At 35.6% G+C, this 72,089-nt stretch overlaps 4 protein-coding genes across 4 annotated transcripts; 2 read left to right on the forward strand and 2 right to left on the reverse strand.

Annotated features, from left to right (window-relative positions):
• The first annotated feature begins 20,602 nt into the window (after positions 1-20,602).
• Positions 20,603-21,827, forward strand: LOC123653998 (INO80 complex subunit B). The gene is made up of 3 exons (XM_045589959.1): positions 20,603-20,771; positions 20,853-21,202; positions 21,271-21,827. The coding sequence occupies exons 1-3, from the start codon at positions 20,720-20,722 to the stop codon at positions 21,811-21,813; spliced, it is 945 nt and encodes a 314-aa protein (XP_045445915.1). The 5' UTR covers positions 20,603-20,719; the 3' UTR covers positions 21,814-21,827.
• A 2,576-nt stretch (positions 21,828-24,403) lies between these two features.
• LOC123653999 (BTB/POZ domain-containing adapter for CUL3-mediated RhoA degradation protein 3) lies at positions 24,404-26,007 on the reverse strand. The gene is made up of 3 exons (XM_045589961.1): positions 25,842-26,007; positions 25,510-25,769; positions 24,404-25,164 (listed from the first exon to the last, which is right to left on the reverse strand). Exons 1-3 carry the CDS (start codon positions 26,005-26,007, stop codon positions 24,712-24,714), a joined length of 879 nt encoding a protein of 292 aa, XP_045445917.1. The 3' UTR covers positions 24,404-24,711.
• Positions 26,008-44,869: 18,862 nt separating this feature from the next.
• On the reverse strand, positions 44,870-54,713 carry LOC123653789 (organic cation transporter protein). Its single transcript, XM_045589772.1, has 10 exons — positions 54,684-54,713; positions 53,541-53,791; positions 53,440-53,449; positions 53,107-53,303; positions 52,337-52,663; positions 52,032-52,262; positions 51,730-51,947; positions 50,837-51,036; positions 50,057-50,204; positions 44,870-44,940 (listed from the first exon to the last, which is right to left on the reverse strand). Exons 1-10 carry the CDS (start codon positions 54,711-54,713, stop codon positions 44,870-44,872), a joined length of 1,683 nt encoding a protein of 560 aa, XP_045445728.1.
• Positions 54,714-56,287: 1,574 nt separating this feature from the next.
• Positions 56,288-56,788, forward strand: LOC123653790 (craniofacial development protein 2-like). Its single transcript, XM_045589773.1, has one exon. The coding sequence runs from the start codon at positions 56,288-56,290 to the stop codon at positions 56,786-56,788; it is 501 nt and encodes a 166-aa protein (XP_045445729.1).
• The last annotated feature ends 15,301 nt before the right edge of the window (positions 56,789-72,089 follow it).

Genomic DNA, 72,089 nt, shown 5'->3' on the forward strand with positions numbered 1-72,089 from the left:
CCTTTAAATAATTATGCATTTATCCCGATTTCCACTGCGATTCCCAATTTCGTTCAACAAATATTGAATCTCTTTTATTAAGCCTTTGTTCCTCTTATATGTGTTGAATGTATGTATATAAAATTTATTATTATAAGATTTCATAATGTTTTAAAATTGTAAATATTCGTTTGATAATTTTTAAGTTAAATTTTGGCCATTTTGTAAATTGTCAAATTTATTTTTCATATTTCATTGCTTTGTTGAAATAACATGTAATTTGCAATAATCCAATAACTTAAAGTTCCAATCTGTACATTGGGTTGTTAGGTTGGTTGTTGTTGCTGACCCCGCAAACGTTGCTACGCCATATATGATATTAACCCCCTTAATCCGCTCCCCCTTATATCTTACGAGTATGAAAAATAAACGATGGCCGATTTTAAGACCCATTTAATATGCACACTAAATTTCATAAAAATCAGTCCAGCCGTTTCGGAGAAGTACCTAAGGTAACTAACATTCATCATCATTACAGCCTATACAGTCCACTGCTGGACATAGGCCTCCACAAGTTCGCGCCAAAAATGCGTGTACTCATGTGTGTTTCCCATAGTCACCACGCTGGGCAGGCGGGTCGGTGACCGCAGTACTGGCTTTGTCGCACCGAAGACGCTGCTGCCCGTCTTCGGCCTATGTATTTCAAAGCCAGCAGTTGGATGGTTATCCCGCAACCGGTCGGCTTTTTAAGTTCCAAGGTGGTAGCGGAACCGTTTTATCCCTCAGTCGCCTCTTACGACACCCACGGGAAGAGAGGGGGTGGCCATATTCTTTAGTACCGTAGCCACACAGTACACTACACACAGTACAGTACTAACATTGTGACACGAGAATTTTATAAATAAGATTATTTAAATTTACGTTACTTAAAAAATTATAATAATACACTCCAAACATCGCGGGGATTCGGCCAGAGTGTTTAAGTACAGTTCATTTAGACAGTTAACAATAAGGTGGGTAGTTCTACAGGCTAAAGTAAGTATAAAATCTTTTAATTCTCACGCACGGAAGGCGATCGTGATGCAAAACCGGGTCTGTGCAAACAGTTACAGGTGTTCAGATAATACGACTTCAATTTATTTCTTATATTTTTTAAAGTGATTCTGTTCTTAAAGACCACATCCAATCCAGTCAACAAGTCAGTCAGTGAGTCAGTCAGCTCAGCCTACTGCAATCCACTGCTAGACATAGGCCTCCCCAAGTTCGCGCCAGACATCTCGGTTTTCCGCAATCCTCGTCCAGCCTACACCGGCAATCTTAGGTAAATCGTCGGTTCAACGGGCCGGGGGACGTCCCACACTGCGTTTGCCAAGACGCGGTCTCCACTCCAGGTCATTCAACAAGCGAGGAGTCAAATATTCCGTGGTCCTTTCACGATATACGTTATTTGTTGCAGTAGTTCTTATAAGTTTTTTGTTATTCGTCGTGTATTAATTTTATGGTAAATTTTGTGGTGTATGTCCTTATTAAAAAAGTTTTATTTTAATCCGTTATATTGAAATTTATATTCTATCGGTAACACGTTGCAATGTTTAAAAAGTTTATTGTCATAACTGGCTGTGCCTGTGACTTCGTCCGCGTGGAATTTAATTAGAAAAGTCTATAAAAAGAGTTAGTACGTCTTCTTCTATGTCCATTAAACTTCATCCGCAAACCTGGATAAAAGGGACACGGTACTTTTCGTTGGCTGGAAATCGTACGGATTTTTACTAATTATTTTATGGTCGCCGTAAAAGGTATTGAGCGCTGAAGTATTTTTCAATTATTTTATTAAGAGAGGGCAAGAGGGACATAGGACGATAATTACGAATATCGTCTTGTTTACCCTTTTTGTCAACAGGGTGAACAAAGCTTTGTTTAAGGTTATTTGGACAAGCTCCTGATTTAATAATGAAATTAATTAATTGGGCGATACTTACTGATATTTTTTAGCAACTAATTGAATATCTATTACTTTGATTCTATCGTTACCGGACGTTTTTTTATTTTTATGGTTTTTAATTATTTTTTCAATATTTTTTGGCTCTGCTCGTTTTTGATAAATAGTTACATCGGCTGATTTACTGTAATTTACTGTAAGCTTTCTTATTCAGGAGTTTGATCACGTCTACATACACCCGGTAAGTGATTATGATGTTCAGTAGGAATGAATGAGTGATTCTAAACCTTCCCTTACTTCTCTAGGAAAGATTATGCTTAAGTCGTCACTATAAGAATACTATTCTTAAATTATTATGAATATTATTTTTTCGAATTTGTACATTTTGATTCATCACAAGTTACTTTTTTATTCTTGATGCCCTAGAAATTATCAGATACCAAAAAATATATATATATAACAGTTAATGTTTAATGTCAAAGAAACCGAGCTTTGTTTGCGTAATAATAGATTTGAATTGTCTCGGACAGATCAATATCTAAAATACCCATGAAATAGACTAGATTTTTATCAGAGCATACGTTAGTAGCAGCGACAATACTTACATGTTGTTGTTTCATGTTTTTTTTCCATGAATATTAAATCTATCTATTATATTTATATATATAAAAGAGAAAGGTCACTCACTCATCGCAAAATCTCCGAAACTATAGCACCTACAAACTTGAAATTTGACAGGTAGGTTTCTTATAGGCGTAGACATCCGCTAAGAATGGATTTTACGAAACTCGACCCCTAAGGGGATAAAACGGGGGTTGGAAGTTTGTATGAAAATCCTATGTTTTTGAAGTAAGAGAGTTGAAATTTAAAATGTATGCTCTATAGATGGTTAGGAGGTGTCCAAATGATGCATCGTAATCTATATATATATATATATATATATATATATATATATATATATATATATATATATATATATAAGAGAAAGGTCAGCGACTCACTCATCACGAGAACTCAAAAACCGCTAGATAGTGCATCCATCCAGGATGGACAAAGATGAAATTTGGCAGGGAGGTAGATTATAGTTAGTAGACATATTCCACCGCTAAGGGGGTTTAATTGGGGTTGATAATTTGTATGAAACATATACAGCAGGGTCGTTTTAAAGGAAAATAACCGCGTTTGCAACCCTATGTGTTCAAGAAACATTTATATTGATCACTTATAAGTAGTACAAAGAAAATATTTTTTAGAATATCTAACCTTTACGTTACTAGAATACTTTTTTATTTACCCCTGTCGTCACGGAGTCACGGAGGAGCGTGCGTTACGCTATTCCGTGGCATATATTTACGTAGAACCAATTTATATAAAAAAAAAAAATAAATTGTATGCAGTATATTTTAAACATATTTACACTACAATACTATATTATTATTACATTATTTCATACCACAATTCTGATGAATTCAACGAACCGTTTTGTTCGACGCGATGCGTGCTTAACGCGGACGTAGTCACGGGCAACAGTCAGTGTATTATAAAACAAGGTCCCCAAAAGTGATCGATTCGCTCAAAATCTACTTAACGGATTTTAATGCGGTTTCACCAATGGAGAGAGGGCTTTAAGAGGAAGGTTTACGGAACGGCCGATTTTGATGAGAGTTTCACCAGTAGTTTGCCGGGAAAACTTTGTGTCACACTCATTTGAACGCGAGCGAAGCCCCGGCACAGCTAGTAAATGTTATAAAAATAAGTAGTAATAATGAAAAAATATCAAATAATGTTTTATTGTATTAAAAATTATTTTATGAACATTTGTCAAAATATGGATTATTGCATATTGATTATTAAGTAATTTTTTGTTTGTTAATTTTTTTTCTATTTATTACAACGATAGACAATTAAATACACGATGAGAACGTTTTATCTCTAAGTGAATATAATTTCCTAGATTTCAAATATATATTTACCATCCCCAAAATTAATAACACGGTTCTTTCATTATGAATCTGACATGTAATTACACGCACAGGCCTGTAGTTTGGTTTTATTATCTGTACGTCTTTTACTCGACGTTATAAAAAAAAAGGTTTTCAATTCGACTATTTTTTTTTAATATGCTACCTCATAATTTTTCACTGGGAGAACCGATTTCGATAAATCGAGAATCATAGAGAAAATTTTTTTAATCGAAAGGATAATCTAGTACTGGTGAGTACTTTTTGAGCTATCTCTAATAACCTATGCGTATTTACTTAACAATTTTTTCGTCTACCTACATTGTATTATATTTTTATGTAATTGAGGTCAGTTTTATTTTCGTTTGTGAGCAAACACAATTATTTTATAAAATATTCTTGTCCTTTCATCTATAATTATCTAAAGTAATGCGTTATTATTTAAAGAAGTTACGTTTTCAAAAGTTAATTTACTCTTATTTTGTATACTAAGATTTCGTTAAAAACTGTTCCGTGATTAAATTGAACGCCTTTATTTAAAAATGCGGTTTCTATAGTCATTTGAGAGGTAAGTTTTTATGTTTAATATTATTGAACTGTGTTAAATTATATAATAAATATAATATGTTATGATAACTCTAATAATCCACATCGAAACACCAATAACTTTTTAAAAAAACGCCACGAAACTAATTAAACAGAAAGTTAAATGGTTACAAATTTCCTACCGTGAATTCCATCGTGTTACTAAATCATTAGTTTTACAAATGAACGCTATATTAGCAAATCCCCGCTGAATTCATGCCTGCCTGTAATCACGAATCGCTGCTAATCTAATACCGCCTGTGAATTTCCTATTCGTACATCACGTAACAGATCGGTATGTGAATGAAAAGTCAAAGCATTTTTAAAAGCTAATTAAAAGCATAAACGTCGAATTACAAAAATATTTTTATTGTCCTATAACCTATATTCATCAAAGCAGATTCGTCGAAATGATTATTGATTAATGTAATGTTTCATCGTCTTATTAACGTATTAAAGTTTTTAAGATTTTAGTTATAAACAAAGGAATTTTTTTATCTGTACGTTTGCAGCTAAGAGACTTTAAGTACTTTAAAAATTATAATTTGATATTGTTATACAAATATTTATTAGTTATTCTAACAAAATGGACAGTTAATGTTGAGTACTTTCCTACAAGTAAAATAATAATTTTTGTCTTTAGTTTAACCTTTCATGTAATGTACCTAAGTGATTAAATCTTTAACATGATTATATTTTATATGATTTATGGAAACCATTTTTTAAAGGACTCGATTTACAACAGGTGTAACATATTAAGCTCTTGTTTTTCGAGAGTAAAGTGTTCTTACCATTTACCAGCTGAATAGTTTTATTCGATACACGAAACACAATCAATTGCTGGTAGGCATAGGCCTCTTTCTCAATGTAGGAAAGGGATTGGAGCTTATCCACCACGCTGCTCCACTGTGGGTTGGCGAGTTGGCAATCTTTAATCATAAATTCCAAAAAAAAATCTTTTGTTGTTCGTTAAAAGTATTCTCAATAATTAAATCTGCAGCACGATTATTGTCTTTACGTATGACGTCATACTGTGTTTCCTCTTCACCTCTTAGATTATGAATAAATCTTTAATAATGAGTTTTTGTCCTTATCAAATTAATTCAATGGGTACTTTTTATTTCTTATATATAATATAGTATTTTTAGTACATGTTTCGAGATTCTACCCATAACTGTTTGGAACGTTCTTCAACGTATATAATAAATAAAATCTATCCACTTAGTTAAGTGAATGTCTGTTTCTAGAAGATTTACGATTTCAGTTTGATATTTTAGTTTTGTTTGTAATTCACTAGTAATCAGATTTGATTTAAATAAATTGATTATTAATTTCATTAATTTCAAATATGTATTTAATAGTAGGATCATAATTACACACTACACAATTTGCATAACAATGTGAGGGTTAAATTATATATAATTATATATATTAACTAAGCAACAGAAAAAAAAATCAGTTGGTTAGTAATCATTTTTCATTAACTTGTTATCGATACATTTTAGAAAGAGGGAAGGGACACTGTTTGACAAAACCACATATTTTGTAGGAAAAATATTTCTTCGAAAAATTCAGGCAAATATCTTGAGATTTAAAAAAAAACGTTTAGTAATAAATTTTTGAGAATCATTAAATTAACATATTTATTTCCTTCTACCCCTTTTAGCTATCACAATATTCACAATCGAGAATTGTTGTCAGAGTAAAAGTTGGGCGTCTCGTCAAAGTAGATTTACCCTCGGAAAATGAGCTCTATAGTCGTAAGTGGGAAAAAAGGACTCTGGATCCAGAACTAGCTTGAAAGTCCTCGCAGTTTATGCCCGTATTAATTTTGGCACGTGTCAGATAAGTTTGTATTTTATTTACCTTCATACAAACGAATTTAATTTCTTACGATCTCATTACAGTTGTTGATTGATTTATAAGTCTACTTAAGGACGTTGTATCAAAATAAAATATATAGGTAGTATGTAGGTATCTACGTATATCGTAGGTTTTAAGTTAGACCTCCTGAATTATAACTGTGATATATAAGCTAGATGTTGTATGATGCTGGAACAAAAATCCGACGAGTTCTATGATACTCATAAAGTCTTCGAAAATTAGTTTTGCCTAAAATTACAGACCACAAAGTTCGCCGGTATATTTTCTCATATATATAGATTCTGAAAAACTCTTTTGAATTCATATATTTATGGTTCTAGTTCTTTTATGAATTAATTTACACGGTCCTAGGTTACATTGGTTTTTAATAGCCATTTTTAACCGACTTCAAAAAAAGGAGGAGGTTACTCAATTCGACCATATATATGTTTTTTTTTTTTTATTATGTATGTTCGGGGATAACTCCGTCGTTTATGGACCGATTTCGATAATTCTTTTTTTGTTGGAAAGTAGATATCCCTAGTTTGGTACCATGATAGGGGGAACCCAGAGAAATCGAGGTGTACCGATTTTGATGATTTTTTTAACCGACTTCCAAATAAGGAGGAGGTTCTCAATTCGACTGTATTTTTTTTATGTATGTTACATCAGAACTTTTGACTGGGTGGAGCGATTTCGACAAATTTTCTTTTAATCGAAAGGTGGTGTGTGCTAATTGGTCCCATTTAAATTTATTTGAGATCTAACGACTACTTTTTCGAGCTATATCTAATAATGCGTTTTTACTTGACGCTTTTTTCGTCGACCTTGACGCTTTTTTCGTTGTATTTATACCGCATAACTTTCTACTGGATGTACCGATTTTGATAATTCTTTTTTTGTTGGAAAGGAGATATCCCTAGTTTGGTATCATGATAAGGAAACCAGGATCTGATGATGGGATCCCAGAGAAATTCATGGAAATTCTTGAAAATCCGCAATAACTTTTTACTGGGTGTACCGATTTTGATAATTCTTTTTTTGTTGGAAAGAAGATATCCTTAGAAGAAGATATCCTTACCATGATAAGAAAACCAGGATCTGATAATGGGATCCCAGAGAAATCGACGGAACTTCTTGAAAATCCGCAATAACTTTTTACTGGGTGTACCGATTTTAATAATTTTTAATTTAATCGAAAGCTGATGTTTGTCATGTGGTCACATATAAATTTCATTGAGATCTGATAATTACTTTTTGAGTAATCTTTGATAACGCGCAGTTACTTGAGTATTTTTTTGTCTACCTACGTTGTAATACTTGTCGATATAATTGAAGTCGGTTTTTCTTCGTTTGCCTGCAAACACAATTATTTTCTGATTTAATTGTAATTATTTGTTTAAACTAATTCATTTCCACCCAGTAGTGTTATTTTTTAAATAATTTTGAAAAACACTGTGCAAATTTTAATAATTACATTAATGACTGTGCTATTATAATATCTATACTGTAAATAGAATATGACAATACTAGAATTATGCAGTTTCAGTATGCAAGTTTCCTCTATATTTTTAGATATTTATTTCTTTAAGTTGATTGGTCTATAGTTATGTGTAACTCTCAAAAAGTAACTCCTCAGGATTACTCGTATATACCTAACTCGTATAATCAACACATGACATCAACAATAAAACTTGTAAAGACCTCTTTTATGTGTATACATAAAAAAAACACGTTATGACCCATATAAGTGAAGCACCAACTAATAACATCGTACCTATAGTATTTAAATTTAATGAATGAAAAAACATTATTTGCAAATTGTAGAGACAAATATGAAGACAATTTTTGTGCACCATCGCCATTTGAGTTAATTGATAAGTTAATAATAGAAATTTTGAATGGACAGATGCCTTTTTGCATAGTCATCAGGCAGTTCATTGTATACGCATAGACGGGAGAGCTCTTATTGAAACAAAAGACCATCATCATCGACCATTTGAGTATTTCAACATACGACTATGAAATGTAGGTTAGGATTCTTCAAAACTGTTGAGTTGAGGAAACGTGTAAAATACAAGCTAAAATACAATATAAACATATTTCGTTATCTAGGCAAGTTGTTAAGTATCCTGACTCCATGGATTACGCAAGATAAGGGAAATGATTACATTATTCATAAATATTGCATCAGCCTGGCGACGAGTATGGGAACGCTGAATCGGCTCAACGTGACCTGCAGTTGCGACAAACAACGGAATCAAGTTCACGGCATTTTTACCTCACTTTCTGTTCTCACATCGAACACGATTGTCATGTAATATTAATTTTTATAAATTGTAATTGTAATAAATAAATTAGTTGTAATAATTTCGGTTTTTTTTGCAACTTGTCTGTCGGACTGACATAATTGGCGCAGTCGGTAGGATCCTCGAGTTATCCTAGTGGTTATCAAGCCCGTTCGAGGACCCGAATCTACACGTCGTGACCTTCAGCAAGCGTATCCAGCCATCGATACAGCGAGGAAGCCGAAATGAAATTCATGTGAGTACATTAAATTCTTTTTAGTGGATTGCTCACTCCTAATTTTAAGTCCTGTGTTATATAATATCCTTCCAAGATTTTCCATCCACGAGAATCACGGAGCGTTAGGTTAGAGAATAGGGTTAGTAATAGGAATAGCGTTCAAGATTTTAATAGGAAAATTAGTTTAAATAATTCAAAAGGGGAAATGGCTGACTTAGATCGCATTTTTAACGCTCTTAGATTAGTACCCGAGTTTGATGGGAATGTCAATGTGCTAACTAGGTTCATACATTTATGTGATCAACTAGTATCAGAATTCGTTACAAACCAAGACCCACCCAATAGACTTTCCGAGATTGCTCTTATTAATGGAATATTAAATAAAGTAACTGGCGCCGCGGCCCGATTGATCAATTCGAACGGAATCCCATCAAATTGGGCGGGCATACGAAAATCTCTCGTCAATAACTTCTCTGATCAACGCGATGAAACCGCGTTATATAATTATTTAGCTTTACTATCACAGGGGTCCGACGGCCCTCAGGAATTCTACGAAAAATGCCAAAATTTATATAGTACGATAATGACCTACGTTTTACTGCACGAAAATGTAGAAACTACCGTACAGGCAAAAAGGGAACTTTATAAAAAATTAACCTTACAAGCTTTTGTACGTGGTCTTAGAGACCCACTAGGTTCACGAATTAGATGTATGCGACCGGAGAGTATCGAGAAAGCCTTAGAGTTCGTCCACGAGGAACAAAACGTCGTATATTTACAGCAACGTAATAGTCAATTACCTGATAAGAAAACAGCACCGATACCTCAAATGACGCCTCAAAAACCCGTACAAAGTTATAGCATACCGCAGTTTAAGCCATTCAGTTTTAATATGCCCGGGCCATCTAAGAACTCGTTCGTACAACCAATAGTACCGCAAGGACCCCCACAATGGCGACCTAATTTTAATAATCAAAATCCGACGGGTCCAACACGTACTCAACAAATATTTCGCGCTCCTCCTCCTAATTATAATCCGAATAATGCGTTCAGATTTACACCGCGTAGCGCTGCACCCCAATTTGGTTATCAACATCCAAAGCCTATGAGTGGTGTTAGTCATTTTGTATCGAAACAATTACCACCTAGTAGTGCGCTAAGAGATGACTGGAATAAGTCGGGTAACCCTTCTCATAGCAATTATATCAAAAATAATCAAGTAAATTTTAATGATTGCACTAACTATTATGATTATAACGATTATTACTCTGATTATTACTCTTACTACGAACCTAGCGAATATTATATTGATAATTATAATGATATTGAATATGATCAAAGCTATCACCCGCAACTCGAAATGGATAGTATTCCCTCTAATAACGACGGACCAGGCACTATAAAAGAGGATTTTCGGGATGTTCAAAAGTTAGAAAAACCAAAATAGAAGTTAATCTTCAAACACAGCGCCAACTACCATACTTGCAAATTAAAAATCCTCCTTTAAAGTTGCTGATAGACACAGGCGCTAATCAATCTTTTATCAGTCCTAAAGCAGTCGAAACTTATTTTAGTAACGTAAAATTAAACTACGATCCTTTTGAAGTCTGTAACGTACACGCAGTATCACGTAGTGATTATTCAATAACCTTACCTTGTTTCTCGGAATTAAACGATAGCGACTACATTACACTCTTTGTCTATAATTTTCATGATTATTTTGATGGGTTGATAGGATCCGATTTGTTAGATAAGTGGGAAGCTACCATTGATTTTAAGACTAAATCATTAATAACGAAAAACGCGTCGAATAACATACGGATTTACGACTCGCGAAACGCTAACTTGTATGAAGATATCATACCCGCTAGTTCCTCTAAATTAGTCAGGTTACCAATTAATACCCAAGACGGCGAAGTCATTATTCCGGAACAGGTTATATCTAATTGCCACATAAGTGAATGTTTAACTACCGTAAAAAATCAGAGAGGTATATTGGAAATTCATAATCCTAGTCGCAGCGATGTTATTTTCTCCATGAACCGCCCCGTATGCGCGCAGCTTTATAATGTTGAGTGCATGCGTACCGAACATGCGTCTCAGCGCGTTAAAGAAGTGTTATCGCGATTACGCACTAATCATTTGAATGAAGAAGAGCGCGTTAACTTAGAATTGCTATGCGAGCGTTATGCAGATGTATTTTATTTAGAAGGGGAAAATTTAACCTTTACTAATAAAATTAAACATTCGATTAAAACCACTGACGAAACCCCTATATATACAAAAAGTTACCGGTATCCCTTTGTACATAGGCAAGAGGTTCGAGATCAAATTAGCAAAATGTTAGAACAGGGAATCATTAGACCCTCAGAATCGGCATGGAGCTCCCCTATTTGGGTTGTCCCTAAAAAGGTGGATGCCTCAGGCAAGACTAAATGGCGACTAGTAGTAGATTTTCGGAAGTTAAATGAGAAAACCTTGGACGATAAGTACCCCATACCAAACATTGCAGATATTTTAGATAAATTAGGTAATTGTCATTATTTTTCGACTCTAGATCTAGCGAGTGGTTTTTATCAGGTCGAGATGAACCCCTCAGATATACCAAAAACAGCTTTTACAGTAGAACATGGCCATTTCGAATTCTTAAGAATGCCCATGGGTTTGAAAAATAGTCCGTCCACATTCCAACGTGTCATGGACAACGTCCTCAGAGATTTACAGAACACGATATGTTTAGTGTATCTTGATGACGTCATCGTATTTTCTACGTCATTACAAGAACACATGGTAAATTTAGAAAAAGTATTTAAGCGATTACGCGAATCAAACTTCAAAATTCAAATGGATAAATCAGAATTTCTTAAACTCGAAACAGCTTATTTAGGACATGTTATTAGTAAAGACGGCATCAAGCCAAATCCAGACAAAATATTTGCTATTAAAAATTACCCACTTCCGAAAACCCCTACTGAAATTAAAAGATTTTTAGGCCTTCTTGGTTACTATAGGAAGTTCATCCCAGATTTCGCTAAGGTAACAAAACCCATGACACAATGTCTAAAGAAAGGATCCAAAATTACAATGGATCAAGATTATATTCAATGTTTCGAAAAATGTAAGATGCTCTTAACTAATGACCCTATATTAAAATATCCCGACTTCACCAAAGAATTTATATTAACCACGGACGCGTCTAACCTAGCTATAGGAGCCGTATTGTCACAGGGAACTATAGGTGCGGATAAGCCTATCGCTTATGCCTCGAGGACTTTGAATAGTAGCGAAATCAACTATAGCACCATCGAGAAGGAACTCCTTGCGATCGTATGGGCTACAAAATATTTTAGACCTTATCTATTCGGTAGAAAATTTAAAATTGTGACTGACCATAGACCCTTGCAATGGGTAATGAATATTAAAGAGCCCAATTCGCGTCTTACTCGATGGCGACTTAAGTTAAGTGAATTTGATTTTTCAGTAGTCTATAAGCAAGGGAAGTGTAACACTAACGCTGATGCACTATCCCGAATCGAACTACATAATGAAGAGATTAGTTCCGTAATAGCTAACCCCACTGAAAAATCACCTTCGCTAATGGTTAACTCAGATACTGATACAGTTCATACAGACTCTGAAAATCCTATATTAGAAATACCTATATCTGACTTTCCACTTAATAAATATCATAAGCAAATAGTTCTAACGGTAGTTGACGATATAAAAAGTCGTCCTTCATTTTCCAAGCCTTTTGAGTCACATATAAGGACACATATTCAAATTTCTAAAAGTAACCTTGAAGAGGATGTCGTAAACGCAATAAAAGAATATGTAAATCCGAAAGTAAAGACAGGCATCCTCATAAACCCCCCTTTAGCCATGTATGATATTATCCCCGTAATACAAAATAAATTTAAAAGTGCCTCTATGGATTTAGTTTTAACAAAAGTAGAATTAGAAAATATTAAAGATTACCTTAAGCAACAGGAAATAATTCGTAATTACCACGAGGGAAAAACAAACCACCGTGGAATTAACGAGTGTTACTTATCCTTATCCAACAAATACTATTGGCCTAAAATGAAAGAGCACATAGGAAAATACATAAATGAATGTAATATTTGTGGCCAGGCTAAATATGATAGAAATCCCATAAAACAAAGATTTCACATCGTGCCACCACCAACTAGGCCTTTTGAAATCGTACATCTCGATTTACTAAGTGTTGAGTCACAAAAATATCTTACAATTATAGACGCTTTTTCAAAATATGCTCAAGCATACTTTTTAAAAGATTCGACAGCCATCAGTGTCATACAGGCTCTTTTAAATTTTAGCACGCATCACGGGCTCCCCATGACTATTGTTACGGACAGAGGTCCTGAATTTACGAATCAACTTTTCTTGGAGTTTATTAAAATACACAAAATTCAACATCATAAAATATTAGCATCTACACCCAATGAGAACGGTATGGTGGAAAGATTACATTCAACATTATTGGAACACCTACGCATTTTAAAATTAGAAAATCACGGTGAATCTGTTATAAACTTAATGCCTTATGCAATTTTAGGATATAATAGCTCTATTCATAGTTTCACGAAGTGCCGACCCTTAGATATAATTACTGGTCATCTAGATCCTCGCAATCCTTTAGATATAAACTTATCGGAAAATATATTACAGTTATATACACAAGAACACCGCAATAAAATGCAAAAAGTCTTCGAAATGATCAATGAATTTTCTCTTCATGACCGTACTCGTATAACGGAAAATATAAATAAAGACAGGGAACCCGAAGAAGAGTACTCCCCAGATCAACGTATATTTGTACGGAACCCAATGGCCAACCGTCAAAAATTAGCCCCGAGATATACAAGTGACACAGTCTTAGCTGACCTGCCAATACACATTTATACTAAAAAGAGACGGGGGCCAGTTGCTAAGTCTCGGTTGAAGCGAGTCCCTAATAGTAGTCGGTTGTTACAGGATTGTCCTTCTGATCCTGAGCCCAGTACGAGCGGAAGACATAACTCTGAATAATTTGGATAGCGGACCCGGAATCTTACCCTTCTTGTTAGGAAAAACAAAAATCATTTCTCATTATCATTCTTTCATTCAACCCGTTAACCTAGATATTATTCGTAGTAATGTTAATTTAGTAAAGAACCAGTTAGATAATATTTCGCCTCAGTTTCATAATAAAACTCTTTCTTTATATCAGCCTCACATCGAATATCTGTATAGTAAGGTTAAAGAGTTATCCGATCAAGTAGAACTGTTTCAATCTCATCGCGCTAAACGAGCCCTAATCGATGGGTTAGGTTCGGTAATAAAAAGCATATCTGGAAATTTAGATTATACCGACGCGATTCGCTATGATAATGCTATTAGGTCTTTACAAGAAAACGAGAATAAAATTGTTACGGAATTAAATAATCGTGTTAGTTTAAATAAACATTGGATGTCAGAAAATTCAGAAATTTTAAATAAATTGACTCAAAATCAAAATAAAATTAGAGAAGTTGTCGATGAAATTATGTTAAATAATGTAAAAAGCGAGAAAGATTTAGTTAAATATGCCCACTTAGCTCAATATCTTATAATGTTAGCAGATAACATTGACTCCCTATCAAATGAATTACTAAGATTAGAAAATTTATTAGCATTTATACGTGCCAAAAGCACACATTTTCTTATGTTTAAGTTAGAAGTATTTCATAGAATGATAGAACAATTAAATGCACTCTATAGCAGAGAACAAACACTGAATATTAGTTTTAGAGAATATTTCGATATCGTTAAGTTAGGTTACTATTATAACAATCAAAATTTGGTGTTAGTATTTAAGCTCCCAGTCGTGTTTCCTACTACTTATAACCTCTACAAACTATCCATAGTCCCGAATAAAAATAATAAAACATTAATCCCATCCTATCCCTTCCTAGCAATTCACGATAAAGATTTTATGTACATAGAGGCAGAATGCCCGAAGTCCGGCCAGTACTATCTTTGCGAGGATAGCATCAATCGACACTACAAGAGCCAAGGCGACTGTATCCATCGTCTAATAACTACGCAACAAATCGACGAATCATGCCAATACACTACTACCGAGCTGAAGACTGAAGCTGTAGAAGTACTCGACGACCGCCACTACGTAGCAAGCTTCCCTGTACCCACGAAGATCCGCATGTCCTGTACTGAAACTCAATATAATACTATAAAAGGCAGTTACCTCATTATAATTCCAAAAGGATGTATCGTACAAACGCCGGATCTAACACTAACGAACAAGGACGACCGACTGAAAGGGCAAGTTTTGAAAATAATGAACATCCCCTTTGCAAACAGAACCATCGAAAACTTCGAAACTCGAAGACTGACACTCAACTCCGCAGATCTTCACAGCCTCCATGTCGCTGCTAAAGAAATATCTATGGAAGCACCGCTGACTCTAAACAATGTCGATCTGCATAGCGTATACTATACTATAACGCCGCTATACTTAGTACTATTAGGTGCAAGTGTACTGGGTATCGCCTTCATATTACGAAAGTACGCGAAGCAGCGCTCATCAGAAGTTACAATTGAACGTGCGAATGGCGAGATGGAACGAGGCAACGTCTATGCAGAGATTGCTACCAATACGAATTCGACTCTACCTGGATTATCAGCGCTATTCTCAAATCAATCTGCGAATAGTCGCTGATCTTTGGGAGGGAGATGTTAAGTATCCTGACTCCATGGATTACGCAAGATAAGGGAAATGATTACATTATTCATAAATATTGCATCAGCCTGGCGACGAGTATGGGAACGCTGAATCGGCTCAACGTGACCTGCAGTTGCGACAAACAACGGAATCAAGTTCACGGCATTTTTACCTCACTTTCTGTTCTCACATCGAACACGATTGTCATGTAATATTAATTTTTATAAATTGTAATTGTAATAAATAAATTAGTTGTAATAATTTCGGTTTTTTTTGCAACTTGTCTGTCGGACTGACATAATTAAGTTAATAACAATTGTTTATATTTATGCCACTATTGTAAACATAGTCGGACAAGTGTTAAAGGAGAAGAACAGCATATGCTCCAAAAATATATTGCGCTCTATGTTGAAATACGAAAGTATATTTACTAAGTTGTGAAGTATTGAGAACAATGTTTTATTTTTCATCCCTAGGTTATAAGCGGATGTTTCGTCCGATGGTAAGTGGTTGCATATGGATTCTTCTAGACTAGATAGTCAAGACGGTTAGTAGACGGTAGTCGGAGACGGCTCTTAAAAGCACTGTAGCTGTGATATTCTGTAAATTGGGATACTTCTTCTTACTACATAACTCATAAAATACAATTGTAATTATACTACCTTCCCAATGAAACAATTCTTTTTCAGACGAACCATAAAGCGAAACGGAATTGTTATTGTTGATATTTTTAAGAAAAAATGAACTAAACAATAGAAGAAGAACTCTTATGATTAGTTTATTTAAATTAATAATCGAACAAACTTTGCTTTATAATATAAGTAGGTTACATTAAAAAATATTGTATTTGACTATAAAAATGACGAAAGCATATATAAGTCTAGACAAGATGCTTATGCTTATGCACTCGTTATTGGAATGTCAAGACTGTGTGGTAATTATATATATACTTACACATAAAGAGAAAATGTATTTCTTATTTCCAGAACTTCTATTTAAATTTATTTTTAATTTTACGAAAATCAGCGCTGTTACGAGACTAAAAATATTTTTATACCTAAAACAAGCAATTTGGTAAGCGCAATTAAATTTTTTTGCAACAATGTCAACTATACGAGCATCATTGACACACAATTTTTATATAAAAACTAGCTGTGCCCGTGACTTCATCCGCGTGGAATTTAACAAAAAAGTTATTAGGTACAACTTTTGGAGTAATCTTTGATAATGCGTATTTACTTGACTATTTTTTCGTCTTCCTACGTTGTATTACTTGTCGATATAATTGAAGTCGGTTTTTCTTCGTTTGCCTGCAAACACAATTATTCCAAATAATGTTACAACAATGCTAACAAATACAGTGAGTGTCATCCGTGCAAAATTGCTAAACACTAATCACATAACAAGCATGTCCAAACGTGTTTAGTGAGACAAGTTTTCGAGTCAAGGGGAAAGATGCGGGACGGGGCTACTCGCTAAAAAATTGAACACGTACTTCTATTTACTTGACTACGATGATTACTAATAACTCACACCAATCAGCTGCAGTCCACGCGTGTTTTGTACTAATCATGAAGCACCTACACTAAACACCTGACACGTATTAATTAAAGTGTAAACTAGCCTTAAAGGTTGCCTATAAGAGATCGCTATAAGCGATAAGGCCGCCTCTGCATACTTGTTTCTTTTGTATCCAATGTTTCTAAATTGTATCTTTCTTTTTGTGTGCAACAAAGTATTAAGAAATAAAAATTAATAAATTAGAAGCTCTCAGATTTATTATATTAGTGTATATTTAAGATACAACTGGAATATGGTTACAGTTGTACTTTATTACCCGACTGCCAAGGAAGGGTTATTTTACTTATATTTTAATACTTAAATTAAAAATCACGTGTTTACTTTAATTATATAAACAAATTTTATTATTACAAGGTTAATTTTGCGTACTCCCTTGTTAGGAGTCCGTTTTATTTGGGTACAAATGGGCTCTATTACGAAGACTATTCTGTTTTAAATTGTCCATCGTCCGGTCTGTTACGTGACTTGTTAAAGGCTTTTAATTAAATACACCAGAATATATTTAAAAAAAAAAAGAATAATTCATAATAAGTATTCATAAGTAGTATGTCTCGAAGAGAAGACTTACTGTCCTTAGTAACTTTTTTATCACAATGTTAGAAAACTTTTGTATTTTTCAAAAAAGTGTGGTGATATGGAATCATCGTTGTGAGTTGAAGTCTTTTTTATAGCATATACATTTAAGATTATGTTTTAATGTGAGCTGAACAACCTGGGTGATTCTTTATTGGACTTAGTTTATGGACAAACCAAGATAATATTTAAAAAACACGTTATTATAAAACCGTTACTTTTCAACGGGATTTCCCTCGAAATTATTCAGAAGTTAGTCTACTTTGGACAAAGATTACAGTTAGGGTTAGGGAGGCACGTGGAAGACTACTGCTAAATTTAAATTCTATGAAATCAACACGTGGACAGTGTCAGTGCTTTTAATACACCCATTGAAAGTCACTTTGAGAGCGATGATCCAAATTATTGACATAGTATTAATTATGCGTAAGTGGAAGTGTTAGACTGGTAACATATGTCCCAGAACCGACAACCATTGAAGTAAAGCTGTTCTAAAGTGGCGACGTCGACTTTACGCGTTGGTTAAACTTGGTAGTGTAAGATTCTCTGCAACTAGGGGGGATATACTTTAATTAATAAAAAAACATGATGACAATATAGGATAACAGGACAGCCAAATTAAAGCTCATTGGCTTTAGTCCGTGTATTTCAGACGATTTAGACAGTATCAGACAGACAGTGTTTCGCCTAGGACACTCTTCAGGAAAACGCAGAGTTGCCTAGGCTCTGCGCCACCCTCTCGACCTCACTGGCTAGGCCCACAGGAACGACGAGTCGATACGTGTGGAGCCAGTTCCGCTGCAGGGTCTTTCGCATTTTGGAGCTATGCCACGAATGCTTAACGGAGACCCCATTCCGGGTTTCAAATGAAATTTTCCTTCTCCAGGACCCTGATGATTTTGAGCCAGGTTTATCCCTTGGTCGCCTTTTACCACTCCCACGGGAAGAATGGGGCTGGTGCTATTCTACTCGGCCGACACCACACGGCATATAAATTAAAGTTATACTTCTAAATTATGAACAACACATATTAATCGTTTATGTATAGAAACAAATTTTTCGTTTATATTCTTTAAAAATAAATTTAGATACAATTGACACGATTGCTATTATTGTATTTGTATTTGTATTTGCTAAAAATGTATATTTCGAAAACTTTGTAAAAATAATAATTGGGTCGTAAACTCTCGGAACGCATTTTTTTCATAATAAAATTGCAGGTGAAATTATTGCCGTAGCGGAGTTTCAGCGAGTTGGAGATTGTCGTAGGTTTTTGTTAGCTTGGCGGAAACTTACTGAACAATGAGTTTTAATGCCGCATTCAAGTTTGTAATATATTTAAAGGCAGAGATTTAATATGGTAACATGGAAACATTTTAAAAGGAGTAGTTAAACTAGTAAAATTTTGAACTATTTTAATAGATAAGAACCAGGAAACGTCTCATATACATATTTAACATGCCTATACTTTTGTTAAAGTTGAGGTTTATAACTTAATTTTTCCACTACGATACTAAACTAATTTTTGAATAATAATAAAGTGAAATATGTTAATTTGTTGTAGCTCCAAAACTTGATTAGTTTTTTGTTGCTGTTGTTTAACTCGTGTAATTAAATATCTAATACTATTAAACGAGCAATTCTTATATATATATATATAATCTGAATCTCGGAAACGGTTCCAATGATTTTCATGAAATTTAGTATGCAGGGTATCTCGGGGGAGTTAAATCTAGTTAGGATTCATTTTTAGAAAATGTCATTTTATCCCAGTTTTTAGACAATGAAAAAATGGCTACAATATTGTTAGAATACGAATGTAAATTTCGCAACTGTCAATAAAGTTGTAATAGCTCAGGTGGGAAATCGGCCGGTCGCGATCGACCGAAACCATATAATATTTGGACATATTATATAGTTTGATTAATGAAAAATTTTCGTTTTGCACCCGGGGCATGATGCCCCCCTCGCTACGCCACTGCATCCGAATTAATATTTTTAAAATAATTTGAAATAATTTTGAAATAAATAATGGGACTTATTGCCAGCGATACTACATTTTTCTTAGGGATAAATTTTGATTCGATATGTTAATGCTAGACTCAGCTTCACAGCATTTTCAGTTAGAAAAGTTCGACAACTTGCCGAAGTTGCTACTGTGCCTTTAATATGTTTAAGCTATTTCCATAGAGTAATATCTTATGGTCAGTTATTGTGGGGTAATGCTACAGATATTGAGACTGTATTTATTTTGCAAATAAGGGCTTTTCGTGGCATTTGCGACCTTGGAGCTTGAGTCCTGCGCAGAGAGCTGCGGGATGTTTTTCATAAGATGACATATTAACGATTGCGTCACAATATAATTTTTATAACAATATTATACATATTCAAAAGAATGTCGATTGTTTTGATATAAATATATAATAGTAATAATTGCACTATAAACAAGTCAAAGAATAATAAAATTGTAAGACATAGTTTCTGGCGGCCCAAAGTAAATATCTCCTTTTTGCGTTATAGTATTCGCTTATTCATTAAAATAACATGATATTGAAATGGTCTGAAAATAAATTTAAAGTTTTGTGTTGAAAAGAAATTAATAGCGAAATATTATTATTCTGTGCAGGATTATATAGATGATAAATTTGTGTCGACTTGGTGACGCTGTGTCATCAAAGAAACGACGCAAAATTATTTTTTTAAAGAACTAACTTACGTGCTTTATATTTACACTGACAATTTAACAAATAATTTTATAAATAAATATATACCCACTTACCTCTATTACTTTTAATCAATTAAAATGGGCTATAAGACTTGTATCCAGAGCTGTATCTATAAGAAAGAATGACACATATGAATTGCTACCAATACTACATTTTTATTTTATTTAATAACAATAAAGTTAGGAAATAATGTCATTGATTTTTAGTTTTAAAACTAATATTTTTGTTGCTATTATTCTTAAGACCAGATTTATAAGTAAAAAAGATGGTACGGAGACAACGCGATCAGAGTACATCTGATGATGAAATAGTCATCGGTAAATTCGTTAAGAGTAATATTTAACATAATTTATTAGGAAAAATGTATTACCTAAACTCAAGGGTGTAATCATTTTTAGATTCTTCGCCACACAAGAAACACAAACGTCACAAACACAAAAAGCACAAGAAACGAAAGTTCGACAACGAGTATGATAGCGAGAGTTCCATTGATGTCGCTTACGAGGATGGTATAGATAAGTCATACAAAATGAAGTCGAAAAAAGACACGGCAAGTACGTCTGCGGCCGATCTCTTAAAGGCACAAACTGTAAAATCATCTTCAGATTCACGGAAGTCAATGCCAGGATCATCATCTAGTACTCCACCAAAAGTTTCAAAGAAAAAAAGAACAAAAGGTCGTGACAGTGGAACCTCAAGTGAAGAAGAGCGTTGGCTTGATGCAATTAAGTCTGGGAAACTCGAAGAGGTATGTTTTTTATTTAAAATTTATTGTTCTTTTATGATTTTTTGTAATATTTCTGATACTTATTACAGGTTGATGAGGAATTAAAAAAAATAAAGCCTAAAGATCCAAAAATGATGACTGCAAGGCAGAGAGCTATGTACGAGAGAGGTACAGACAAAGAAACGAGTCCTGGAGGAGAGGTATTACTTTCACTACCATCAGGTTATAAAGAAAAAGTTATGACAGCTGAAGCTATACAAAAAGCTGCATTAAAATCACAAAAAAGAAAACAACTTGCTGATGAAAAGAGAGAAAAAGATAAAAAGAAAACAATGGATCGCCTTCTGAAGAAGCAAGAATCGAAAAATCTTAAAAATGCTCAAAAAGGGAGACCAGTCAGAAAATCTGAACCTATGATAGTGTATAAGAACAGAAGTGATGAAATATCCTTATCTCTTCCACCAGGTGTAGAGTTTCCTATTGAAACCCAACCACCAATAGATATTCCAAAACCAACAATATGTGGCGTTGATGGATGCAGTCAAATAAAAAAATACAGTTGTTCTAAAACAGGTGTACCATTATGTAGTCTTGAATGCTATAAGAAAAATCTTGCGAGTTCTTGCAAATAGAAAATTAAAAATGATTTGTTTTTTATTTAATTCAATATTTTTTTATATATATAACAAGAAACAGCAGCAATAGTATCCACATGATTGTTTCACCCTCAAGACTGCCCGATTCAACACAGTGATCCAACATCATGATGTGCCTAAAATTTCTGTCAAACATCTGGTTTTTTGTTGGTCTCCCCACCGTACCTCCAATTGAATTAATTATGTCTCACAATTTCAGCTGCATACTTTCCGATCCTGTGATAATGTCTAGATAAAAAGTAGCCTATTTATTTTTTTATTTATTTATTTAGGAAACAAACAATACAATTACAGCAAATTAATAAATTCATACAGCCAATACACAAACCAACACAGTTTCCAACAGAAAACTTTTTATAAATAAGCAAAAAGAACACATTAACTAGAATGTATGTAGTACTAGCTCTGGACTTCCAGCTACTACATACCAAGTCTCATTACATTCAATTCAGTAGTTTTCACAGAGTAACAAACATCCACCCATCCTCAAAAACTTTCATATTTCAAATATATTTTTTTCTGAGAAGGTCCATACAATGAAAAAACAGTATAAAAATAATTCGCGTAGAATAAAAGAAAAACAGAAATAAGCTTAATAAAACATTAAATCAAATTTGAGGTACGTACATATACTTATACAGATTAAATTAAATACATATTTTAATACCATTAGACGTCGAGTTGCGGGGAATAGCCCGTGAAGAAACAACAACAACAACATTTAATACCATTAATTAGGAAATTCTTTGTCAACCGATCAAATTAAAATAATTAAACAAAACAAAAAAAAATCACTTCAGGCTGTAATATCCCAACATAGGATAGGACTACTGGACATAGGCCTTCTTCCCCATGTAGGAGAAGGATTAGAGCTTAAGCCACCACACTACTATACTGTGGGTTTGTTGATATATTTCCTACTATAAGTAACAATCGCTATCAGGTGTACATGATAAGAACCAGGACCAACAGCTTAACATGGTCTCCGAAGCACAGTGGCGAGACCCACAAGGACTGCACAAACACCCAGATCACAGCAAATACCTCTATGGCCAATACAAATGTCATGTGGGAACAGCCACAAACAAGAGCTGTGACTGTTACGTCAATGCGTACAGTATACTTACGAATTAAAATATTTTTCTATTTTCAAGTGTTAAATAAATCATATTGATCATCCATATATCATACATATAAAAAAAAATTAACAAACATAGTTATCTGAATCATTTTTTTTTTTTGTAACACCTTTAGAGGTTGTATGGAATAAATAAAAACCGTAATGACATTTAAACAGTGAGCATATATTTTAAGAGACAAACATTTTTTAAGACATTTATTCATTATAAATATTACATCAATTCTATGATACTACTAAAAGGAAGTCAAAAACAATACAGAGAAACATTGAAGACTTAACAAGTTACCAAGGATACTTTTACGTTTTTTAAACATTTCAAGAGAAAACAGCAAGCCAAACACTATATAAATAAAGATATCAAACTATGAACACTCAGCAACTAGTATACAATTTTTTTTATTCCCTCAATGAAATATTGATAATAATAAGTAATAGCCTCAAATTATCCCTGCTGATATAAACATCATCATTACAATTAAATTGGAACAATAAATATCAGACTAGACTCAGTTTTTTTAACTAGTGGCATTACACAATCACTTCAGTTTAAACATGCTTAATCAACAACTTAGCTCGAGACCACACATTATTTGAAAATATATTAGTATTATATGTAGAAAAAAATCACAGCAACACTAAGTCAACACGAGGATACCGAAGCTATAAAGGTCTCAAGCAAATTTATGTACTAATCACTGACTACACTAAAAATTCACATTAATAAATATACATCGATCATGCACCTTAATTTAATGCAAAAGTACGCTACACGCCACTGCACCTACTTGTGGGAACATTTATCACAACTAATGTAAATTTAGCTAACATACTTTAATACTAGACATCACTATCACTACCTGTGCTTAATATAATTAGAAAGTTTGTTTACAATAGTTGACTACCTATAATTTATTAATCAAATTTATACTTATATTTTTAATACAACTTTATATTTTTTATCCTAGTGATTAAATGTGCATAGCATAATACATAACACAGTACTACTAGTAAAATTTATGAATTACTCTAATTACATATATTTGAAATTAATTTACAATATTAGACAACATGGATTTGGCATGACACTTGAGCTGTTAATAAAGTGACTTACTATCAAGCATAGCCTAGTTCTATATATTTATGTACTAACTACAAATCTTGTACATACTTTTTATATTCTTAAACTAACAAATAGCAGACTTTATTACAGAATATGAAACAACTATGAAACAATTATACTTTGTAACAAAAAGACATCAGGAAAAAATATATGAATCGATAAATAATCAACTATCATTATTACAATACTGCAGTCTATAATAGATATTAAATTACATTTATGTAGACAATGCATAAGTTATGAAATATTTTATGAATAGATTTTACAATTAAGGATATTAAATAAATCTGAAATTAAAACAATGCTTTGAATTTTATGTAATACTTCAACTACATGATATTTATTAAGTATTTACATATAAAAATGGATTTTTACACTATAGATCTGGTGATTTGTTCAACATTATAAATTTTTAATAAATGCTTCACTTAATGTTTATAACCACCATAAGTCTAAGAAGTCATAGGAGAATAGACTCACAGAGTAGACAAAAGTTCAATCAAATCTATATACCAAAGCATGGCAGCCAGCAAATTGGTAGGTAAAAACCGGCTTTGTATCAAACGTTCGTACGTTTGGAGCTCCGAAGGCGAGCCAAACCGGACTGTAACCGCTAAGATTGATTGTTCTGCTTATTTGATCTCAAGCGAGCCAAACCAGAGCGTTCCTCTTCCTCATCACTAGTGCAAGAGAGTCCCCCAACAGCACCACGTGAAGATGTTGCTTGTATCAAGTCCTGGTCAGGGCCATTTCTGCTTTCGTACAATAAAATTCCCAAAGTTTCTTCATAAATACGGGCTTCAGGAAACTCAACTTTTGTGTGTTTTTTATCAGTTGCATATACAATTGACGTGCAACAAACCTCTGCACATTTCTTACCGTGGCCAAAGAATGACCAGCAGCAAATTTCATTAGATCCAATAACATCCTTTATGAATAGGACTCTTCCACTGAAGCGCAGCGATAGCTTGTCAAATAGCTCAATATTCTTTAGCAAATTATCATCTGATGTACTTGTATATGAATATTTGTTATTATGTCTGTTGATCAACAGTTTCACAACAGGCTGGGGAAAATAAAGAATAGTATCAAAACCTTATATAAAATATAAAATCCTATTTGGTAGCAAATAAAAAACCCACTTCAATTTACACTAGCAAATAATAATACAAAATAAGTGGTAAAAACAAAATCAAATATGCATTGTTAGGAATAACTCAAAGAGTACTCATCAGATCTTAATCAAATTTAATCTGAACCACACAACTTCACCAAGTTTCAAATAAAGAAAGAATCATCAGAATAGGTACAAATAAAAAAAAATTGTGGTAACAATTGAATACTATCTTTTTTTTTGAGATCGGTAAAAAATAGGAATATATAATATTTTAATTGTAAAGGCCATACAAACCTTGGATGTTGACATAATTAGCAGTTGCTCTTCTTTATGAGATGTTATTAATGGAACTCTACAAATAGGCTCTGCTTCTCTTTCTTTCTTACTGAGAGCTTGTTGACACGAGTCTGTGAGTTCTTCGATTAAGAAGTATTTGGCTTCGGCTAACAGTTCCATAATCTCACGATAACTATCAGGTAAAGCCACAGTTCCATCTCGAAGATAGTTCAGAATTGTTCCAAAATGCTTGCCACATCGATCGATTAAGATCCATCCTACGACAAAAATTTAATAATATATATAACGACATATATTTTAATATACCCGTAATAAGAAAAAACAAATACCTTCCGAATCTGTAAGAACCTCCATCCTCCCACTGAACATTGTTCTCAACATATTATCACTTTTAGTTAAAGTACCAATTGTGGTGTAAAATAAAGTACCACCTACGTTTAATTTTACATATTGTGACGGACTACCTTTTATCAATGTTTTGTGATCGCCCGACATTTTGCAAAACGTACAAGTTGCGCACAAAATACAACACTTTACCGATATCACTTCCTATATGGAAGTGCTTTTGAATATATGTAATGAAAATTGCAGTTTAATTTATTGAAAGACTCATTTTGTAAGCTAAATTTTATACGAAGCCGTTAAGTATTACACCAAACGCCAATACTGAGCACCGCCATTTACGAATACCTATATAAAATTTACATTTATAACACACAGATAACTAAGACAAATAGACAATGTAGAGATGTAGAAAGTAGAATCATAAAGAATGTACAAAACCAAAACAGGGGCTTATAATGTTTTCGATTATTTTCAGAGACCTTTTATACCTTTTAAAATCTATAAATATAATGGCAATAGGAATAGGTAATAGGTAACAGAATTTTTTAACGTTAAGTTTTAATTGGTAAATAGTTTAATAATAATACCGATAACATTACCTCTGACGTCACTGAATAACGATATTTTTACAGATCTTCGAATTTTGACGTGACAATGTCTAATAAATCGATGAACGTCGGCGGCATGCACGAAAAAGAATGACTCATTACATAACGCTGATTGTCCCATTACGATCAGTAATAGTCATCTAGTGATAGTATATGGAATATTCCATATACTATCACTAGATTGGCCTATACGTCCAAGGAGATGGTGTGTTCTGACGATGTCCGAAAACCAACCTTACAGACAACTAATTTTTTTATATAGCTTCCCGACTCCCAAAAAGGAAACAAATCTCCCGAAAACAACTTCATTTTAGAAAAAAATAATTTTAAGTTCCGAATTTTCGTCAACTGAAACGTTGCCATTCGACGCTCCGACCGTATTGGCATTATAGAATGATTAGTGTATTGTCCTAGATATTGATGCTGTAATGAGAAAGCTTTAGAGCCAGCTCAAAAGCGTTCTTAATTGACTGATTAATTCTGTGGCACTAAGAACAGATTCATAGATTCATATTAAATAGAATAGGTATCAGATGCTGAAAAAGAACAAGTTTATAAATAAACATAGCAGTTTTTCAAACGAGCTATTAAGAACTTAAAAGAACATTCAATTTCAGTGAGAACGGTTTACCTATATTAGGGGCACTCGAAATTTTTACATTAAAGGAGATTTCGTTCTCACGGAATTAGCCCTTGGATCTATAAGAAAAATTGAATTGTATAATGATTATTGTTTTTTAAAAAAAATTTAATTTAAATCGCCACCTAGAAGGAAAAGCAAGCAATGGTTATTGGGAAAGAGTGTTTACTTTACTGAATAACCTTTACACAAAAGAATGAAACCGAATTTTAATGGATTTAATAAAAGCAGATTATTAAATCTTTCGACTCAATTTTTTGAATTATTATTTTTTTTTTTTTTTCGGATTTTAAGTCTTCTATCAATAATGGAAAAAGACAAAAAATTGTTAAATCTGTGATAAGTAACACAAAAGACATGTTTCAAGCTACATTTAAATTACCTTGTTCAATATCGTTGATTATCAATACTAATATTATAAAGAGGTAAAGTTTATAACTTTGTTTGTATATAGGGGGTTGTTGTTGGGGTATGTGTTAATTCTTTCACTAACAGAAAGCTACACTATTAAGGAGTGACATAGGCTATATTTTATTGTAATGGAACAAAAAAATTCAGTAAATAAGAAAAACATTAAAATATAATATCAGAATGGTAAATAAACTATCTATCGCTATTAGAAAACAATTTATTAGTCTTTCGACGTTATTAATTTAGTCTTATTTTAGTCTATCGACGACGTTTTCTCGATTTTTGATAGATGGCGTTGGAGCACATATTATTTAATTAAGTGCTATAAAATTTGTTCTTTAAAGTATGTTATTTGGTTCTGTAATTTAAAATAATAAATACACGGAAGCAACATATTATTTATTCAAGTACTATAAAATTTGTTCTTTAAAGTATGTTATTTGATTAATATAATAATAATTAACGTCCAACGAAGTGGGCACGGGTCGGCTAGTTTATTATATAGATGATGAGAAAACCATTGTCTGTTTTTTTTGTTACTATTTATTTATGTAAACATTTCTATCGGCAGCGGACGATGTGACGATGATGTTGAATGTTTTTTTTTTAATATATTTACTTTATTTTTATTTCTCTCGATCAAAGCCCCAAAATAACGAAAAATTGTTTTTTCTTCCGATAATACGTTCATTTGATCTGGCAACCTTAATTAAAAATCATTAAAATCGGTACACCCAGTAAAGAGTTGTGCGGATTTTCGAGAGTTTCCCTCGATTTCTCTGGGATCCCATCATCAGATCCTGGTTTCCTTATCATGGTACCAAACTAGGGATATCTCCTTTCCAACAAAAAAAGAATTATCAAAATCGGTTCATAAACGACGGAGTTATCCGAACATACATAATAAAATATATATATGGTCGAATTGAGTAACCACCTCCTTTTTTTGAAGTTGGTTAGTAAACATTTAATTCTTTATTCAGAAAAATCGGTTTCTGTTTCTGACAAACTATGAGATGTTTCGCCAGTTACATTAATTATGAAAGAATCAATAGTTCAGTCTTTATTTGTATTTTAGGGACTATTGTTGTGTCGAAATGAAAGTCTTGATCAGAAGGTGTCGATCGAATGTATTTGCATTTTTTTTTTTTTTTTTTTCGAATTGAAGAGTGCTGTTGGCCCTAGCGGCCTTTACAGCGTCACCGGTGAGAGGGGCCGGGCACTTAGGCAAGCCGGCCGCGAAGGAAGAATGGGAGCCCTCTGTGAGGGCTCGGAGGGGAAAGACGCCCGCCCTAAGGGTGTCTCCTAGCGAGATCGCACCTCGGCTTAGAGCGTCGTCGGAGTGGAGGAGGCGCTATGCGGAGCGCTGAGACGGCTTACGGACGGTCAGCTACGCGCCTAGGCGCGTGCGAGCCGTCAGAACGCGGGGACCTCGCCCTCGCCGGCGGGGGCGGTGTGTGTGTGTCCTGTGTGTGGTGGTGTATATGGCGTTAAGCGCCGTGATCCTATCGTCAGGGTCGGTTAAGACGTGCATGGGACGCCTTTGTACGGTCTGTAAGTTACCTCTACCTACGTATTTGCAAGCCTCTGCTACAAGAGGATTTGGGTGACTGCGCGCTCTCTCAAAATACGCTGTGGCGAGTATTTTGAGGTGCTTCGCGATTGAATCGATCTTAAGGTCGCGATGTAAGTCGACATTACGCACGTACCACGGCGAGTACGTGGCAGTGCGCAGAAACTTGTTCTGAATGATTTGGAGCCTATGGATGAGGGTTGGCGCCACATGAGCGAAGACGGGGCACGCGTAGGTCATAATAGGTCGTATGCAGGCCTTGTATAATGTCGTCTTATTTCTAAGAGACATTTTACTCCTCCCGCATAGCAGCGTGTGCAATCGACCTAGTACGAACGCTGCCCTGTTTCGGACCCGGTTGATGTGGGCTTTGAACGAAAGTTTACTGTCGAGAATGACACCTAGGTACTTTGTTTCCTTTAGCCAAGGAATCGGAGTGCCGAACAGGGTAATGGTCCCGGGTCGACCTTTCGTCCAGAAGACGCGTCTAGTGTGCTTAACAAAGTGCACTGCTACACTCTTTTCGGGATTTACTTCGATTCTCCATTTCCTAAACCACACGCCGAGGGCGGTGGCCGCGGATTGGAGTCGAGAAGTTATAGCCTCGACGGAGGTGCCGGTCGTGAAGATGGCCGTGTCATCGGCGAATAGGGCCAGCTTGGTGGCTTTATTTTTGGGAATCGGGATGTCATTCGTGTACAACGAATACAGAAGCGGTGAAAGCACCGAGCCCTGAGGGACTCCGGCGCGAATAGGACGGGGCGAAGACAGAGTGCCGTCGACCCGATATCTAAAGGTGCGATTTGACAAGAAGTCTCGTATGATGCGCACGAGATTATCTGGCAGTTCTAGTTGATAGAGCTTGTATATCAAGCCGTTATGCCAGACTTTGTCGAATGCCTTAGCGACATCGAAGAATAGAGCCCCCGTAGTGTGAGTACGGGATGTGGCGAAACCTTTTAGGATGTGCTCCGTTAAGCGGTGCACCTGGTGGACTGAGGAGTGATGGGCTCGAAACCCGAATTGCTCGTCAATGAGCGGAGTACGCATTTGTTGCGTGGCAGCCTTGAGGCGGGTGTGGATAATTTTCTCATACACCTTACCAAGGGTGTTGAGAAGACTAATGGGTCGATAGCTCGAAGGGAGGTTCCTGGGTTTTCCAGGTTTGGGGATTCCTATCACGGTCGCCTCTTTCCACTGATCGGGGAACGAGCAACCGGCCAGAAGGGCGTTATAGATCATGACATCCTCTCGCTACCCGCGGTAATGTTAAAACGCTCGTCCTATGCTGTCGTAAATAAAAAATTCTTTAAAGTACTACAAACGCGAATTATATTAAAAAAATTGGTTGAACATAAATTCAAAGTGTGTTTCTATGAGTTAGTGATAATTATTTATTCTAAAGTGTAGTGTTACAATCATATAAACTTGTGATATCCTACGGTGATTTTAAACGCTAACCAGTGAGTTTTGAATAATTGTGACTGCTCCCTAAGCATTGGTGACTCATTGAACGTGTGCTGTAATTTATTATTCATCGTCTTAAAACGTAAATCGGTTTTTCGCCGATTATTGTAGACTATCATTGGTGCAAGGCGAATGCGTCCACATACAATCATTTGCATTGAAGGTCAACTCCAAGTTTGATTCCTGTCGGCGTTTGATTGATGATTTAATATAAACTAAGTGTAGTGCTATTGACCATAAAAACATTATCAACTTGACATATTACTATTTTATTATTATTCTTCTTATTTTTTTTTACTATCATAATAATCTGTAAGTAACTTTCATTAACAATGGATAAGAGTAGTTTATGCGCTGGTTGTAAGTCTTCGATCAGTGAGTCATACATGAAATGCGCATCATGTAATCTAAAATTTGACATATTATGCGCTGGGCTTACCGAAGCAAGCTATAAAAAACTACCAAAATCTCAAAAAAATTCTTGGTTGTGTATAAACTGTCGTAGTAGAATACCAAAGAGTGACAACACTGATACTCCCGTACGACAGGCGCCTGATTTGGAACCCAGGAACTTCTTGCATGGTGAAATTTCTCCCACAGTGAACGTCACTATGCGCTCAAAGGAAAGATTTGAGAGAGCGTCCTCGTACGAGCTGGACACGTACACGACACCCGATCTAATAAGAAAAATTGTACGTGAAGAAATACAGATTGCGCTGAGAGACTCCCTGGAAAATAGTGTCGGAAAAATGTGTAGTGAGATCAAGGAATTCAGAGAATCTCTTACTTTCTTAAACTCGCAGTTTGAAGAGATAAAGTTAAAGACCAAAGAAACAAATAGTACGATCGAGAAACTGGACAGAGAAAATAAAGAACTTCGGCAGACTGTAGACAACCTAAGGCAGGAGATGAACCATATGCAGCAACAATCACGATCAAATAACATAGAGATACAATGTGTTCCTGAGCATAGATCTGAAAACTTGTACACAATGTTTAAACAGCTTGTCTCAACGGTCAAATGTGATGTGTCGGAGGGAGACGTTCTACACTGTACGCGCATTGCTAAACTGGATCATAAGTCAAAACGGCCTAGAACGATTGTTGTGAAGCTTAGTTCTCAAAAAATAAGAGACACAGTTCTGGCGGCATGTACAAAGTACAATAAAGCGAATCCAAGGGACAGATTACATGCAGCTCACCTTGGAATATCATGTGAAAACATAGTTCCTATTTTCATTACAGAGCACTTGTCACCTGTTAACAAGAGTTTGCACGCAGCGACAAGAAAGAAAGCCAAGGACCTTGATTATAAATACGTGTGGGTTCGTAACGGCCACATTTTCCTCCGCAAAACAGAATTTTCTGAGCGTATACTGATCAATAACATGGACAAATTAAAGAACTTACCCTAGTGTACTAGGAAAAGAGCACATTATAGGTCAACAACGATTAAATTCTCTGCTATTAATATATATTACCAGAATGTCAGAGGCTTAAACACCAAAATCGCGAACTTTTATCAAAATGTATGCATCAATAATCATGAAATTATAGTTCTTACGGAAACCTGGTTACAGGAGGGAGTCTTGAGCTCAGAATTATTTGATGACCGATACATTGTTTATAGAAGAGATCGCTCAACTTCGGGATTTCATAGTGATAAAATCGGGGGCGGAGTCTTGGTGGCAGTCGATAAAAGACTAAACTCTCGACGACATAAAAATTTTGAAAGTAAGTGTGAAGATCTCTGGGTTAGCATTGACATAATCAGCTGCGATAAGAAGAAAGACAGGCTTTTGATCTGCGCTGTTTACCTTCCTCCACCAATGAAAACAGAAATACTAGACCATTTCATACATAATTCAAATCAAGTGCTGGATAATATAAAGTTCAAACTAATCTTGGGTGACTTTAATCAGAGTAGTATAGTTTGGAATGAAGGCACATTGGTAGCTCACCGATCTGGGACGGTTCTCTGTGACATGTTGCTCGATTTCATTGATTTACATGGTCTCAGACAATTCAATAATATTCAGAATCACAAATCAAAGATTTTGGATCTTGTTCTCAGCAATGTGTCTGTTGTCGGTCTCTCTAGTGGGGACAATGTTCTTAGTGTTGTGGACTCTTTGCATCCCCCACTGGAATTTGTAATCTCCATCGGATGTAGCAGAGCTGTAATAAAAAATCAAGTGCGGCAAAGCTTTTTTAAAGCCGACTACGACAAAATTAATCAAGAACTTGTAAGAGTGGATTGGTGCGGTGAACTTGGGGGAGACCTTACGGTGGACGAAATGTTGGACATTTTTTACGGAAAAATATACGAACTAATTCGTCGTTTCGTCCCCTCGCGAAAGGTTTCAAACAGAAAGTATCCGGCTTGGTTCACCAAAGACCTAATAACGTTGCAGAGAGAAAAATACAGGTACCATGTAAAAGTTAAGAAATTCGGAAACCCACGCGACATCTTGAGTTTTCAGTTACTTCGCGATAGATGCTTGAGGCTCCAATCCTACTGCTATAATAACTACATCGAAAAACTTGAGAGTAGCTTAAAACAAAATCCAAAGCTTTTATGGTCACATTTGAAATCAAAAAGACTGGACATTCATTCGTACCCTAGCTGTATGACCCTCAACAATAGCACTGCCACCGAGGGGATGGATATTTGTAATCTTTTCGCTGCGAACTTTGCATCCGTCTATCCTTCTGTCATTGCAACTTCCTCTTTACTGCACATTTCAGATGGTGGAGTTGGCACAAATAATTTTCTCACCTGTGCGTTCTCAAAAAGGGAAATTTTAAAGGCACTGGAACACCTGGATCCTTTTAAAGGTGCAGGGTCTGACAAGCTACCATCAATATTTATTTCCAAATGTGCTGGACCTCTCTCTTGTCCCCTTGAAATAATTTATAATGCGTCTCTTCGTAGCGGTGTATTCCCGTCTAGGTGGAAAAATGCTCGAGTCGTCCCAATATATAAGTCTGGAGATAAAATGTTGGTTTCAAACTACAGGCCGATTTCTATATTGCCTACTTTAGGGAAAGTACTGGAAAAACTTCTGTGTGGACCGCTTACCTGGCACCTGAAGCACCACATGTCCTCAGACCAGCACGGTTTTCTACCTAAAAGATCAACTTGTACGAACCTTGTCTCGTTTGCTGACGAGCTGGCGGTGTCTGTTGACTCTGGGTCGCCTGTTGACGTCGTTTACACGGACTTCAGTAAAGCGTTCGATCTAGTAAGTCACCCTATTCTATTGGACAAACTCTCGCGATTAGGAATTGGCAACAATATTCTTAAATGGTTCAGCTCATATCTGGAAGGTAGATCGGCAAATGTTGTTTTGAATGGCTTCACCTCCAATCCATACTTGACCCCGACGGGTGTACCGCAGGGATCGCATCTTGGTCCTATATTATTTAACATCTTCATAAACGACATCCCCAACAACATCCGTCACTCACACTGCCATTTATTCGCGGATGACCTCAAAATCTCTAGATGTGTTAAAAGTCGGCGCGATTCATTGTTTCTTCAGGAGGATTTGGATGGCTTGGCGAGTTGGTGCAACAAAAATCGGATGACATTAAACGTGAACAAGTGCAGCGTTATAAGGTTCTCCAGGCATAGATTAAGGAAAGACTGTGATGATTATGAATATAGAATTAACAACGCTCCACTTAAAAGGGTTGAAACTATACGTGATTTGGGAATCACTCTGGATAGATGCTTGCGCTTTGACACGCATTTTAATGCCATTTCTGCTAAGGCTCTTAGAATGCTTGGTTTCATTCTGAGAAACACAAGGGAATTTAAACAGAGTGACACTATTATTTTACTATATAACGCATTAGTCCGAAGTTCCCTGGAGTATTGTTCTGTTGTATGGAATCCAGGATACAGGGTTCACATAGACCGAATCGAACGAATCCAGAGAAAGTTTTTACGGATTCTGGCGTATCGCCAGAATGTTGGATATCTGCGAGATTACCGTAGTAGGCTCGAACATTTCAAAATGACTTCGCTGGAGGATCGCCGGCGTATGCACGATTTAGTATTTTTATACAAACTAATAAACGGCGTACTTGATTGCCCTCAACTTCTGAATAAGTTAGATATTTATGTACCCACTCGAATACCGAGACATGGTAAATACAAGCCTTTTGCAGTGAAACGCAGCTATACTAACCTAGGTTCAAATTCTCCCATAAATAGACTTGTGCGAGAATACAATAAACTAGCTACATCCACTCTGGAAATTGATATATTTAGTGACAAGTTGACAAAATTCAAAAAAGTAATTAAAATTAATGACTCAAATGATGTAGTATAATTTTATTATATATTAAATCTTGATTAATGTTAGTTACATTTATTGACGACTTTAAGTTCTTTATTTTTTTTTTTTTTTTTTTATTATTACTGAAAAGATAAGATTAAAGCATGGAAATATTATAAATCGGAACAGTTAATATTTGATTTAAATCAGCTGTAATAATTTAATTTGTGTTTTATTCTCTATTTAAATTGAAATGGTCAGAATAATGTGACGTTATTAATTATTTAATTTTAATTAATTATATTTAATTTTAACTAATTATTGGTAATGATATTATAATATATTAATTAATTGTAAAGAATGACATTGTAATTTAGTCTTATCATAAAAGCCGACATTACAAATGATTGCAGGTATACTTTATTTATTATATAACTTGATAAAAAATAGATGTAAATGGTTTCCTTTTTCTCAAATTCTAAAATTTATTTTTAATTAGTACTATTGACTAAATCATTGAAAATCAGCCGTAAATAAGTTTTTTTTTTCTTCTTTTAATCTTCAATTATTTTTATTTTTGGTCATTAATTATTGTGAACACGTTGTGACATTTTGAAAATATTACGATTGTGAATTTAATGTTTTTATTATTATTTGATTTTATGAAATTTATAATAATTATGTATATCTATTGACATATGGAGGGGCTCTCTTAATTTTATAATGTACTATAGTTTATTCTGAGATTTTAGATATTTGTTCTTGTTGTTTATTGTTTTGTTACTAATCGAAAAACTACAGTTGTTCATGTATCGACTATGTTGCACTTTGGATCTTTTCTGTGTTCTCTATTTTTTATAATTATTATTACTGTTTTTTTTTTTTTTTAAATCATTGTCTTAAAGATCTAAGAAATTGTTAAATTATTAAGTTAGCCCAACTGTAAATTCTTTTTAATCTAGAATAATTTTATTGTGCTAATATAATTAACAAATGCGACGTTTTGATACTTTGCTAACGTTATTGTACAATCATAATCAAACGTGACTGATTGTAAAAATATGTATTACTATTTAATTGATTATTCGAGCGTCATTATTGTAAATGCTGTGCCCATCTGTAATTGCGGGTACACGAACATTTTAACATAATGTACGTACGCTAGATAGTTTGCTGTGTACCTTGCGTTGATGAGCCTTGAATAAATAAAATAAAAAATAAAATAAAATAAAAATGACGAGCAGCATAATAAGCTGCTGAGGAAGGCGTTTGAGCGTCTTGTTGGTGATTCGGTCGGGACCCGGGGCTTTTTTCGCGTGGAGTTCCTTAATGATCGATTCAACTTCTTCCACCGTCGTCGGTGGAAGCGTTTCATTGGATGGCGGTGAAGCCGCCCTACGTTCGACGAACCCGTCCACCGTCGAGAGGTGTATGGGATCGCACGGCTCAGTGCTTGGGGAGCATTGGCTCTCCAGACTACTCGCAAGGCACTCGGCCTTGTCCAGGTCGTCGAGGGCTGGTGGGAGATTCGGCCTAATGAGGGGAGGTGTAGAGGCTACGGTGACGCCACGGAGTCTCTTCGCCCACGACCAGTAAGCGGTGTGCGACGGGGTAAGTTCTCCTAGACGTCTACTGTAGTAGTCATCCCTGAGGTCGGCGAAGCGAGCTTTCACCTCCCTCTGTAGGGAACGGAGTTTCCTCCGATTGTCGTCAGTCGGGTAAGAGTCATGGGCTCTGGTTTGTGCGTTTTTACGACTAATGAGGTCTCTTAACTCCTCTGGGAGCTGCCAACGCTCGCCCGGGCGGATTGGCATCTCCCGAGAGCAGTCATCGATCTTATTTTTAATAAAAGATGTTAATTTTGACGCGGCCGCTTTAGCTACGTCTACCGAATCGATTGTGTCGGGTATACCTTCAAGGTGATCTGAGTCTAGGGAGCTAAGCTCTGATTCGAGCTTTTTCCAGTCTATGACTGTTTTGACGGGTTGGTGGAGATCCGTATCTGGTCCTAGCTGGATTAGGACGGGGCGGTGGTCTGAGTCTAGCTCTGATAGTGTCTCGATAGAGCGTAACTGGAGTGTTACGCCCTTGACGATAACTATGTCGAGCACGTCTGGTGAGTCATTTGTTCCCCTAACTGGGTAGCGAGTGGGTGTCATGGGTGCTAGGACATCAATGTCTAGAGTGGGGAGTGACGTCAGTCTGTCTAGTTCTGTTCCTCTGCTATTTCTCGTGCGGGAGTTCCAGCGGGGGTGTTTACTATTTAGGTCGCCGGCCAGAAGGACCGCGCTACCTGTTGAGAGTAGTGACCTAATGTCGCTCTCGAGCAACCTCTTAGAGGGAGATAAATAAACTGACGCGATGGTGATGGCCTGGTGGCCCGTCATACTGAGTCGACACAATGATGCTTCGATTTCGCTAAGCGGCGGAGGGTCTAACGGCACGCAGTGCAACGACTTTTTGTAATAGATAAGAGTGCCGCCGAGTGCGGTGACTCTGTCGTTTCGAACAAAATTATAATTAGGCACATAAGGTGCTCTATGACCCGGTTTGAGAAAAGTCTCTTGCACTAGCATGACGTCGACCGGGTGTTCCCTCAAAAATTGACACACTAAGTCGAGTTGTGGTCCAAGGCCGTTTGCATTGAAAGTAATGACACTGAGCGAACGTGGTTTTACCCTAGCTTTATCCGTCATATTAGTTTTAAACGTCGAAGGTCTCTAGTACCGCTGCCATGCGGTCTAATTGTGTGCGGACTTCGGCTAAGTAAGCCTTCATCCGTTTGACCTCGTCTTTCATGGGAGTCGGTTCGACTACCGACTGTGTGGGGATAGCCTTTACGTAGGATAAAGGCTTGTTCCAAGCGTTAGCCTTAGGGGCTGTGCTTGCGGCCTGAGGGGCCTTATTGTGGGTCGGGGGGGCTTTCGAAACTACCTTCTGGGTTTTGATGCCTGCCTGTTGGGGCTTAGGAGCCTCCTGTGGGACCGGCGATACCTCTGTGGTGGTTCCAGGGGTCGGCTTCCTCTTTTGAGAGGTCGCTCTACCGCGCGTTTCCCTCGGGCGACGCTTACGCGGTGCCCGCGGGCAACCTCGGTAGTTTGCGGGGTGTCCGTCTTGCTTGCACAACACGCAACTGGGTGGGACTTCGGGGTCGGGGACCTTACGGGGGCAGTCTGTGGTGCCATGGTCACCTAGGCACTTAACGCACCTAGGATTTGCGTAACAGTTACGGGCGGAGTGCCCGTAGAATTGGCAGCGGTGACACTGGCCGGGTTCGCCCCGGTTTTTGGGGACCTCTACGGTAAGCCCGGAGAGGTGGCAGACGGTTTTAATATTGAATATGGTTTTCCCCTCAGGGGAGAGGTCGAGTACAACTAGTACCATGGGATACGGCGCTTTCGTACGCGGATGGTACATGCGCGAAACTTGTTTTACCGGGTATTTTTGGCCTAGGAGGTCCGTCTTAATGTCCTCCGTGTTTAATTCTGCGGGTAATCCGCGGATGACTACGCGTAGTTGACGTTCGTCTTCTAACGCGTATGTATGAAAGGAAATTTTCTCCTGTCTAAGGAGAGACGTAAGGCGACGGTGGGTCTCAGAGTCTTTGACAGTTACTCTGATGCCCTGGTACGTAGTTTTTGCCGTTTCAGGGCAGATATTTTTTAACTCCATTTTTTTTGAAATGGAACACCATGCCGCTTTGTCCTGGACGTAGACTGGCGGTGGCTTTTTAGGCGCACGGGCGGACGAGGGCGCTGAAGGCGCGGAGAGCGTTTGACTCGCTGAAGTGGTGGGGCGTATTGCGGGGGGAGCCGCGGGAGCGGCGGGTGTGAGGAGTGCGGGGACTTCGCTGCGTGCTGTGTTCGCGCAACGTTTTGATGGCAGCGGCGTTATAGAGGCCTTGACCTTTTTATGTATTTGCATAAAAAATGGTAATATTTATATAAAATAATTTACAATAAAAAGTAAGTATCACAATAGTTGATTAGTTTTTATGACCAATCGCAGATGTTTATTGTCTAAGCCTTGCGTCTCTTTCTCGCGCGTGGCTCTCTTTTTCCGCGCGTGCCGCTGTCGATGACTCATGCGCTTCGTTGCGAGTCGGAGGCACGGTAGCGCGGAGCGATATCTATAAATAGATCATACGTTCCCGCGTCTCGCCCTTTTCGGCGGCGATCGGCGCGGCGAACGGATCTCTGACGTGTACTTCACTCGGCGTCGGCGTGATTGTACTTCGTGAAGATATCCATGAAGAATACGTGCAAGTTAGCTTGAAGACTTCTGTGAAGATCTGTGCATGTGATTGCTGGTGCATCCGCTTGCATGGTGTGCTGTGCTATTTTCCAACAGTTCTTTTCAGAGCTAACAATCTTGTTTCACGAACAAAACAGCTCTTTTCAGAGCTATGTGCTTTCTGTTTCACGAACACGTCAATGTATCTTGGTAACGGTAATGGTTTGAGGTTATGAATGGTGAAGGTATTTTTAAGGTAAAGGTTAAATGGTAAAGGTATCGGTAAGGTTAAATGGTAAAGGTATCAGGTAAGTTATCTTGAAGCCTCATTGAATTACTATTACTACTTATGTAATAATAGTTCGATGTGGTAGGTAGCCACAGTATCATCAAAAGGTTGACAATCTGTGAATACGGCTGTCTACACCTGTGTGAGCGCAACGGCAATATGTTTATACGCGAGCGACAAAGACAAAAAATGAGGGGTCAATGTACGAAATTCTTCGTGCTCCGCGTCCGTAATATACCCGTCGTTACAGCGGGCGTGACGCCGACACCGATTGAGTGACTAAATAAAGATCCGAACCCGTATCCATATCCGCGGATATTGACACTAAATATCCGTATCCGGATCCGTATCCGCGGATACCTATACATTTTTGACGATCCGGCACATCACTAATTATAATATATGTGACTATTCCAATTTTGTGTAAGATACATATAACCAAAACTTTTTATATATTTTAAGTTTTTATTTTTTATTTATATTCTGTAATTGGTCCAAGGGAAAAAAAACTTAATAATAATCATGCATGAAATTTTAAATTCAATTTTTTTAATTAAATTGTAAATGCATGGAATAAAAGACTTTTTAATTTTTTTTTTATTGTTTTATTTATTTATCCTTTGCTTTCTTCGTATAGAATTGCACAATTAGGGGCAGCTTTAAATACACAACACCTGCCGCAGGCAGGAAGCCTGAATTAGTGTAAACTATGAAAATTAATTACAAAAGTTCTTGTTGAAATTACAGTAAGAATAAAATATAATTTTGTGAAAAAATCAAGTCACAGTTTTTCTTAATTATTATTACAGTAGAAGATAATTAATGTATACATTTCAAATGTAAGACGTAGATTGTTGAAGCAGAGGTTACTGACACTTCTCATTTTCTCATAGAAAACACGGTACCACGCGACCACTATTTACAAATCTGAGTACATAAAAACAATGACAAACTGAAAAAAACATGGCACCCAATCGTCACACAGCCGGCAAAAAAAAAATCGTTTACATGTGCGTCATATATGTGTACATTTAAGTACGATTTATTTCATCACAACAGCGACTGTTTCAAATATGGCCGTCTTTTGTCTGTACCTAGGTAATAATACCTAGGTAATAATACTATCAAATAAAAGAATAAGTATGATCAAAAACAATTTAATTTAATTTAATCGGTGTATCGCATTCAGTTCGTTAGTTATATCCACGTTATGCGTACCCAAACACAAATATATATTATGTATATACACTTATCGAATGGAGAAGCCGACAATAATAAACGAGAAAGATTATCCCACCAAAAACATTTTCATGTAAAATGTTGCCAAGACGAGATCATATGGCTCGCACTGTCAAAAAGTTATCAGATCTCACGTAGAGCCAAGCTTCTAACTCTACACGTCCTAACTCTACAAGCCCTAACTTCACAAACTCTACACCTTAGTCAAAATATGTGGCTTGGCCGTTTCGTTACTACCGGCTGCCGATGTTGTAGATGTCACTATCGCGCACCTTGTTACTGATAACTTTACCTGCGGTTGTCTGGAAGAGATTGCTTAAAGCAATAAGACCACCTTTGCATGTTGTCAGTGTAAAGTGGATTATCCCTAAGAGTTAGACATATACCACCGCGGACTTTTTTGTATATCTTTTTAACGTGTAGAATACTGTACTACATTTATTTAATTTATCTCGTGGAGTTCAGCCATCGTTTGCAATGTAAGCGCCAAAAAACGAAAAAAAAACCGACTTCAATTATATCGACAAGTAATACAACGTAAGTAGACAAAAAAATAGACAAGTAAATACGCGTTATCAAAGATTACTCAAAAAGTTGTAATCAGATCTCGATGAAATTTAAATGTGACCACATGATAAGCATCAGCTTTCGATTGAATTAAAAATCATCAAAATCGGTACACCCAGTAAAAAGCTATGCGGTATAATACAACGTAGGTCGACGCAAAAATAGTCAATTAAAAACGCATTATTAGACATAACTCAAAAAGTATTTCTTAGATCTCAAATACATTTAAATGGGAACAAATGACACGCACCACCTTTCGATTATAAAATAATTGTCGAAATCGGTTCACCCAGTCAAAAGTTCTGAAGTAACATACATTAAAAAAAATACAGTTGAAAAACCTCCTCCTTTTTTGGAAGTCGGTTAAAAATGTGTTTGTTTACGACATCACATTAGAAACCTCTAAAATTATTAGTGTTTCTTTATTATATCATGCACGAGATATTAGGTTTCTATAAACCTTGTTCTTGACTCACTCCATCTAAAAAAACCGCATCAAAATCTGTTGCGTAGTTTTAAAGATCTAAGCATACAGACAGAGGAAAACGACTTTGTTTTATACTATGTAGTGATTGAACTGAAAAAATAAGTCAACGCAAACAAAGTTAGGTCAGGTAGCAGACAAGACAATATAAGTGTCTAAAAATGGAACTGGCCAAACATGCTATTTTTATTTTAATTATCTTAATGTAACAACGTCAACCTGCGCATTAACAACTGACTGATTCTTATCTATTCGTAAAAGTATAACTTTTCCACTATTTTCTTTATTTGTTTGATTTAGCTATTTAAATTTTTATCTTCAAATATATTTATCTACTAAAAAATAATACCAAAGAATTATTTTCATTGCGTTAAAAATAATTGTAAAACAAATTTTAATTAAAATATATGTCGGCGTGGACGCTAATCGGCCTTCAATATTAAAAGTTTTGATTGATATTATAAAACTATGTTTCTAATTGATTAGATTAAAATTAAATGTTTAAATGTTTTTAATTAATGAACGGCATCCTAGTCATTTATTGTCTGTTTTGTAACTTAGTTAGTTATTATTCCTTTTTTAACCGACTTCAAAAAAGGAGGATATATATATAACTCGAGGGAAACCCTCGAAAATCGAAGTAACGACTAGTGTGTTTGTTATTTTTTTTTTTCGTCTACTTACGTTGTTTTACTTGTCGATGTAATTTAAGTCGGCTTTTTTTTCGTTTGCGAGCAAACACAATTATGTATACTAATATTATAAAGAGGTAAAGCTTTTAACTTTATTTGTTTGTACGGGGTAATGTTCAAAAATACTGACCCGATCATGAAATTTTTTTCACTAACAGAAAGCTGGATTCAGCAGTGATATAGGCTATATTTTGTTGTCACTGAACAAAAAATTCAGTGAAAAGTAATAATTAGTATATGTAGCTGTTTGGCTATGGCAGTAAAGAATTTAGCCACACCCTCTCTTCCTGTGGCTGTCGTAAGAGGCGACTAAGGGATAACACAGTTCCACTAAACTTTGCACTTAAAGTTGCCAGGCTATCACCACTTATTACAGTGTTTGTTGTTAATTTATTGAATATGGAATTTTACCCAACCTGTCTACGACAATCAGGAATCGCATTTGGAAATGGACAGGGACAGTCTCCACCGCGATTTCTTTTATTGTCTACTTGGTAAAATTTGTAAATGTTTTTTTTAACCCCCCGACGCAAAAAGAGGGGTGTTATAGGTATAACGTGCCTGTGTATCTGTGTATCTGTCTATGGTATCGTAGCTCTCAAGCGGATGAATCAATTTTCGTTTAGTATTTTTTTTTGTCTTAAATAATTTTAACTCGAGTGTTCTTAGCCATGCCTGATGAAAATCTATTCAGTCGTTTGAAGATCATCAGCTCTTTTCTAGTTAATGAGGGGATCTGACTAATTTCCTTATGTCCGATCGATTCATGCTCCGGACGCTACTCACAAAGGGCCGCCCCAAATTGTCCGCAAAACAAAAACTTGCTGGACATATTATATGGTTTTCGAATGGGGTGGGGGGAGGTCTAAAAGGTATTTTGCCCCAGATGCGAGTTAAGCTCGCTACGTCACTACATTTTAGGGTAAGGTTTAGATTTTGAAGGTGGGCTTTGACTTTAGTATATAAACTAAAACTAACTTATTACTATAAATACCGTCCTAATATTTTAGACGTTAAAAAGGACAAAATAAAAGCAAAATTAAATTTTTTAAAAAACCCCTAATTTTAAAAAAGTGTCGTGGCGTCGAGAGACCGCTAAATGAGAAAAGCAGGTATAGTCGCAGATTACAACAAAAGAATTTACTCCGAGTTATTTGTTGATGTGCTGTCAATAATTATTCAATTTTATTTTAAACCATTACCTTCTTAATAATTAATGTAATAGGTATACCTATATTTATTTGTATATTTATTAATACGATAAAACATAATATAATTGGTATGTATTTATTTGTGTATTTATTTATTTATATATTTATCTTATATACCTAGTACATGACTGTTCCGCTGACTTTGCGTGGCCACCGGGCAGCTCATAGAATTAACTCCGTGAGACAAAACATAGACATTAATGTAATAATATACTGTGTGAGAATCAGAAATATACCAGCCTCAAATCGGCAACACGTTTCTCATTTTATTTCTTAAGTTTAAATATTAGTAGTTTGTTTTGTCCAAGAGGGAAAGCTTGACTGGCGCAACTGGTAGGATCGCTTCGATAAAGCTGTGCCGTCTTTCATATAATTTCGAGTGTCCGAATTCGCCTGGAATACGTGAGTGCGACGCGAATAGCTGTGAGGCGATCTACGAACCAACAATATTTGTCGAGCTCTACCAAGAAAATCGAGTATGGGAGGAGCGGCCGGTTGGTGAATAAAACTCTTTACCTTCCTCATTATTTCTCCTGTATTTTTCATAAAAAGGATTTTTTTAACGTATTATAAAATTAAATTTAGTTTTTGTTATTATTGGAATCGAACATCTTTCATTATAACTTGACTGGTTATTTAGTATCAAACAAAGGTGACTTAGTATAAAACTCTATTAAGTGCCTGATTGGTTATAAAAAAAAATATATTGTTTTTAATTTAATGTTTTTGGAGATAAACTAACTCTATTAAATTCCAGATTAGTTATTAAGAATTTATATTGTTTCATTTAATGTTTTTAAAGATAAAGAATTGTTCTTAAAATCGATCAACTTTAGTCATGTGTCGTACGTAGAGATTATAATTTTATATTGTTTTACTATTTTATCTTATGTAACTTTTATACCATTACTAGCTGACCCCGCAAACGTTGTTGTGCCGTATATGTTATTAACCCTCGTAATCCCCCCCCCCCCCCTAAAACTTAGGGGTATGAAAAATAGATGTTATAACTGCAAACTAAACAATACTATTTTGTTAAATTCCACGCGGACGAAGTCACGGGCACAGCTAGTTAAAAATAAATCGACTCTGGTTTTTTAAGTAATCGAAAGCTTTATGAATACCACTGAAGTTTTGAATGGAAATCCACTATAGTAGAAAAACGATTGGAAATTGTTGATTCCGCGTTGAAACAACTAGCCTCCTAGGACAATGATTGGATGTAACTAGGTTTAATATATTTGCCAATAACTCTTGCATTTAGCAGAATATCTATATTACACCAAAGTATTAATCCGAATTGTTTCACCCTTTAAAATTGATATCTGTAACTGAGAATTGAATACGTAGCGGTCGAGCAAAACTTAATAAAAATAGAGGAAACTATTATTATTAAGTATTACCTTAAGCAAAACCAGATCACGTTTATACTGTAGATTCCGCTTACCGATATCATTACTGACATACTATAAGATCTAGTCATTACCAATTTTCCGTGTACCACAAAATATAATCTTTTCCATTTTCCGCAAATATCCCCCTACCTGTTGATGAAGGGAATGAAACATCTACCGATCGTGAAACCGTGTCAACCGCTTGCTAATGCAGACCAGTCCTGTGCGCTGAACATAATCTGGCGCCATACCACGAACTGACCTTGCACAACTGATAACATTCCAAGACAATGTCGTATATTGCAAGCAGCACCAAATTAGCTTTGAAGATGTGAGAGTACAACCAATAGCACCCACAAACTGGATATTATTCTCAAAGCTGAAAACTACTCTTACAACGACCTTCATCAATGAAATAAGTAAGCACCCTGTCTACGTTACTTATGTCATGAACATCAACGAGCCGTGTGATGTTGAGATGCAACGAATTAATTTAGACGAAGTGCTCGGCAGCGAGAGGTCTCCGCCTACTATGGCCATCAGGGCCTGGCACTGGGGTCCCCAAGCGACTCAGTCCTCTAGAGGGTGACGCGCCGTATCCATCAGAGTGCCACACTTATAGCAAGCAGGGGTAGCTTCCCTCCTAGCGATTTGATGGCTGCTTCATTAAGTACCTACTTAACGAATCAGCCATGTCCGGTAAGTACCTGTGTCAGCCTGAAGGCAGCACCCCGTGCCGTCTTCAACCCAGCCATTGAGGTTGGGACGTATTGCATTCAATGTCACAGAACCCGCCGCTGGGTACCTGGTATCAACCAATCGATAAGAACCCTCTGAGCCTAAGCCCTTATCTTATGTTGTTTAAAATCTCCTCTAACCCAAGGCTATCTGGGAGAAGTCGCTTACCTAGCGATAAGACCGCCTTTGCGCATAATATTATTTTGTAAGTTTTATTTTTAAGATACCTATGGATGTTAACTGCTATAGACAATAAAGTATATTTCTACTTTTCTTCTTCTTCTCCTCTGATTGTGAGAGAAAAAGATCTGGCTTCCACGTTGTGTTCATACGAAAAAGTCGATCAAAGCAGTAAGGGAGAGAATTCGAAAAAATCCTGTTCGAAAATATAAGATTTTATTTCGTGAGATGGAGATAGCACCTAGAACAATGTCGCGTATTTTAAAAGGTGGCTTAATACTTCATCATTTCTTAACTGATAATTTAATAATTGTGTTTGCTAGAGTAAACGAAAAAACCGACTTCAATTACATTGAGAAATAATACAACGTAAGTAGACAAAAAACATAATTAAAAAACGCACTGGTCGCCACTACGATTTTCAAAGGTTCCCTTTAGTTTCTCTAGGATGCCATCGTCAGGTCCTGATTTCCTGGTACCCATGGGATATCTCATTTCGAACAAAAAGAACCAGTAAAATCAAAATAAACGACGAAGCTATCCGCGAACACATTATATATGCCCGCGGCTTCGCCCGCGTTTAAATCAGTGAGTCAAAAAGTTTTCCCGGCAAACTTGCCACGATGTCCTTAGATGGCGAAGTGGCTTCTTCCGGACCGGGACAGATATAATATCATAAATAATGGTTCGTTATTAAACAGGTTTGTTATTTTTGTTGGCGTCCTGTCGTGTTGGCGCATTGGCGCGTTAGCACGTTGGCGCATTGGCGTGTTGGCGTGTTGGCGCATTGGCGTGTTGGCGTATTTGCGTGTTGGCGTGTTGGCGTATTGGCACATTGGCGTGTTGGCGTGTTGGCGTGTTGGCGTGTTCGCGTATTGGCGTGTTGGCGTGTTGGCGTATTGGCACACTGGCGTGTTGGCGTGTTGGCGCATTGGCGTGTTGGCGCATTGGCGTGTTGGCGAGTTGGCGTTTTGACATGTTGGCGTATTGGCGTATTGGGGTGTTGGCGTATTGGCGTATTGGCGTGTTGACGTGTTGGCGCATTGGCGTGTTGGCATATTGGCGTGTTGGCATGTTGGCGTGTTGGACTGTTGGCGTGTTGGCGTGTTGGCGTGTTGGCGTATTGGCGTGTTGGCGTGTTGGACTGTTGGCGTGTTGGCACATTGGCGTGTTGGCGTGTTGGCATATTGGCGTATTGGCGTGTTGGCGCATTGGCGTGTTGGCGTATAGGCGTGTTGGCGTATTGGCGTATTGGCACAATGGCGTGTTGGCACATTGGCGTATTGGCGTGTTGGCGTGTTGGCGCATTGGTGTGTTGGCGTGTTGGACTGTTGGCGTGTTGGCGTATTGGTGTGTTGGCGTGTTGGCGTGATGGCGTATTGGCACATTGGCGTGTTGGCGTATTTGCGTGTTGGCGTATTGGCGTATTGGGGTGTTGGCGTATTGGCGTATTGGCGTTTTGACGTGTTGGCGCATTGGCGTGTTGGCATATTGGCGTGTTGGCATGTTGGCGTGTTGGAATGTTGGCGTGTTGGCGTGTTGGCGTATTGGCGTGTTGGCGTGTTGGACTGTTGGCGTGTTGGCACATTGGCGTGTTGGCGTGTTGGCATATTGGCGTATTGGCGTGTTGGCGCATTGGCGTGTTGGCGTATAGGCGTGTTGGCGTATTGGCACATTGGCGTGTTGGCGTGTTGGCGCATTGGCGTATTGGCGTGTTGGCGCATTGGCGTGTTGGCGTATTTGCGTGTTGGCGTGTTGGCGTATTGGCACATTGGCGTGTTGGCGTATTTGCGTGTTGGCGTGTTGGCGTATTGGCACATTGGCGTGTTGGCGTGTTGGCGTGTTCGCGTATTGGCGTGTTGGCGTGTTGGCGTATTGGCACACTGGCGTGTTGGCGTGTTGGCGCATTGGCGTGTTGGCGCATAGGCGTGTTGGCGAGTTGGCGTTTTGACATGTTGGCGTATTGGCGTATTGGGGTGTTGGCGTATTGGCATATTGGCGTGTTGACGTGTTGGCGCATTGGCGTGTTGGCATATTGGCGTGTTGGCATGTTGGCGTGTTGGACTGTTGGCGTGTTGGCGTGTTGGCGTGTTGGCGTGTTGGCGTATTGGCGTGTTGGCGTGTTGGACTGCTGGCGTGTTGGCACATTGGCGTGTTGGCGTATTGGCGTATTGGCACATTGGCGTGTTGGCGCATTGGCGTATTGGCGTGTTGGCGTGTTGGCGCATTGGTGTGTTGGCGTGTTGGACTGTTGGCGTGTTGGCGTATTGGTGTGTTGGCGTGTTGGCGTGATGGCATATTGGCACATTGGCGTGTTGGCGTATTTGCGTGTTGGCGTGTTGGCGTATTGGCACATTGGCGTGTTGGCGTGTTCGCGTATTGGCGTGTTGGCGTGTTGGCGTATTGGCACACTGGCGTGTTGGCGTGTTGGCATGTTGGCGTGTTGGACTGTTGGCGTGTTGGCGTGTTGGCGTATTGGCGTATTGGCGTATTGGGGTGTTGGCGTATTGGCGTATTGGCGTGTTGACGTGTTGGCGCATTGGCGTGTTGGCATATTGGCATACATTTTAAATATCAAGCATCTTACTTCAAAAACATAGAACTTTCGTACAAACTTCCAACCCCCGTTTTACCCCCTTAGGGGTCGACTTTCATAAAATCCGTTCTTAGCGGATGTCTACGCTCTATAAGGAACCTACCTGCCAAATTTCAAGTTTCTAGGTGTTATAGTTTCGGAGATTTCGTGATGCATTCATTTCTTAGTGATGCACCTTTCGCTTTTATATATATTATTATAGATATACGTTCGAATTGAAAACACTCCACCTTTTTTTAAAATCAGTAAAAAAAGATTAGGGTGGTAAAATAACTTATTATTATAAAATTTTGTTTACGGATGAGCAATATTTTAACAAACAAAATGACCGCATTTATGCTCAAAGCTCTAAGGAAACATCCCAATTAGTCAACAAAGTACAATGTGGGCATTAACCGAATTCAGAGATAGTTTTGGTGGGGTGTTAGCTATAAAGAAGTAGCTGAACCATATTTTTGTAAAAAGGTATCAAAACATCGGCACAAGTGTATCAAGATACCATTCTTGAGAAGATAGTTAAGTATCTTAACAATATCATGTTCAATAACCAAGAATGACCCTTTTAACAAGACTCGGCGCCGGGTCAGAAAGTTCGATCCGCCCAATCTTTGTTAGAAACCAACGTTCCGGACTTCATCAGAGCTGAAGACTGGCCGTCATCTAGTCCCGATCTTAATCTGCTAGATTATGATTTATGGTAAATTTTAGAGAGTATGGCTTGCTCTAAGTGCCATGACAATTCGGAGTTCCTAAAACAATCCGAATCACTTCTTACACAGTTCTTCTTTTTTGATCTATAAATGACATTGCAATTTTTTTTGAAAAATAGCTTCGGATACTATCCATAAAGTTAGATTTCAAACAGACAAATCTATATTACCAACTAGCTGTGCCCATGACTTCGTCCGAGTGGAATAGTGACTTTGGACAGCAATTTCGGATATATCTTTTGGTTTAAATTGGATTATAAACACTGACGTTTGGGTATTTACATGTTCAACGTGATTCTTCAAATTGACATAACTTTTTTATTCGTGAACCGATCGACATGAAACATTGAAACACTATATGTTAAGTGAAGCTTACCACAATATATTGTTTATTGAAAACCACATCTAAATCGGATAATCCGTTTCTGAGATTAGTGTGCACAAACTCACAGACAAACAGAGAAAAATTCTAGTAATCATTGTTTTGGCTGCTATTTGCGTTGATAAAAGTTCCAATAAATTGTTTCTTTAATATATTCTATGTACAGACAGTGATCCGTTACATTTTGATTATATGTTTATTGACGTTGCAACGCTACGATTCCATCAATTGATATAAAGAAGAAGAGAAACTCATAAAAGTAATAGTTTTTTTTTTTTTATAGGGTATCAAAAAATAAAATTATTTCTTAATTTTTTTAAATTTATTAATATTAATTATTATTACAAAAGTTTTGCAGTCTTTCAAAATTAAAACAATCTTACACTATAATATAAATTTAAGGTATATTCTACTGATTCTTTATACTTAAGTAATATTAGAGTATTTTATTACTATTATACTTTTAACGGTTTCAATTGTTCCGATTTTTGAGCAGTACTATCCTTAGATCCAAAACATTTAGCTTCTTCTAGTGTTTCAGGTAGTTTAGCATTTAATGTTTCTGGTAAAATGAATGCTGCTACGAAACCGAACAATGATGTTGCTGCCAATATAAAACCTGGTATTCTTGGGTCATATCGTCGTCCCTGTAAATTACATGAGCGATTATTGAATTTGTTTTACAATTCATTACAGTTTAATGCTAGGTGTGCATAGAGTAACTACACTTTAACTATAGCGTAAAATAACTAACTGTATTTTTTACATTTCCGTCTTTCGAAATGAAAAGGAAACGCGCAATATTAGATAATTTGCTTACACCAATCAATTTCTAATTATTATTTACTTTATTTAGGTATTTCTATTGGAGTAATTCGTTTCAATGATAAGAATTCAGGGGGTGGAGCTTACAAACCATCTGCCAATGATATACTTGTCTCTCGTTCTATCTCATTACGTTTGTGCAAACAATTGCTTGTTCAATTTGTATTTAGTCGATAGGAAAATTAAAAAAAAAAATTATATAGCTTAACACCAAAAACTTAGTATAATAATATAAAAGTAATATTGCTATTTGTCTAGTTAGTAATTTTGTAGTTTTTTTTTTCGTACACAGTTTTGTAGTCACAGCTAATTGCGTCAACGACTAAGCAAATTTACGTTCGATCCTTAGTTTAGAGTTATATCTTATGTTGATTTTGTGTATTAAGTAATGGAAATAAAGTTATGGAAAAGTCGTTTTTACTAACTAGCAGATAAATAATATGACAAATCTTACCAAGTACATAACAAAAGGAATAGCGGCGGAGACTATCCCTGCTATTACATTTCCAAATGCCATTCCTGATTGTCGTAGACAGGTTGGGTAAAATTCCATAGTCAATAAATTAAGAACAAAAACTGTAATAATTGTTGATAGCCTGGCAATAATATTGATTGCACTTCCGACCCACCATTCCCGAATTAAGCCTCCAGTACCTAAAATAAAACAGTAAATCAAGACAAAGCGTCTGTAAAGCGCGTGTATCTGACGTGCTCGTGTTTTTATAACAATCGATTTTTTTACCAATCTGATTAGCTGCCCTAGACTTCGACACTATATAAAAGGCTCAAGTATGGTTGGAGTACCACAAGGTGCAAGGCTACTCCCATTATGTTATTCTAATACTCTCCAGTCAAAAATCCCCAGTAGGGGTCCCCTACCATTATTGTTACATGTGTTAATTGACATAACTAAAAACTATTGAACCAATAATTTTTTTTTATAACTTTTAAAAAATTGACTTTATTTATACAAAATATTATACATATTTACAATTCCACGCGGACATGATTTATACCAAAACTATCTGTAAATATTTAGTTCTTAAGTTGTGAATTGTAAATATGTATAATATTTTGTATAAATAACCAATAATTGAATTGATAATGAGTTTTAGGAGTAATTTAAAATTTCACGATTTTCATGGAATAAAAATGTATTTTGACTATTCCGCATAATTTTATAATTTTGCTTTTATAAAATATCAGACAAAACATTATGTAATTGTAGAAAAAATTTATTTGGTTCGCAATATTTACATATAATTTTAAAAAGTTGCATGTATCAATGTGTCATTAAGAAATTGAATAATAATGTAAAAAAAATAATTATTACAATTTTTAACTTACTGTTTTCTCTAATAATGACAGTTGTCCACATAACAGCTAAAACACTGATTGAAGTAATTCCAGTATACCGACGGCCGATACGATCAGAAAGCCAAGCTGCTAAATATATAGAAGGAATCTCTGCCAAGGCTTGTAAAGCGAAATCTAGAAATGGATTGCTATCTGTTCTTTCACCTGAGCTCATTACCAGATATGTATAGCTCAACGAAGCCGCCATCCTACAGACAAAAAAAAAAAAACAATTTTATAACAACAAAATTTAAACAATGCAATTTTTAGTCGATTGTTTGAGTTATACTCACCAAATTACGGCTTGTAAGATGGTATTCAATGCAAGTCGTCTTGAAGAGAACAATGAAAACACTCCGAAAACTTGAGGTTTTTCCTCCGCTTCTTCAATTAGGCTCATCATAAGTTTTTCTGTGTTAGCTTCCATGTTTTTATTATTAGTTTTAGCTATCTTCTTGAGTATTATTAAGGACTCCTCTACTCTACCTTGACTATACAACCACCGAGGGGATTCGATTACTTTCCTAGAAATTAAATGAACATTTAATACGACGCTGTTTAACAAAAAAAAAGTAATTTTAAAGTCACGGCTACTTACCAGGACATAATTACAAAAGGAATAAGTGGAGCTGTCGTAACTATAAGAAATAGCTTCCAATCTCGTGCCCACCACATAAAAAGAGGCGTTAAAAATATTCCAAAGCTGCTCGCTACTAATCGTAACCTAACGATAGCTGATCCACGATTTACAGAAGACATTTCTAGACATATTATCGATACAGTTTGTAAAGCTGTTGTAGATGGAAAACTAGCAATTAAACAACCAATAAAAAATATAATATATGAATTTCCTCCCATTAGGGAGATGAACCGTCCTACTAACAGCATTGTTGTTGTAATTATATACGTGTAACGACGACCATATCTGTAAAATAAAAAAAAACTTTTTAATTTCAAATATTATTATTTTAGGTGAATAAAGGATAAAAATAACTTTAATAACAATTAGAACACTTAAACTAATGTAAACATTATTGTGATTTTTCAGTGTATTTAGGGTAAAAAAAAGGTTTATTGCATTAGAATACGAGTTAACATCTTTTGACAAATGTTGATTCTACAAAAAAAAAATTAATCATTGTTATTGCACATAGATTCATACCAGAAAATTCGTGAGTGGACGATACTTCTGTTTTGATGTTTGATATATGGCTTAGAAAAAGTTGAAAATTATGAAAATCGACTGTGGGAGATAGAATGAATCAGAGAACTAAAGACTATTTATCTGAGAAGTAATATTTTAATACGATTATAGAATTCTTCTATCGTGGCGGAACCAAAAACATAATATTATTAAACAATACTTACACGTCACTAAACCACCCGAAAAATATAGATCCGACAACCTCTGCTAATTTCGTGTACATTAATACGCTTACACCATTCATTTCTTTGTCGCAAACCCAATTGTTTTCAGATGTCACTGTTGTTTCGTACCAAGTCTTGTCATACGTATATTCAAGACAGGCTGAAATAAAAGATAAGATCATATTGTTGCCTTTACTCTACAAAGAAATGGTTAAATAATTAAACTCGTTAAGTAAAATACAAAAATGCACTTGTGTACTTACCCTTTGTTTCATTACTTTTGTAGGGATCGACATACATAGAGCAACTATCGAACTGAAGTTCGCCTATAACATTTTCATACCTAAAAAGGATGATAACAAATATTGTTAAAATTAAATTTAACTTAAAATATTATAAGCAAAAACTAAAAGATAGTACTTAGTTTATCCTACCTTGGTATATTCCTTATTCTCCAGTCTATTTCACTAATATTTTGCGGTTTTTCTGGAATTTTACATTCGTGAGGCGTAACTGTGAGCGCCAAAAGAATGTTTAGGAACACTACCATGAAAATTACTACAAATGCTATGTGATAAATGAAATCATAACGATTTTGATATTTATTTTCATTCCCGATTTCGGATAGGGCACGGTCGTAAACGTTGTCCATGTTTGTGAGGTAATGGAGACGATCTAACACTTTCTACGATTTTGGTAGTCTTATATATATAATTTGCAGATAGTTGTATTAGTTTAGTTTTCTTCGTCACTGCTACTATCATACTATTTTATTTGCGATTTCTTTATCTCATGCAAATATAGGTACTTAACCTATTTATAAACAATATGTAAATAGTATTTTGTGACGTGATAAATGTGACTTGTTTCTTTCCTTTACTTTTACTTTAATAAAAATTCCATAGCATATTTTATTTCAATACTCACATTAACAATTTTTAAAAGTCAAAAGATAATTTTGTGAACAAAAACTAACAAATGTGCAGAAATATAAAAAAGTAGATTTTTTTTAATTATAAGAGATACTAAACGGCATTTGTAAAATTTAATTTGTTTTATATAAGTATATAAAACAAATTTAATTTGTTTTATATAAGTATATAAAACAAATTAATAAATATATCATTCAAATAAAGCATTTCACCAAAATGGTTTCATACCGTTAGAGGAAACGAAAAATTATTAAATAAATAATATGTACGATTTTATTTTTGTGTTACCCACACATTAGGAATTCTAATTATTCAAAATATATTCGATACCAAATATATTTCGATATTCAAAAATGTTTATGATTAAATAAAAATTCAGCATAAACAAACAAAATTGTTAATTTTTTTATTTTATAATTGTATATATTTAAGAAATGACTAGAAGTCGTTGCAATCTTTAAAATTTACATTTTAATGTTTAAATTTAGAATAATCACATTATCATATGTTTACTTTGGTGACAATCTTAAATTTATAAGCTATGGAAAAGCCGCTAAGTGCGACTTGAACTCACAACGAAGATTCCGTATCACCATACATTATTAAAAATACAAAAGTTTTCTAACAGTGCCATAAAAAAATTACTAAAGACAGTAAGTCTTCTTTACTAATCATACTACTTACTTATGAGTACTTATTATGAATTATTATCTTATTTTTTATTTTTTCTGTAAAATATATTTAAATGTATTTAAGTATGGCCATTAAATAGTTACGTGGCAAACTGGAAGATAGACAACTCAAAACAGAATAGTCTTCGTAATATTGCTCATTAGTACCCTAATAAAACGGATCCCAGCTAGGGTGTACGCAAAATAAACGTCGTAATAAAAACATTTATTTAAATATTTATAGCCAACACGTGATTATTAATTTAAGTATTAAAATGTAAATCAAATAAAGTGAAACAATATATTACTCGTATCTTAAGTATACACCAATACAATAAATCTGAGAGCTTATGTTTGTTTGTTTGATTCTTTTCATGAGCTATTTTTAAAAAGTCTGCTGAGAAAGGTCAAAGACTACAAAATATTACACAACTTGTACAAACACATACGATTAGAAAAGTACCATAGGTAATTAATGTGGGTGAAACCCGTAAATATAGTACTATATCGAAATAATATATTTCTTATTTTAGTATGCGCTTTTTTTTGGGGAGGTATATATGTAACGAAGCCGTTCTTACCAATTGTATAAGGTATTCTAAAAATTATTTGAACCTATGTATAGTAATTGCTTAAAATTAAAAGTAATTGCAATATTTCTAACAAGGCATTCCAATTCAAATTCGTGTCATATCATCAGCACTGCCTTAAATAAAATGCTGTGTGGTTACGGCAATAAGAATATCGCCACCCCCTCTCTTCCCGTGGGTGTGGTAAGAGGCGACTAAGGGATAACACAGTTCCACTACCACCTTGGAACTTAAAAAGCCGACCGATGGCGGAATAACCATCTATCTGCTGGGTTTGAAATACACAGGCCGAAGACGAGCAGCAGCGTCTTCCATGCGATAAAGCCACCATTGCGGTCACCAACCCGACTGCCCAGTGTGGTGACTATGTGCAAAACACATGAGTTCACTCCATTTTTGGCGCGAACTTGTGGAGGCCTACGTCCAGCAGTGGACTGTATTAGGCTGGAGTGAGTAATATATATTAATTAGCTGTCCCCGCAAACGTTATTTTGCCATATACATGTTATTAACCCCCTTAATCCCCCACCCCCCACCACTTATAACTTAGGGGTACGAAAAATAGATGTTGGCCGATTCTCAGAACTACCCGATATGCACGCAAAGTTTTATAAAAATCGGTCCGGATCGGTTTTGTAAAATGATAATTATTATACTTATTTATTGCGAATTATTCGCATGGGTATAGCTAGTATTTCTATATTATTATTACTATTTTATATTTTATATTCTGTCCAGAGGGTGGGGCCACTAGATATCTATCCGATAACTGGTTGGAACCGCTACGGGTACGCGACCCCGGACTACTCTAGCTGCTAGTGTCACACACCCCTCCCCGTGATCCGTGGCACTGGTATCCGTAACCCCAGATCCTTCTCTCACATAAATCCTTCTCACCTATCCTTCTTCTTACCTTGAATTTCCCAAGGAGGGTTGATGTCAGGCAGGCGGCCGGTCGTAAAATATACAAGCCAAATCACATCACAACATGAGCTTGGGAATTAGAGTATGCGATAATGCTAGGGCGTACCCCACAGGCGCCGCGCAGATGCAGCACCCGGCGTCTGTGGGAAATGGACAAGGGTTGCTGCTCCAGGGACGGGGGCAGCGTAAGAGGCGAGTCCAGGAGGTGAGCTTGAGGATTGCCAGTTGGAATGTGGGTACGATGACTGGGAGAGGACGAGAGCTAGCAGATGTTTTGGAAAGGAGACGGATAAATATAGCGTGCTTGCAGGAGACGAAGTGGAAGGGACAGAGAGCAAGAGAAATAGGGGCGGGTTATAAGTTTTATTATTGCGGCTGTGATGGGAAAAGAAATGGCGTAGGTATAGTGTTAGATAGAGAGCTCCAGAACAAGGTGATGGATGTGAAAAGAGTGAATGATAGAGTTATTGCAGTAAAACTGTTGATTGAAGACTCGGTTTTAAATGTCGTTAGTGTGTATGCGCCGCAAACGGGATGCGATGACAGTATGAAAGAAAGATTTTGATGCGGTAATAATGAAAGTACCAGAGTGTGAGGAAATATACATTGGGGGGGACTTTAATGGACATGTGGGAAGGATGAATGACGGGTATGAGAGGGTGCATAGGGGCAGAGGTTACGGAGTTAGGAACCGAGACGGTGAAGCTCTACTTGAAGCAGCCTTGGCCTTTGACTTAGCAATAGCCAACACATTCTATCAAAAACGGGAACAACACCTTATCACATACCGTAGTGGTCTACACTCTACCCAAATTGACTACATTCTTTTAAGAAGAAACAGGCTAAAATCGGCCAAGGACTGCAAGATAATACCGAGTGAGAGTCTCGTCTCCCAGCATAGGCTACTGCTCCTGGACTTAACTCTGAAAGTTCAGAGTTTAAATAAGAGCCCGAAGCCCCCAGTTAGAACGAAATGGTACAGATTGGATGATAGGGAGGTGGCTGCAGAATTCCGGGAAAGAGTGGTTGGTAAAATGATAGAGATGGGAGATATGGTGGGGATGGGAGTAAACGAGTGCTGGAGTGAGATGGCAACGTGGGTGCGAAGTGTGGCAAGGGATGTCTTAGGGGAAACGAAAGGGAAAAGGAAGATAGAGAAGGATACATGGTGGTGGAATGAGGAAGTACAGACGATTTTGAAAGAAAAGAAGAATGCTTTCAAAGAATGGAAAAGAGTGGAAGATGGAAATGACAGAGAAAAGAAAATAAAAAGATCAGATTACCAAAACATTAAAAAGAAGGCTAAGAAAGCAGTCGCTATCGCAAGGGCCAAGGCTCAAGATAAGTTGTATCATTTTTTAGAGAGCCCACAAGGTCAAAAAAATATTTTTAGAATATCAAGAGAGAGAGAGATGAATGCAAGAGATGTAAATCATATGAAATGTATAAAAGACGAAGCGGGGAAGATTTTGACGGACGATGAGGAAATAAAAGAACGCTGGAAGAGATACTTTAATAACTTGATGAATGAAGAAAATGAATGGAGCGGAGTGTTAGAAAATGTACGAAGTAATGAAGAAATGGTGAAAGAGGTAAGTATAGAGGAAGTGAAGATGGCAGTGCAGAGTATGAAGAATGGGAAAGCAGTTGGGCCAGATGGTATACCAGCGGAAGTATGGAAGTTTTTGAAGGCGGATGGATGGAAGTGGCTGACTTTATTTTTCAATAAGTTGCTGCAAGAAGAGGTCATACCCGAGGAATGGTGCTACAGTTCACTGGTGCCCATTTTTAAAAATAAAGGTGACATACAAGACTGCAGCAGCTATCGGGGAATAAAGCTCATGTCACATAGTATGAAGATATGGGAGAAAGTGATAGCGCGACGAATGAGAGAAGAATGTGAGGTCACACAGAACCAATTTGGATTTATGCTGGGCCGGGGAACTACGGACGCCATATTTGCACTCCGCCAACTCTGCGAAAAATATCGACTCGCACAAAAAGACCTACATATGGTGTTCGTAGATCTGGAAAAGGCTTACGATAGGGTCCCCCGTAAGGTTCTGTGGTGGGCTATGAAAGGGAAAGGAGTGCCAGAGAAGTATGTACGACTTGTTCAGGTGATGTATGATAGAGCTAGCACTCACGTCCGGTCCGAAGCCGGGGTAACTGACAAGTTCAGTGTGGCTGTAGGTTTGCACCAGGGGTCGGCTTTAAGCCCGTATCTATTCTTCCTGGTAATGGATGTTCTAACATCAGACATACAGGAGGAAGCACCCTGGTTGTATGCTGTTTGCTGACGACGTTGTTCTTGTCGGAGATAATGTCCTTGAGGTACAGAGCAGACTGGGAAAATGGCAGGAAAGACTGGAGGGCGCGGGATTGAGGATAAGTAGGTCTAAAACCGAGCACTTGTTCTGCGATTTCAGCGGTTCGTCCGGTTTTTCCCATATTGCCTTGGATGGTGTATCCCTACCAGTCTGCTCCGACTCCCGCTACCTTGGGTCATTAATACAAAATGACGGCAACATAGACCGTGACGTGAAAAATAGAATAAATGCGGGATGGATGAAATGGCGACAGGTCTCTGGAACAGCTTGTGATCCACGAATGCCCCTTAAACTTAAGGGGAAAATCTATAAAACGATCATAAGACCTGTCGTAATGTATGGATCGGAATGTTGGGCAACAAAAGTGACGGATGAAAGAAGAGTGCACGCAGCCGAGATGAGAATGCTAAGATGGATGTGTGGAGTAACGAGGAAAGATCGGATTAGAAATGAGTATATAAGGGGAAGTTTGAAAGTAGCACCCGTGACAGAGAAAATGAGGAGCAATAGGTTAGCGTGGTATGGGCATGTAATGAGGAGGGATGACCGCTATGTCGGTAAAAGAATGTTAGGGATGAATGTCGAAGGACGAAGAGCGATCGGCAGACCGAAAAAGCGATGGATGGATTGTGTGAGTGAGGATATGAGAAAGAAAGGAGTAAGCACTGAAGTGACGAATAATAGAGAGGAATGGAAGAGGAAAACATGTTGTGCCGATCCTACATAAGTGGGATAAGGGCAGGAAGATCATCATGGATCATTTTCTATTTCTTTTAAAAATCAATGATGGCATATGAAAACTAATGTAAGTTTACTGCAAAGTAATTTCAAGAAATCTAATTGTGATTTAAAGTGACTATCGAAAGGATAGAATTACGTTAAACTGACTCGTAACAGTTATACCTATGTGTATTAAAATTAGAATTCTATATCCATTAAAAGGATAGAATTTTTTCGTTTATTTTTCTTTGTAATGGATAAACTTAAAAATTCTGGACTCATTTTAAAAAGTAGACTAGATTCTAATAAAAAAATGGAATAGCTCAAATCGTGTAACCCACGCAGGTGTAGTTGCAGACAAAAAGCGAGTAAGTTTATAAAACAAGGACCTGAACTTGGGTTTTAGAATTCATATGTCACATATTAGTAATTATAATATGTGTGTGATAGTTAATTAATTAAAAAAAATAACTTTTTTCCTTCTATACAAGAGAAAAACCTACTTTAAAGGGAAGGAGCTTTATGTACCAAGCCACTCTACCGTAGGTGTTGATTTGCTACCGTGGCTCTGTTTTTTTTTTTTTCTTGAAGTGTCGATTAATTTTTGACTTTCGTTAACTATGTATTAGTGATGTTTTATATCCGTATCCGTGGATAGCCGCGGTAGAAATGAGGTCCGTATCCGTATCCGTCACTTTTCTAGTGGATCTTTTACGGGTCTTTTATTATTTTTAAATTCAATTGCCAGGATAAAATGCTGCCTGATAACTTGGATTATGTGATTATTTGTATAATTAAAAGAATATCCATTCAGTGTATTTTTTATTTCTTAAAATCAAAGATTTTGCACCTTTAATTGCAAACATATATTCATGTAGGTAACCATACTAATAATATATAGCTCAAAGATACTAAATCAACTATCTTATGAGATCACTATTACACATAAAAAGTTATGAGATTAATTATATAAATATAAGAAAATTAAAAAGAAATAACATTTTTACTGAAACAAATTTTTTGGAATTTATCGCAGTTTACTAAGTTTTTTAGATGCCCGACGATCCCTGGACCTGATTGCTAAACAAAAGTAATACGCGCGCAATGCAAGTAGGGTTGCTAGATCGAATGACACTATTATCGGGAGAAAAAAAACCATTTGTCGGGAGAAACAGAAATAAAATTAAAATAAAGTAGGTAAATATATTAAAAGTAACAACATTAAACATTACTGTTACATCTTCCGCTGCCGATAGAAAAGTTTACATAAATAAATACTAACAATAATTGTGTTTGCTAACAAACGAAAAAAAAAAAACGACTTCAATTACGTCGACAAGTAATACAACGTAGGTATGCGAAAAAATGGTCAAGTAAAAACGCGTTATCAAATATTACTTAAAAAGTGGTCATCAGATGTCGATCAAATTTAAACGAGACTGCATGACAAACAGCTTTCGATTAAAACAAGAATAATTAAAATTGATACACCTGATAAAAAGTTATGCGATATAATACAACGTAGGTCGACGAAAAAATAGTCAAGTAAAAACGTATTATTATATATAACTCGAAAAGTACTTGATATATCTCAATTAAATTTAAATGGGACCACATGACACACATTACCTTTATATATTTTTCTTACGGTTTTTTCAGTTCACATTTTTTTCAGTTCGCTCGCCCAGCCAAATGTCAAGCCTGCCGTAAGGAACTTCGTTCCAAAAATGGCTCGAGAAACCTAAGTTTTTCATAAGGTAGACAAATTAACAATTGCGTCACACTATATTTATAACAAATATTATGTATATTCACAAGAATATTGATTGTTTTGATATATCGCACCTTTAGAATTGAAGTGGCTTAACTAAAAATTTTAAGAAAATGACTTTTATACATTAAACGACTTATAAACATGTATTCTATCAGTTTATTAAATATACACAGAGTGTTTTAGCCCAGAAAAGGACAAACGTATTATTTTGGTCTCTTTTAAATCACGCGTCTACAGCGCGTCCCTCGTTATTAAAGGACCCCGTTCAATGTTGCGTCGATAGTGCTAAACGATGGGTGCCGCGCGGTTGCTCCGTAAGCGACGTAAACTGTAATTCGCTGTTTTAATACTAAATGTAAGGTAAGTTATTCATTCGCCATCTGTTTTTGTAATGACTCTTTTTGGTTTTGGGTGTTTCAATACTAAATAATAATAATATTGTGGTGTCGTATTTGTAGTGCCGTCATTTTATTACTAAATATTGCTTGTTGGATGAAAACCTATTGTATACTATGGCTTTATTTTACTAACCGATTTTGTAACTACGAAGACACATACGTAAATATGTTTTTTCTTTACTGAATGCTTTGTGACTTAGAGAGCTTTATTGTAACTGAGCCGTTTTATGTTTGTTTCAGTTGAAGTTTAAAATTAATATTGAAAAGAAAAGTAGATCTTATTTTATGATCTTCTATTATGCCGGAATGAAAATAAAATGGAAGAACAGTGTGTAGCGATGAGAACAGCAAGTTCCGAAGGTTATACTAGTGTTCAAAATAAATCCAAAGAGTGTGATAAGGAAAACTTTTCGAAACTACCTTTGGATAATGCGATAGATGGAAGTTCTAGTATGAATCCTAAAATTTTACCGCAAGTGGAAACTGAACAACGGACTCTAAAAAATGTTAACAATACGTCGAAAATCAGTTGTGGGTATAACGTTGTTTCAACTATCGAAGAACAATCATTACAAAACATAAGAGATAGGTCCAATAGTACAACATTATCCAGTTCTTCTACGTCATCATCTTCAAGTTCCAGCATATTGTCGTCCTCATCAAAGTCTTCTTCATCAGCAGAAAAAAACGGAGGCGAAATGAACATTAACAGCTCACCTTCAACCATACCAGGCACTTCAACAGATTGCTCAAATATAATTTATGCCAGGCCTTTAATTCGCAAAAGACGTTCAAATAAAGACATTAACTACCGTCAATAGCAGTGCAATCAGAATGCATAGGTATACACGAGGAATCAGACGTTGATTTGTGTGACGCTGATTCGACTTATAACGATTCATCACTACGACGCTTTTTAAGTTGATCAACCACCACGTCTGACATTGAATTATTTTCACAGAATAAAAAAATCTAGGATTATCTCAATGGAAACAAATCGCTTCGGAATTACGGAAAAGCTTACCAATCACTTTCAAAATCTAATAAGGAGGCACCTGCAAAAAAACTAAGAGGAAGTTGCGGTTGTAGTCTTCGTTGTTCTGATAATATAACCCCTGAGAAGAGATTCGAAATATTCAACTCTTATTGGCAGTTAAGTAATTTGGACTTGAAGTGATCGTTTATCAAGGCATGCATGTTGGAGTTGAAACCAAAACATAAGTACACAAATGCTGCCAATCCTCGTAAACCAAACACAGCCTTTTATTTTACAGCCGATTGCCAAAGAATTTGCGTATATAAAACCTTTTTTATTAATACATTAGATATAACAGAGAGACAAATAAGAACTATGAAAATGAAAACAAATTCCAATGGTTTCGTAGAAGAAGATCTTAGAGGGCGTTCTATAAGCTGAACACCGATTGACCCAAGTCTTGTACAAGATATTAAAAACCATATTAATAGTATATACTGCGCATAGAGTCCCACTATCTAAGATCTTCTACTACAAGAGAATATATTGATAATAGCAAGAGTATACAAGAACTATGTAGGGATTTTAATAATAATCAAACCAAAGAAAAAACCTCACGCCCCACAGGGTTAGTGAAAAAAATGCAGGCAAAACATTAAATGTCATATTTTATTCAGATATTTTAATGGTCAAAACAAAAATAAATGGCAATAGCCTGTTTATACTCTTATGCAGTGGCGCATTTTGAAAAAATTCAATCAATAATGATAAACATTTGATTAAGGGTCATAAACAGAACGAGGGGGACAATGCACATACTCGTAGTTTAATAGAAAAAGAAATAAAGAGAAACCTAAGATACCCTATATATAACCTAAGAGTTGCTAGAAAAATTAGCACTCAATTTAGAGTAAAAGAGTTAGATTACAATTTTTTATAGACTTCAAAGTGTTGCAGAAGTATAACTTTAGACAAGATGTTGATAAAAATGCAGTGGGTTGGAGGGAATATGATAGCGAGATAAAAGTGTTAAAATTTGTTAAGAACGATTTTTTTTACTATAAAAATTCATACACTGAAAAAGATTTTAAGGAAGTAAATATGCGCAATAAAAGAAACAAAATGAAAGAAGTTGGTGAAATTACACTACCGAAGGATTATAGTAACAAAGTAGAGATTGCAGAAAAAAAATAAAGGTCTGAGTTATCTTATAAGAACTAAAGCAATCCCTAGTAGATACGAATTGTTTTATGACACGGTTTTGTAATTATTGACTACGTTAGTCATAATTTTGATCTCATTTTAGTTTTGAAGCAATTTATGTTTTTTGCCACTGTTTTGATTTCATAAATGTGTTTTTATTTTGTTAATTCTTACTTAGATATGTTTATAAACATTTTATAGCTAGTTATTCAAATTTAACTAAATAACTTTTGGTTTATTAGTGTTTAATAATTGTTTTATATTCTTTTATAAAAAGTTTACTATTTGCAGATTATTTAAAACTATTGATTGTTTTATAAATTGAAACTAATGTATAACAAATATTGCGTTAAACTATTTGTTGGGAAATAATACTCAGTTGGGTATACTCCACGTGTGATATGACTGATCCCAGTATTAAATATTATAAACATCTATTAAGGCATTTTCATGTCTGATTTTCTTATAGGTATTCATAAAACCAATATATATTTTGCTAAGTGACCTGATAATGTAATGGTGGTAGCACTACCGAAGCGTTGATTAGTGTTTAAGGATGATTAGTTAGGCAAAATTTCAAAATAAACAATTATGAAAGCAGACTCTGTGTTTCATTTTCCTTTAATTTAGCGAGTCATTTATAATTAAACTAGCATATTCGAAAATTAGTCGCCAAACAAAAATATATCATCAGAAATTAATCGCCTTATTTTTAAATAGTCACAATTATTTTTTATGTTGTAAAGTAAATAAAAGACACAAAGTCAAATAAGCCAATAATATTAAATTGTTTTTCGGAAAATAAGTAACTTCTTTTTTTCAATAATTAATTAATTAATGTTCTAATTAGTTATACCTATAGGTTTAGTATACAATCATTAAAATAATTCCTAGTCTACGGTTAATGACTAAAATTGTGACATAAACCACTTAACTTAAAGTATTATGATCAAAAAACTAAAAAATAGTCAATTCTTCAGGTACATTTTTGGCGTTTACCAAAAAACAAGAATTTTGGATTAAGCCACTTCAATTCTAAAGGTGCGATATATAGTAATAATTGCAGAATAAACACGAGATGGAATAAGAAAATTGTTACTCCACCTTTTCGACTGCGCAAAGTAAACGTCTCCTTTTTGGATTATGGCATTCTCATGTATAATCCAATTCCACAAACTATAATGAAATTGTCTGAGGATAAATTTAAAGTTTGTATGAAAAAGAAATTAATAGCTAAAGCTTATTTTTCGGTGCAGGATTACATAATTGATAAAGATGTCTGGACTTAGTGACACTAGGTATTTTATGCAAGATATTACCAAATTTTACAAAACGCAGTTTAAATATTTTTTTAAAGAGTAACTGCGGAACTTATTGCCGGTTCACTGCAGAATCTGAATTTCGAACCGGTAATAATTTCACTTTTAAAAATAATTATAATTTTAATTTGTAAAATGACGACTAAATGGACTATCAAACACAAAAAGAATTTTTCACTTTCAACCAATAGTTCCTGAGTTCCGAGTTCAAAAAAAACGACAGATCTTCTGTTCGTAATGATAGCCTCAGGATATAATTCTGAATTATAAATATAAAAAAAAACAAACTAATAGAAAAATATTGTATGTACGATTTGACGTTGACTAGTGTAGCTATATTAAATCATTAATTATAGGATATAATTCTGAATTATAAATATAAAAAAAACAAACTAATAGAAAAATATTGTATGTACGATTTGACGTTGACTAGTGTAGCTATATTAAATCATTAATTATATTATCTATCAAAATGCCATAAAAATTTAGACAAATAACAGGCAGGAACGTTAAACTTATAACACCCCTCTTTGCTCTTTCTATTTCACTATCACAGAAATGTATTAATGCTATTAAAAACTACCAATATTTACCCAATGACCACAGTGTGAGAACAACTTGCCTTGTAGTATTCATTATTAAACGTTGTTTTTTGAAAACAATAAATAGTAGCCGTAACGAGGAAATATTAAGATTAAAAAATTAAATAAATTCCAAATAATGGGTTTAAAAAATTTTTTTATTAAGTTAATATATTTGTTGCAAAAAAATATTTACATAGACAAATCAAACAAATTAAGGAAATAGTGGAAAAGTTATACTTTTACGAAGAGATAAGAATCAGTGATTTGTTAAGCCGCAGGTTGACGTTATATTTATAATAGATAATTAAAAATAGAATGTTTGTCTGGTTCCATTTTTAGATATTTAAATACCTACTATCTTGTTATCTGTGTTTATTATATGTGCAGGGCTGTCTTTAACCGGGGGTTCAAGGGGTGCAGCGCACCCGGGCGCGGTGTCCTAGGGGGTGCCAAAAGCTAGAAATTGGAAATTTTATTTACCTAACTCATTAAATGTCAACGTCATTGCACCGTCTCGTACACTTTGTTACGTCAAATGCACGTACATAATAAAGAAAAGGTACTAATAATCAATTGTTTTCAAATTAAAAAATCTTTTTATCCTTCAGATATTAATAATAGATCGTTTACAATTACGTATTATTGTAAAAAATTACAAAACAACGATATCATCAGTCGTGATTGGCTTATGTATTCCACACCTTCTGTAAATGCTTTTAATGGTCATACTGGCTACAAAGACTGGGGCTATTTGTCAAGTAATCTAGAGTGACATGAAAAAATTTCAGGGCACATGTTTTTTTTTTTTATATTTAAATTTAAAAAATATGTTAATCAAGCTGAAATAGAACGCGACAAAAAGAGGTGGACGGCAGTTTTGGAGAGAATAATAAGTTAATCAAATTTTTGGTACGTCAAAATATAGCTTTTCGAGGAACAACTAAAAAGTTGTTTGACTCAAATAACGGCAATTGCTTAAAGTTGGTAGAGAGTATTTAAAATTTGCTGTGTGGCTACGGCACTAAAGAATTTAGCCACCCCCTCTCTTCCCGTGGGTGTCGTAAGAGGCGACTAAGGGATAACAAGGTTCCACAACCACCTTGGAACTTAAGAAGCCGACCGATGGTGGGATAACCATCCAACTGCTGGCTTTGAAATACATAGGCCAAAGACGGGCAGTAGCGTCTTCGGTGCGACAAAGCCAGTACTGCGGTCACCAACCCGCTTGCCCAGCGTGGTGACTATGGGCAAAACATATGCGCTCACGTTATTTTTGGCGTAAACTTGTGGAGGCCTATGTCCAGCAGTGGACTGTATAGGCTGTAATGATTGATGATTGATGATTTAAAGTTTTGATAATACGAGTATATTATTAGATCACATTTCTCAAACACAAAAAGCTCAGCATCGTATGCCCCATTATCTTGGCCATAATATTCAAAATGAATTGATAAATTCAATTTGAGAAAAAATTAAAACAATAATTCTTAACCTTTTAAAAGAATCGAAATAATATTATTCTGTAATTTTAGATAGCCGACCTGACATTTCACACTAGGAACAACTTACTATTATTATAAGATTAGTTTATTTAACTCCTTCAATCTTCAATCCTTTAAAGGCAATCAAACTTGTGGATCAGATTAGAAAATATTTAGAGGAATACCGCACGGACATTGCGTTTGACAAATTGTTATATGATACAAAATTAATTGCGGAAGAATTATACTGTGAAACTGAATTTACGGAAATGGCTCTTCCACATCCCCGACAAAAAAAAAACATTTTAATTACGAGGCTACGGATGAGCCCATTTTAGAGCCGATGAAAAAATAAATAAATTTCTATCTATTTTTTATTGACACAGCTATCTAAAAGTTAAATGAGCAATTCGAGTTGCTCATAGAGCACAATCCAATTTTTTTCATTTTTGCTAAACTTGGAAACATAGAAATGACATTAGAGATGGAAAATAAATAATAAATATAATATGAACATTAGAGATGAGACAAAAAAAAAACGCAATGTCTCAATTTACAAGAAAAGTGAACACTTAAAAGTAGATCAGATATTGACGGGGAAGATTTATTTAATGAATTAGAATTGTTGGCAATAGTTTTCTCAAATTCTACAATAACTCCACTTGATGTTTTAAGTTACATGTATTCCAATAATTCAGTCTCTGTGTTTCCTAACTTTTCAACATCTTTACGTATATATTTAACACTTTCAGTTACAGTAGCTGAAGGCGAAAATTCTTTTTCAAAATTAAAAATAATAAAAAATTATCTACGGTCAACCATGACACAATATAGACTGACAAACTTGGCCTTTATAAGTATATAGAATCCAAAATTGATTTCAAAATAAAAGACACAATTGAAATATTTTCCAACAATAATTGTGTTTGCTCGCAAACGAAAACAAACCGACTTCAATTACATCGACAAGTAATACAACGTAGATCGACGAAAAATAGTCAAGCAACTACGCGTTATCAACGATTACTCAAAAAGTAGTTATCAGATCTCAATAAAATATATATATGTGACCACATGATAAACATCAGCTTTCGATTAAATTAAAAATTATCAAAATCGGTACACCCAGTAAAAAGTTATTGCGGATTTTCGAGAGTTTCCCTCGATTTATCTGAGATCCCATCATCAGATCCTGGTTTCCTTATCATGGTACCAAACTAGGGATACCCCCTTTCCAACAAAAAAAGAATTATCAAAATCGGTACATCCAGTAGAAAGTTATGCGGTATAATACAACGTAGGTCGATGAAAAAAGCGTCAAGTAAAAACGCATTATTAGATATAACTCGAAAAGTAGTTGTTAGATCTCAAATAAATTTAAATGGGACCAATTGGCACACACCACCTTTCGATTAAAACAAAATTTGTCGAAATCGGTCTACCCGGTCAAAAGTTCTGATGTAACATACATAAAAAAAAAAAAATACAGTCGAATTGAGAACCACCTCCTTTTTGGAAGTCGGTTAAAAAAGCCCGAAAAGTTGATATTTGAGTTTGATGTATAGACATTGAACATTAAATTGGTACTAACCTATTAAGTAATAATTAAATATATATATATATATATATATATATATATATATATATATATATATATATATATGTTTGTGCATTTTTGATAAATTACATGACTTTCTTAAAATAATAAATGAAAGCTTAAAATTATATTGCTTAAGTTGGTATGGCATTTACTTATTAAATAAGAAAAGAAATACCAAATAAAAATACACATATGTGAAAAATAACACAAAACAACGAAAAATTACACAAAATAATAAAAATTGTAATAATAAGAATAGTATAATTACGTGGAACGGTTTTCGACTAATCATAAATTAAATAAGAAACAAACAAATGTATGCAATTTCTACTAACCCATACCACGTCCAATTCTAATCAATCTATGCTTTTCTATAAAACTAGTTAACAACAGTACAAAGTATTCACAGATACCCTCTTCAGAAAAAAAAAATATATATATATGTGTTGCCGCGGACGCTAATCGGACTTCAATAGACAATCTTCGATTAAAATTATGTTTGTAATTTATTATGTTAAGATTTAATGTTTAAATTTTTTTAATGAATGAACGGCATCTTAGCAATATGATTATCTGTTTCTTGAAATAAGTACCTGTTTTTGTTACTATTTATTTTTATGTAATGCTTACGCTCTTTAAATTGCTGAATGATTAACGTGAAATTATTATTGTAATTTTAGAAGTCAATCCTATGCATTTCTACTTTAATATATTTGTTTAATAATTTAATTTAGTAATGTAACGATCCTAATGCGTGTACACCCTCGACCAATAGGAATATATTTTATATAATCCATTTAAGTCTAAATTTAAGTTCCCTTTTATCAAAATTAGACATCTCCTCCTTAGGTGTCTCTTAGGTGGGCACAAAACATCTGTGTCGAGATGGCTTGGATTCCGGCACACAGTGTTATGTATTAAAGGGAATGAGAAAGTAGATTTTTTCGCAAAAGAAGTGACAACATCAGGTGGCCTCAGCCATTGGTCGGTAGTGCACCCCCAAGTGCTACGGTCTAGGAATGCCTACCCGGGCATCCTGGATATCACCCGTAAATGGGTTACCCTGCGATATCAAAAAAAAAAAGGTGGCCTCAGCCACTACAAAGTCTATAGCCATGACTTGATCTCATTAGCAAAAACACGAATGATGCGTGATTTGTCTGAATTCTGGTCTCACTCAAGTGTAACAAAAGGAAAGTTCTATGCTAGTGTTCAGGGATCCATTCTTGTCAAACCATGGTTTTTCAAGTATAGAAAGGCTAGTAAGTGGGTAACCTCAACTGTCTACCGTGTAAGGTTAGGTCATTCTTGCACCCCTGTCTTCCTTCACAAAATTAGAGTAAAGGACTAGGAGCACAAGGAGGAAGCACTTTGCGAATGTGCTCTTTAGGAAGGCACTCTTGAACACATATTTTTTAACTGTCCAATACTCCAGTTTTCCCTCTATCATTTTCTTCCCCCTGATATACCTCGCCCAACTAACCTGATGAACCTGATAATTGGTTCACTCTCAGTTTATTGATATTTTATGTACATATATTAATCAAAATAACATTAGAATGTAGCACTGTTTGTCTTGATTAACCCTACTAACAAATGTTTATACATGTTTGTTTGTCTTTTGTTTCAGATACTAACTCGGCACTTAAAATTATGAAATACTGGCAACAACTCCAACGTTTTTTCTGATTCATTTCTTAGTCTTTATTTTCGCTCTTACGTCTTGCAGTCCCACAAATCCTGGCAAATTTTCTGGCCTAACTCAACAGTTCTTATAACGTAAACTAAGCTTCACTCAGATATTGGCAAATCCTTCAGGGAGCCAAAGTAAAAAAGAAGAAGAAGAGGGCAGATTCCTTTTGGTATTAGCTAGCGAACGATAGCCATTGTTTAGTAGTGGAAACTTTTAACCATTTTCTGTCGTATACTTTGAGATAATATTTGAAGTTCTTGTTAAAAGTTATAATTTAGTTTTTCATATTACTTTTATTCGTTTGTTTTTAGTGACGGTAGTTTAAAAATTAATTGTGATATACCAACGAAATCTATTATTATTTATAGTAAATTGTAATTTAATCCGTGTTATAATTAAATCTTTATTTTCCATTTTGCTTTCGCCTTTAATTTAACGCTATGAACAGTACTAGCAGTACCGTAGGCCTAACTATGGTCAATGGTTCTGCCGTTTTTAAAAATGTTAATTAGGCTTCTAATTCCCCCCTTTCTACCGCTCAGTGTGTTTCAGATCCTGGCTGTGTAGACAAGGAACGTGTGGCACCACATGTTGATGGTTCCGATCCGAGTGTTCCTGCGTCAAGCCACGCTGCCACTGTGATACCGCTGCAGTCACCACAAACGAGTGCTATCCCGTCCGAGTTCTTCGCGAACATGGTAACTATGATGCAGAGCATGAGCGAGCAGCTGCTACAACAACCATCGGACACGGTGAAGATAACTGACGTATTCCTGCCCTCCTACGACCCGGATGGTAGTGTTGGAGTACATGAGTGGTGCAATCATATTTCTACGGCGAAACTTAATTATCGACTTAATGATTATGATATTCGTATGCAAGTAACTAGCTTACTCGTGAGTCGTGCTAGACTAGTGAAGGTGGGCTGACAACTGGTTAGTTACTACGTCTACTTGGGAGGAGCTGCGCCAAACTATTGTCACTACCTTCAAACCCGAAACCGTTACTCAAGAGATCTAGTAAGATTTAGGGAGCATGTTTATAATTCTTCTAAAAATATAGCAGAGTTCCTGACCCAATCGTGGCTCCTATGGCGGCGCATCACTAAAGACAAACTCGACGACAACAACGCTGTCGAAGCAGTCATCAGAATGGTAAGTGACGAACATTTAAGAATCGATATAATGAATGTCCGTGTTACCTCGGTACCTGAACTGATTTCTGCCACCGCATCTTTTCGCGTTAAACGCTCTAAGCAATCGAATAATACGTTTAATTAACCTCCAAATAAACGTTTAAATTTTTTTTTTTTTGAATAGTCGCAATAATTCTTATTGTGAATTTTGTAAAAGGAGCGGGCATGACGTAAGTAACTGTCGTAATCAGGGCTGCCAGGCGCATAAAAAGTGTGATCGTACGTCAACTACAAAAAAATCGTATGCCAAGGAAATTTTGAAATTGTTGCAAAAACTAAATAAAATAAAAACACAAAAAAGAAAGAAGTATAAACACATTTTTAAGATGATTGGAGTTCGGTATTTAACAGCGATCGAACTTTATTAGTTGAGTCTAGGAACAGGGGATTTTGATCCAAACACTGTTTTACGGGGTGGTGGATAGAGGGGAGCTATTTTGTTACGAGGAGACCTAATTGGTACACGTATATTAAATTTATGTAATAGCTGAGGGCAATCAATTTCATTGGTGAAAATTTTAGAGACAAAAAGTAAGTCTAACTGCTTTCTACGCTCGTTCAAAGAAATCATTCGGAAGTGTTTCAGTTGCTTA

The sequence above is a fragment of the Melitaea cinxia genome, chromosome 5 (genome assembly GCF_905220565.1).
Source record: "Melitaea cinxia chromosome 5, ilMelCinx1.1, whole genome shotgun sequence".
NCBI lineage: Eukaryota > Metazoa > Arthropoda > Insecta > Lepidoptera > Nymphalidae > Melitaea > Melitaea cinxia.

Bases quoted from the DNA above. Each gene is read 5' to 3' on its own strand.
- LOC123653998 (XM_045589959.1), top strand. From the start codon at position 20,720: ATGGTACGGAGACAACGCGATCAGAGTACATCTGATGATGAAATAGTC. The intron at 20,772-20,852 runs GTAAATTCGTTA...AATCATTTTTAG, and splicing joins TGATGATGAAATAGTCATCG to ATTCTTCGCCACACAAGAAA. The intron at 21,203-21,270 runs GTATGTTTTTTA...TACTTATTACAG, and splicing joins AGTCTGGGAAACTCGAAGAG to GTTGATGAGGAATTAAAAAA.
- LOC123653999 (XM_045589961.1), bottom strand. From the start codon at position 26,007: ATGTCGGGCGATCACAAAACATTGATAAAAGGTAGTCCGTCACAATAT. The intron at 25,770-25,841 runs GTATTTGTTTTT...TTTTTGTCGTAG, and splicing joins GGTTCTTACAGATTCGGAAG to GATGGATCTTAATCGATCGA. The intron at 25,165-25,509 runs GTTTGTATGGCC...TATTTTCCCCAG, and splicing joins TAATTATGTCAACATCCAAG to CCTGTTGTGAAACTGTTGAT.
- LOC123653789 (XM_045589772.1), bottom strand. From the start codon at position 54,713: ATGATTAGTAAAGAAGACTTACTGTCTTTA. The intron at 53,792-54,683 runs GTAATTTTTTTA...CCAAAATCGTAG, and splicing joins AAGAAGACTTACTGTCTTTA to AAAGTGTTAGATCGTCTCCA. The intron at 51,037-51,729 runs GTAAGTTAAAAA...GTTTTATTTTAG, and splicing joins TGTCATTATTAGAGAAAACA to GTACTGGAGGCTTAATTCGG.
- LOC123653790 (XM_045589773.1), top strand. From the start codon at position 56,288: ATGAGCTTGGGAATTAGAGTATGCGATAATGCTAGGGCGTACCCCACA.